Raw genomic sequence first — 71755 nt, forward strand, 5'->3', positions numbered from 1 at the left:
AGGAATTCAAAGTAGCAATTTGTAAGGAAAAAACCCCTCCTGATCTTAATACCAATCGTCTAAAAAAGCTACTCTACTAGTAGTGAAACATCGAATTGTGAGTCACTAAATCTGTTTTTCAACATGGCTTTCTGTTTATTTAAACTTTTAAAATTTAAATTGATATATGTATATAGTACATATATATGTGTGTGTATATGTATATATATATATATATATACACACAATCTTGAAAGTCAGAAGTAGCGAGAGAGAGGAGATGCACATACACAGAGAGAGAGAGAGACAGAGACAGACACAGAGAGAGCAAGTTTCCTTCTGCATGTTCACTCTCCAAATGTCCACAAAGAACAGGCTAGAGTAAGTTGAAACCAAGAGCCTGGAGCCTGGAGCTTCATTCAGTCTCCCATGTGGGTGGCACTGTTTTTCCATGTCCTTAGCTGGAAGCTAGATCAGAAGTGGAGCAACCAGGACAGGAACTGATTGCCATATGGTATGCCAGCATCAAAGGTGGTGATCTTACTCACTACACCACAAGTCTGGCCCAAATGTGTACACTCTTAAGATGGGTTTCTTTATATGCTTACATAGCATGAAAAAAAAGCTACTACATTTTTACATGAAGAAAACGTTGGTATGACATTTCATTGTGATAAAAATTCCAGTGGTTCACGTTTTCTTTAAAATGTATGACATTTCATTGTGATAAAAATTCCAGTGGTTCACGTTTTCTTTCCCTTTCTAAATTTTAGCTATAATTTCCAGCCATTCCTCTGTAAATAGGTATTAATAAAACACATTGTTGATCATTAAAAGTATAAAACTGATATCTATATTCAGCAATTGTAAACTATTTTCAAGAAAAAAAAAAGATTGGGTTGTAAAACTTCGGAAAGTGATGCCATTTTATGTAAAAAATTTCAGCATTTTCCAAGGTAACAACCATTTCTGTTGTTACCTTGTGAAATTTTCTAAATAAGTGCTTACTTTCAGTTTGCATCACAAAATATAATGATTATTTAAGAATGTGGATTTTGGATTGACTCAAACTAAATTAATATTGATTTCAACAGTGATGAACTGTAAAAATGATGTTATTTAGCCATGAATCCATTTCTTATGCCCACATAAGTGGCAGGGGCCCAAGCATCTGGACCATCTTCCAGTACCTTTCCCAGGCCATTCATGAGCAGTGAGCTTGATCTGAAGTGGAGCAGCCAGGACATGAATTGGCACCCTTATAGGATGCCAGCTTTGCAGGCAGCTATGCCACAACACAGGTTCTACCACAACGATCGTTAAGCACGATGCCCTCAATCCAAATTAATAAGGCAATGGACAAAGGGCAACAGTGGTGCTCTTTTCTTTTTCTGTAGGTGGTGTCTTTACCCGTTATGTAAAATGCCCACCCCTAACATACATTTTAAAATGAATATTTATTGAAGTGCAGCATAATTATGGAAAATGCCTAGATCATAAGTATTTGCCTCAGTGAATGTTCATATTCATATTTAGCTGCTTCTCAGGGCTACCTCATTTTCATGACAAGCCAGTGACCTCTCTCATTACCAAATGCAACTGCTATAATGATTTATAATAAATTCTATTAATTTTGCAAACCTTTAACTTAATAGGTGGACAACACAGAGTATAAAGATTTTTTCCATCTGCTTTCTTGCTCAACATAATCTTTAATTAATGTGTCCTAATGCTAATTCTTGTTATTTCAGCTAAGACACCACCTACCCTGGCTTTTATCCTTTTGCTAGTGTGTTATAGTTATTTATGGCTTTCATTTCTAAGTTATTTCTAGAAATACATTTTTAATCTTCCTTTAAAACTTGTAGGTTTGTTAAATTAGGATTGTTTTGAATCAATAAACCTAATGAGCAATCACGTTTTTTAATACTAGTATTACATCTTCTGAATCATGGGTATGATACAGTCTTCCATTAAATGAGATTTTCTTTCATTTCCCTTACTTATACTTTGTAGCTTCATACTTATTTTTATACATCTACTATTAAAAGTATTCCTACAAATTTGACAATTTTTCTACTAAAATGGTATTTACAATGTAGATTTATTTTCATTTTATTTGAATACAGAGACAGAGATAAACAGAGAGGAATTTTTCAGCTATTAGTTCACTCTCCAAATGTCCACAACATCTGAACATGGACACACCTTAGCCAGGATCCATGAATCAATCCAGGTCTCCTACGAGTGTGGAAGGGACTCAGCTTCTTGAGTTATCACTTACTGCTTCTCCAGGTGTGCATTAGCTGAAAGTTGGAATTGGTAGAGGATCCAGAACATGCACTCGGGCCCTTGAAAAGGATACAGTTTTCCCATGTGGTGTCTTAAATTCTGTGCCAATGTCTGCTTATAAAAATGCTATTTTAATGCTATTTATTTTAGGCTAGAATAAGATAATATCAATGACTTTTGAATATTGACATCATTTTCTTAAATCTAGGTTTATGTGAATTCATTTGAGTTAATGCAGCTACTTATGTTAGCTATGACTGAAGGCAATTTTACTTTATCATTTAAATTCTGGTAATTTTTCTTTCATTTCCCTACATTTTTCAGTGATCTAGGTCTAGTATAAAATTGAGCATAAATTGTAAGAATAGACATTGACTTAGTTTTCAAAATTTATTTATTTGAAAGGCTGAGTTACAAAGAGAGGAAAGGAGAGACGATTCATCTGCTCGTTCACTACCCAAATGGCCGCAACCATAAGGGCTGAGTCAGGCCAAAGGTGAGAAGCCAGAAGCTTCCTCTGGGTCTCCTACATGGGTGTCAGGGACCCAAAGACTTGAGCCATCTTCTACTGCTTTCCCAGGCAGATTAACAGAGAGCTGGATTGGAAGAGGAATAGCCAGCACTTGAAGCTCTGCTCATAGAGGATGATCACATTGCAGATGGAGTCTTAACCCAGTGCCCCATATACCAGCCCTGACATTGACTTCTGTTTGTGAATATCAAACACTCAGTATTTTACTCTTCAACATGATGTTTGCTCCCTCTTGTATCTAACAAACAAGTTCTCCAATGTATATCCATTTCATACGTATCATGAATTGTTACAAACAATGGACCAAAATTTTAGTACTGAAATTAATGTCTATTAGTTCATTAATATGTTTACATTTTTATGTCACTAGATGCAGGTGTCCATATTTCTCTATGCATCATCAATTTCAGCATTGACATTCAGATAGAAATCATCTCTCAACTTCCCTTTCTTATAAATTGCCTGTATGGGGCTGGCCTCTGGGACATGTGACCCCATGAAGCAAACTGTACATGTTATCTGTAGTACTGATAGATGTTTTTCACTAATTTCATGGAATGATTAACTTGGAATGCTTTTGGCTATAGGGTTTTCACTTCTAGTAGTAGATTTAAGATCTTTAATAATTCTGAAATGGTCTATATTTTACATTTCTTACATCAATTCCACCAGTTTTTCTAAAGTAATTTGTGTATGTATTTCACTATTTTTAAAATTAAGCACTATTAATAGGGAGTAGTATAAAATTTTTATTTCTGATATCAATCCTGTGCCTTCTATGTTTTTTTGTTTTAAATTGGTTCCACTAATAGTTTAATCATAATTATAATCCACCAGTATTAATAACATTTACCTTTCAGAAATCCAAGTTTTTGCTTTTTTGCTATTACATTCTATGTCTTTTGCTATTCTATTCTGTTCTATGTCTGCATTATACCATATTTATTCCAAATGTTATATTTATTAGTTATTTAATCTTTGTCTTTGGATTTAAGATTTTCTTTAAGTTGCATAAACTGGATTTGCAGATAACTGATTTTCAGACTTTATTGTTTTCTCTTACATGCATTTCAATCTCTAAATTCCTCTTGCTATATAATTTTAAATATTTTGTACACATTTTACGTGGTATAATTTAAATAGGATTCAGGTAAACCAATTTTCAAATATAGCTGACTTAATTTTTACTTAGGGGACCATTACCTGTGTACTGATTAATTAGTAAATAGATTTTTTTTTAATATCTTTGTTGTGATTTAGTACTATCTCAGACTCCTTGGGTTACAGAACACATGTCTGTGATGTCAGTGTTTTCGAATTTGTTGGCCCTGCTCTGTTGACTACTATATAGTCAATCTTTGTAAATATATGGGATATTTAGGTGTATTCATATCCCCTTAAAAAGCATGTAGCCTTCAGGAATACATTGTTCTCATTTCCTATTGATTTGCCATTTAAAAAATTATGTATTGTCATTTATGAGAAATGATTGTTAAAAATTTTGGAATATCATAGTGAATTAGTTTCTCTTTTTTAGTTCTATCAGACTTAGACATATTGAACTATTGTTTTTAAAATTTTAAAATGATTTTGACTTCTGCTACCATTTTTTATATTCTTGTAAAACTGTCACCTTGCATTTTTATTGATGATCATTTTGTTTTATTTTATTTTTTAGAAGTTTATTTTATTTTTTTCAAAGTCAGAGTTAAAGAGAGAGGTAGAGCCTGAAAGAGAGAGAGAGGTCTTCCATCTACTGGTTCACTGCCCAAATGACTGCAACGGCCCTAGGTGAGCCGATCTGAAGCCAGGAGCTAGGAGCTTCCTCCAGGTTTCCTTCTCAGGTGCAGGGGCCCAAGGACTTAGGCCATTCTCTACTGCCCTCCCAGACCATAGCAGAGAGCTTGTTTGGAAGTGGAGCAGCCGGACATGAACTGGTGCCCACATGGGATTCTGGTGCTGCAGGCCACGGCTTTAACCCACTACACCACAGCGCTGGCCCTTGATGATCATTTTAATTCCAGTAATAATCTGCTTTGATATTTTTATAGATCAATACTGATTTACATTTATCAACATATTTTCATTTTTTAAAATTTTAATTGTTTAAAGACATCTTTCATTTATGTGAAAGGTAGAACAACACAGAGAGAAAGATAGAGAGAAATATTGCGGTCTCTGGTTCAGTCCCCAAATGGTGCAATGGCTGGGCTGGGCCAGGCCAATCATGATAACATGGAATGCTATCTCGTTCTCCTACATGGTTGGCAGTGGTCCAAACATGGACCATCTTCTGCTGTGTTCTCAAGAGCATTAGCAGGAAGCTAGATAGGAAGCAGAGCAGCCAGGACTCAAACTTGCACTCTAATAAGGGGTGTCAACATTGCAAATCACAGTTTAAGCCATGGTGCCACATTTCTGGTACCTCTATTTTTTTAAACACTTATTCATGACTTATTTACTTGAAAGTCAGAGATAAAGAAAAAGAGAGCATCTTCTTTTGGTGGTTCACTTCTCAAATGCCACAACAGCCAGGTCTCAGACTCTAGAAACCAGGAGATCCATCCTGGCCTGCGACATGGTTGCCAGAGGACCAATTACTTGGGACCTCATCCACTACTTTACCAGGCAGGTTAGCAGGAAGTTGTATTGAAAACAGAGCAGTTGAGATTTTAATGAGCACCCCAATATTGGGTGTCAGCATTGTAAAGGTAATTCAATCCAATGCACCAGACACTTGCCGAATATTTTCCATTTTCGTTGCTTTTTATAATTGATCTCACAATCATTTCTTGCTTCACTGGAAGCACCTTACCTCTGAAATACTTCCATATATTTTATAATGTAACCTTCCTATAAACTTTCATATATTCACATATTATTGAATAAGTACTTTATATGTTTTATCTGATGATAAAAGTAGTTAACTATAAGTTGACACTTATCTTTCAGCATGTTACTAATGGTACTTCATTGTTTATGAGTTTCCTTATTTCTGTTCAAAAATTAAAGAATTATGTGTATGTGGTTCTTTTGTGGTTAATAATTTTTTTTTCTTAATTTAGTCTTTCAGATTTACTATGAGTTTCAAGGGCTGCCTTTGTGGTACTCTGATGCCAAATAGTTTTATTTTCTGTCTGCTGTAAAAATTATTTACGTGTTTCAGTTTTCATTAACTCTATGAAATTGCAATAATTAGAATTTTCTTAAATTTTAAAAAAACTTGCATGTATAAACAGTGCAATGTTTACTATAACTTAAATAAAATGTTTTCTTAACATTTTCACCATATTATTTCAGTATTAACTAATTAAAATAAATTATCCATTGTGTGTAATTTTATCAATACATTGGTTTCTAAGTAGAATATTCTATAAAATAGTGATTATCCAACAACCTTAAGGAAGTATTGGTATATCATTAACATAGTTTTAACAGTTATGAAAAATAAGCTAATGACATGAAAAATATGAAGACAATGAAATTAAAGCATATATACAATAAGAGGTGGTTATTTTAATCATTATTGATATTAAATTGTGTTTTGCCAACATAAAAAGAAAATCAATGTAATGTAGGTAGCAACAATTCCACATTGTAATTTAAATTTAAAATTTTTATTTAGGAATTTTCACTTTATTTAAAAAGTAAAGTGCCAGATAGATAAAACAGTCCAATATCTACATTTCACTCTCCAGATGCCTATCCTAAAATATACATTATAGGGGCCAGCACTGTGGCATAGTGGGTAAAGCTGCAGCCTGACATCCCGTATTGGCACTTTTTCTAGTCCCAGCTGCTCCAGTTCTGATCCAGCTCTCTGCTATGGCCTGGGAAAGCAGTAGAAGATGGCCCAAGTCCTTGGGACCCTGCACCCACGTGGGAGACCTGGAAGAAACACCTGGCTCCAGGCTTTTGATCAAAATAGCTCCAGCCTTTGCGGCCAGTTGGTGAATGAACCAGCAGATGGAAGACCTCTCTCTCTCTGCCTCTCTGTCTCTGTGTAGCGCTGACTTTCAAACAGATAAATAAATCTTTTAAAAAAAATCCTATGTTTGAAAATGTATTTTTTTTTATTTGAAAGAGTTATCGAGAGAAGGAGAGGCAGAGATAAATACACAGATCTTCAATTTGCTGAATCATTACCCAAATACCTGCAACAGGCAATTCTGGATGAGGCTAAATATAAGTCCCTGGAACTCCATCAGGGTCTCCCACTAGAGGTCAGGGGCCAACTGCTTGAGTCGTCATTCATTGCCTTCTCAGACACACTGACAGGAAACTGGATGGTAAGCAGGGGAGCAGGGATCTAAATGGGCTTCAGACAAGGGATCCTATTGTGATTGGTTAGAACTGGATCACCTGAGCTGTTAGAATTGACTGCCAAACATCTGAACTGCTAGGCCAAACTCCTGACACCAAACTATCTTTTAATATAGAACTGTGTTGCATTTTATGCCACAGAAAAACATCACCAACAATAAAACTGGAAAGATAAAGTTAAAGACAGATGGAGGAAAGAAGAAGCAGGAAAAGGAAGAGGACAAGGCAATTTCAAGCATGTCTTTAGTATCCTTGGCTAGCAATACCAAATAGGATTATTGGCACATTAGAAATTTAAATTAAAAACAGAGGAAAAAAACCTGCTGTCAAAATAACAGTAAGATGAGAACAGATGTTAAAAAAATTTTCCTCATTCAAAAAAGTAAATTCAAATGTGTTTGTCCTTATTTGGTTATTTAAATAATCCACATACATGTTATTCTTTGTTATTTTGAAACCCTCACTTATTTTTCTTTAACTGTTCCCAGTTTTACTCCTACAACAATTCTATATTTATTGTTACTCCTACTTGATAAATCGTGCCATCTTCCAAAGTATATTTCTTTTCCACATATGTTTAGCTCCTCATCCTGCCAATCATTAAGTTTTCTCTTTATGCATGTGAAAAATCACTTAGGGATAGTACATTAATATTTTCACTAAAATAATTTTGAATGAGAAAATAGTCAACTATATTATTAATAACCATTTTCAAGATCATATGCCATTCCATTAAGCATCAGTAAAACAACCTTTGTACAAAGGAAGTTTAGTCTACATTAGGATTTTGCATTTTGTTTGTGATGAGTTTGCCAATGAATTAGACATGTGTGCCTCATATTTTGATTAACAATAATGCTTTTGCGTAGGATTCCACAGAGAAAAAATGAACACCAGTAACCATTCAGCTCTGATAATAATACCTTGTTAGTATAAATGCATGACCAAAGGCAAAAGTATCTGACAGTATTTAAGAACAATATATCAGAAATTTTCATAGCAAATAATGCATAAAAATAAGTTTTCTGACATTTACAGAAGTGTCCCTGCAATTAGTAATACATAATTGCATTATTACCATTTGCTGGTCATCTAGAATTAAAATACAATGAATACTCTGATCCACCTTTTTTTCTTTCTAGTTTTAGTGGCTCACTAGGAAGTAATTAAACCAATAGTCACAATCATTTCAAATATAAGTGTGATTATTGGAAGAAGACATAATAGTTTAAACTCAATATGACCCATAAACAGTGGAAAAGACAAGTCGTTTAATGGAGAATGCTCATAAGGACTAATTTTCCAGGTTTGCTTTCATCAAAATGATGATTGTTAGGTAATGAATGGCTGTAGCTGCATCTTTGCATGCATGCAATATGTAAAACTGCTTAAATCTGACTTAAAATTGTTTAAACTTGAAGTAATACATATGTTCCTCATATTTGTCATTTCATTAGAAATTCAGTGATATATATATATATATATTTAAATCAGTGTAATCTAAAAGTTTACATATTTTATATTATATAATGTCATTTGTTGCCCTCAATTTACTTATGGTTCTTTTATTAAAAATATTTATTTATTTATTGAAAGGCAGAGCTCCAGAGACGGAGAGGCAGAGGCACAGAGCAAGAGAGAGAGAGAGAGAGAGAGAGAGAGAGATCTTCTATACACTTGTCACTCTCCAAATGGCCACAACTGCTGGAGCTGGGCCAACTTGAAGCCAGGAGCCAGTAACTTCTTCCAGGTCTCCCACACGTGGGTACAGGGCCCAAGCACTTGGGTCATCTGCTGCTGCTTTCCCAGGAACATTATCACAGAGCTGGACTGGAAGTGGAGCAGGCAGAAAACTAACTGCTGCCCATATGAGATAATGTTCCTGCAGGGGGCAGCTTTACCTGCTAGGCCGCAGTGTCAGCCCTTTTAGTTCTTGAATTCATTATTTTGTGTAATGTTGCCTCCTTTTGACAATTTCCTTGGTTGTTTTATACAATTCATCATCCTTTCAAAATTAAATCTTTCCTTATAGGCAAATGGAGTTTACTGACGTGCATTTACTAGATTTACGCGTGTGTATTTATGTCTGTAACTTATAGGGACTCTACTGTGTGTACCTTTCATTAACTGCTTTATTTATTTCTTCTCATGTGGTTTCTCTCTTCCGTCTGCCTGCAATTCTTTTTCCATGATGGACAATTCATGAAACTTTGGGATTTCCCTTTCCTTTCAACATTTATTTTCTTCTTTCTCTTTAGAAAGGATAAATTCCACTTATGATATAGCATTAAATGTGCCTTCCAAACATTTAGGGGGTTTTTGTAACCAATTATACTTTAATTTTTATAATATATATATTTTTCTATTAATGTGTATTTTTCTTTTCCTCATTTATGACCACATTTTTCTGAAGATGTGAATTGTGATTGATTATAACATTTTATATATGATTTAAAATATAGAAATATAATGTATATATCTGTTTATTTGTCTTAATTTTCATGTTTATGATTTATTTAAATGTCTCAGGTTTTTAAAAGATGCTGTAGTAGAAAATTTTACTAGGAGTGTGTCAGCAGAGTTTTTGCTATGAAAAAATGCATAAAAAAATCCAAAAAGTAATTTTTTTCATTGGAGGGGAGAAAAGTAAATGTGACATTAAATGACTTTATCTGAATGATTTCTCTCACAAGAAAAAAATGCCTACACCTAATTTAGAAAAGAATCAGAAGTTAAGGATTAGGTGGAATGTTTATGTTGCCACTATACATTATAACAAATGAATTCATGGTTATAGGCCCATTGTCAATACATTCTTTGTGATCAAGTATAACTTTTGATCAAATACAATTTTCTGAAGAAATCTAAATCAGTAATTCTGACATTTTCTGAGGCCTTAAAAGTTAACACTGGCCAGGGAACTTTAGGATAAAAAGCCAGCACTTACCACATGCAGTCCAACATTTTTTTTTCAGATATGAATGAGTCTTATATAATTATTCTTTCACAAAGTAGCTAATTATAGTGTTCAATGGATTATTTAATATTATTGATTTAGTTTCAACCCACTCTGGGAATTTGAGATGAGTGACAAGGGTTAGTTCACCCATGGAGAATGAGAACCTCTATGCCAAGCTCAGATACAGCCTCTTCCTCTGTTTCCCTTGCTAGTCTTTTCATAGGCCCATTGCACAGCGTCTGAATTGCCAGGCTGAGGATCCACACAGGCCATTGTAGTCACTTAGTTCACTAGTGTTCTTCTGAGAAATTTATTTATTTTGTGTGGGCATTGATATGTGGTTTGAAAGGCACACCCTGTATTACCTTTCCTCTCAGTCTACCCAAATAACATCTCTGATCTCCCAATTTCTTTCATTCTTCTTTGCTGGCCAATAACAAGTCAACCATTTTGCTTTGTCCACAATTACAAGTGAATCTTTACTTTGAATTCCTATAAACAAAGAGGATGAGAATATATAATCCTCAAAGTAAAACAATATATTTTAAAGGCTTTTATTAGTGGGATCATAATGCAGCTATTTTTGAAAAATTATATAAGTGGCTCTCTACAGTAAGTAGATATATCCATGTTTATTTACCCCTTGCAGCTACTTTAGCAAACCTTCATGAGATATTATTTGTGAGCTGGTGAGGAACCATTGTGTTAGAAATGATAGATGATCTAAAGGTCTTTGGTGAGAGACATTTGTTAATTTGGCATGTTGTGTGATGTCTGTACTTTATGTGGCCTAATACTAGATGAACCTTAGGCATTTTATTTACATGATTGTCTGTATGATGAACAAAGACTAGGATTTGGTGGATGTGATGGTATCATGTTTGTGGTGGACAGTTCTGGGTAAATACTTCATGTCCTAAAGTTATATATTTACTCACTACCAGAAACAAGCTTACCTTGATTAAGTTATAGGTGTTCACAAGGTGTATAAGTGTCAAGTGCAACAGAATATCCTTCTTGTTCTAGAACTGTAGAGTCATACGTGTGACAGAATTGTTTGCTGGGGTCGGTGATTTGGCATAGGAGATAAAGCCTCTGCCTGTAGTGCTGGTTTAAGCTCTATGAGTGCCATTTAAGCTCCTGATTCCTGGCTTCAAATCGGCCACTTGGGAAGTGAACCAGTGGATGCAAGATTCTCTCTCTCTGTCTCTCTCCCCCTTAGCCTCTCTGTAATTCTGCCTTTTAAATAAATTAATACATTTTCAAAAAAAAAATAAACTTGTTTGCTGAGACAATACATGGTGCATTTACCCACCATAGACACCAGACACAGCTGTTATGAGCACAGTTGTTGATGTAGCTGGGCTACTTGTAGAATATAACTGACCTTCAAAGTACTCTACTTCTTTCTTATTTGTAGCATATATTGAAATTCAATTGTAATCAAATACTTTAAAAATTTAACTTGGCTGCAATAAGTAAACATATTTCAGATGACTGGGTTTATAAAACTTTACGATGACGGCAGCCCCCTGAATCATTGTAGATTGTCTGACACCTTTATAACAATTATAAATACATCCTAACTACCTTCCAATGTATGCTCAAAATAGTATTTATTTATTTACTTATTATATTTATCAAAATAGTTGGAAATTATGATGTTTGTATAACATTCAAATGAAGCATTGCCATACAGGTATAGTATGACAACGAGTATGATATTTACACTGCACTAAATCAAGACTGAAACTGAATATTGCTATTTATAAAATAGGAAAGAGGATTAAAAATGATACATTCTGGTTAATTCCCTACTGTTTGCATACTAAGGATATTATACCCAACATTCAAGTGCAACTGAGTTTATCATTGGTTTAAGTTTCCAGAAGTCCATATTACTTATCTTGACATCCCTTGATAACATTGAACACTAATACAATTTATATATTCAAAGCTTCCCAAGCATGTTTCAGTTTTTAAGACATACATATATGTGTGCATGTTCATACATAAACATATATGTATGTTATATCTGTAATGTATGTATATATGTATATAATTAGATGTATGTCATAATAACAGCATTACTACAATGAAAACATTGACATTATCCATTTTTCACATCAGTTCCACTCATGCCCCTTCATCATTCCTCCTTCCCAGTTCCTGTTATACCCTGTAATGGACAACCACAGATCTCCCTTTCAACAGTAAAGATAGATTTGACATTTTCTGAGTTTATATAAATAGAGTCATTCAGCATGCATCAGTTATGTCTTGATTCTTTTGCTGAGCATAACTCTTTTGAGATGAGACCATATTTTGCATGTATCAACATTTCATTCCTTTTTATTGCCTTTTTATTGCCGTGTAGTGTTCCATATTTGCAAATGTCAGAATGTGTTTATCCATTCATTTGTTCATGGTCATTTGGCTTTTGTGTTTCCAGTTCTGGGTTACTAAAAATGAAGTTACTATGGGCATTTTTACAAACCTTTTTGAAAATATTCAATAAAACTTTAAAGTGTACTATATTCCTTTCTTGATTAAATTGTTTCAATCAATTCAACAATGGAGCACATACAATAATACTAATATACAAAATTTACATTTTTGTACTGGAAAAATGAAATTAACAGACAAAGATTTGTCAACCTTTTCTGTTGAATTATAAACATAAAATAAAGCCAGTAAAAACTACCATCAAAGAACAACTAACAGTTAGCATTCTTACCATATCTATAAAGTATATAATCCAGCATCCCTTTATTGTTTTATTGCACACACTGCATGTGGATATACCTGTGCACTTATGGTACATACACACACACACACACACACATATACAGTATACATATACCCAAAGACTCATAAGCATATACATTTTCCTACATATAATTTCCTGTGCAGATATCATAGCTTTTATTCTCTCATAGTTGTTTGTACTGTTCACATTTCATTTCACTTTTCTTCTATATTTTATTACAACTTGCGTAGCTATGGGCAAGCTATAATCTTTATCATCTTTCCATTTACTCAGCAAGTTTTCTAACTTCTTGAACACCAATGTGATTTTTTTTAAAGATTTATTGATTTATTTGAAAGTCAGAGTTACACAGAGAGAGTAGGAGAGACAGAGAGGTCTTCCATCCGCTGGTTCACTCCCCAGTTGGCCGCAAAGCCGGAGTTGTGCTGATCCCAAGCCAGGAGCCAGGAGCTTCCTCCGGGTCTCCCACACGAGACTTGGGACATCCTCTACTGCTTTCCCAGGCCATCGCAGATAGCTGGATCAGAAGTAGAGCAGCCAGGATTCGAATTGGCACCCATATGGGATGTCGGCACTGGAGGTGGCAGCTTTACCTGCAATGCCCCAGGTCCAGCCTCACAAGTGTAATTTTAATCTGTGCTCCCTCAAACTATGTATTTCTGTACAAATCAAAGTTAAAAATAAAAATACATTTTAGTAAAATAATTGCTGTGATATGCATCTGCTTTACAGATTATAAGTCCTAATTATCAGGATATAGATTTTTTAAAAGCTTCATTTTCTAGGACACAATCAAAAATATAAAAGTTATTAAAGGAATTTTTTTAGCCAAAACTGAACAATGTTGGATCATTAAATGAAATTGCAGGGAGCACTCTTTTGTTTATTTCAAAAGGTTGAAATCTGTCTAAACAAAGGATGCTTTGAAATCCCAGCCACAATTACTTAGGATTATATCTTTGTTTAGAAATAAATTTATTGCAGATATGATTCCTTGTCCTTACTTTAACATGAAATCACAATCGATTTAGATAGGCCATTACTCTAATGTGACTGGCATTTGTATAAGAAGAGCAGGGAGAGATTTTGACCCAGAATTAAAACAACATGTAATACCAGACATAGGGACTGGATACAACTGAAAGACAAGAAATGAGAAAAATCAATGACCAAAAATCTAGGAAGAGACGACTAGGATAAAATATGGTTTAGGAAACACACACATATGGATGCAAAGTGGACAAGGGTGGAAAGTGATGGTTAATCCTATATGTAAAATTAGCTGATGTATAATGTTCAGATATTTAATAAAACTTTAGTTTCAGCAACACTGGAAGATATTTTGCAGATGTGCTTAGCATTTACCATTCATTGACTCATGTAAAGGATATTATCCTTGGTAATGTAGATAGGCTTCCTCCAAACAGTTGAAGGCCTTATAACCAAAAAAAATGTATTTTCTCTGAGGAGGTGAAAAATTTTAACTTTTAGGCCAGCACCACGGGTCACTAGGCTAATCCTCCGCCTTGCGGCGCCGGCACACCAGGTTCTAGTCCCGGTCGGGGCGCCGGATTCTGTCCCGGTTGCCCCTCTTCCAGGCCAGCTCTCTGCTGTGGCCCAGGAGTGCAGTGGAGGATGGCCCAAGTGCTTGGGCCCTGCACCCCATGGGAGACCAGGATAAGCACCTGGCTACTGCCATCGGATCAACGCAGTGCACCAGCCGCGGTGGCCATTGGAGGGTGAACCAACGGCAAAGGAAGACCTTTCTCTCTGTCTCTCTCTCACTGTCCACTCTGCCTGTCAAAAAAAAAAAAAAAATTAACTTTTGACTGTGGCAGTGTTACATAAAATCTCATCCTCTATAGTGACAATTTAACCCCTTTCATACTTGGATGCCATTTATTTACTTATTTGTCTGATTCCTCTGGCTAGGACCTTCAGTATTAAACAGAAGTGGTGAGAATGAATATTTTTGCCTTGTTCTTTATCTTTGATAAATGTTCTTCAATTTCTCTCCAGTGAGAATGATGTGAGTTATGCACTTGTGGTGCATGGCCTTTATTTTGTTGTTTAATTTATTATTTTTTAAGGATTTTCATCATGAAATGATGCTTCATTTTGGCAAATGCTCTTTATTTATCTATTAAAACATTCGTCTTTTTGTCATTCATTCCATTATTGTGGTATATTACAGTTAATAATTTGCATATCTGGAATCATCTTTCATTGTAGAAATGAATCCCACTTGATCATGCTAAATGATCCTTTAAATGTGCTGTAAGACCTTAAAACTCACATCAAAAGTTGTTAGAAATAATAAATGAGCTCAGTAAGGCTGTAGGATAGAAGAATCTATATGGAAAAATTAATAGCATATCCATACACTAGGAATAATTATCTGGGAAGAAATCAAGAGAGCAGTCACATTTAAAAAGCACATCAAAATATTAAAATGAAATCGTAGTATCAAATTTTCCAAGGATTTTAGAAACCTGAAAAACTATGAAAAAGGTTAAAGATATTGAAGACACAAATGGAAAAATAACATAGGTCCATGCTTTCAAAAAAATTAACATTGTCATCATGTCCATATTATCCAAAATGATGCACAGATTATATGTAATTCCCATCAAAACTCAAATGGTATGCTTTACAGAAAGAAAAATAATCTAAAATTCATAGTAAATACAGAAAGTATAGAATAGACAAAATAATTGAGTAAAAAAACTAAGTTGTATTTATCATACCACTTGATCTGAAAACGATTTACAAAATTCATATAGTAATGAAAACAGTATGACCGTGGCCAAAATATAGTGGTATTGACCAATGGAAAATAACAGAGAACCCAGAAATAACCCTGCATATTTATAGTGAATTGATTTTCAACAATGATGTCAAGAATTTACACCAAATAATGATGATTTTTGATACATAATGGGAAAGCCACATTCATAAGAATTTTTCTGTATCTCAATTTATATACAAAATTTCAATCAAAATGGATTAAAACCTTGAGCATAACTGTAGTGAAGTTGCATTTTTTTGTCCTTGATCATAGAAAGGAATGTTCTGGCTATGACCCCAAAAGCATAAATACAAGAACCAGATTGCATCCACTAAAATGCTTCTGTACAAAAAAAAAAAAAAAAAAAAAAAAGAAAGAAAAAAGAAAAAGTAAAGAGAAAATCCAAGGAATAAGAGGAAAGCAAATGTCCAATGTATGTAACGGGCAAACTACTTTCAGTAATGAGAAAATAGTTGTGTGCTGTATAATATTTCATTCAATAATGCATCATAAACAGGAAGGTGCTCCTGTAAGATTATCACAGAGCAGACATTACCAGTGAATACATAATAAAGGACAGCCAAGATCAATGGAAAATCTAAAAGAAGAAAAAGAAAAGTTTCCTAAAGGATTCACAGTGAAAAACTTTAGTGTAAGATTCTGCTGGGATCAAGAAGTTTCTGGAAAAGTTTGAAATCATGGACTTCAATACCCAATAGTTTCGGTAATAAAGAGGAACATTCTTGATATAAAATCGACTTACAAGCAAAGATGTGATTTAAAGAAAGCAAGTATAACTTTCTGCAAAGAAAATGCATTTCACTTCCCTTTGAAGAACTTCAGTGGGACAAGAGTAGAGTTTGGAAGACCAAGCTATTGATGCTCCTCTTCCTGCGTAGGTCTAGGCTAATATATGTAGTTGTGTCTCAGCTGATTAATAAAACATTGTATTTTACTTTTTTTTTTTTAATTTCCGTCTACCTGAAAGGGAGAGAATATCCTTCATCTTCTGGTTCACTTTCCAAATGGAACTCCGAGGAACCCAGAATTCCATATGGTTCTCCCACAGAGAGGGCAGGGACACACCTTCTGGAACACGACGTGCTGCCTTCTTCCTAGGATGCATTAGTAAGAAGCTGGGTCAGATGCAGAGTAACCAGGACTCAAACTAGCACTCTTATTTGGGATTTGGCAGCTTAACCCATTTCAACACCGTGCCTGCTTTGGTATTTTTTATCAGTTATTTTGAAACACAGTCACGATCATTCTGTGGGTACTTTATACGTATAACGCAGAGATGAATCATTACAAGATAGCACATATCAGACAGCCTAAAATATTTTCTGCTTTTCTTTTTACTGAAAATAATTGTCAACCTCTGGTCTAGCATAATAGAGATTAACAAAGATTTATTATATATTATAAGAAAAATTATAGGCTATTCGGGAAGGAATCTATACTCAAAATGTAATTAAGCCACAAGCCTTTAGTGGGTAAAATAAACAAACCAATAGGCAATAGCGAATCACTCATTTTACGTAAAATGTTACATTTCAAGGGTTGAAATGTAAACTTTTGTAACTTATTTTATAGTGCTAGTATAACCCAAAGCTACTTAAGAATATAGATCCTAAAAGAACATGTAAAATGTTAGAAAATTATTCAGTAGAGCATCAAAGTAATTATAATTATTTTAAAATGATAAGTTCAGAAATTTTAAAATTATATATACATATCTATTTTCTATAAGCCTTATCTAATACTATTTTCTTATGCTTTCACACCTGGGGCATATTTGAATATTTTGGAAAGAAGCTTAGTTTGATTTAACCTGACAAAATTGTACTGTCAAACTGAATAATTGTAATGCTGTCTGCACCTTGAAATAAAAAATCAGGAGACACAGAGGCCAACGTATTTTTGTTTCCATGGATAACTTTTCAGTAGTATCTAGGTCAGAAAAATCAGTTTAAAAAGCAAGCAGGCACAACCCCTTTCTCAGGAGCTGAAAAGTAATGATTCAGTCATTAGTAATTTCTATTTGGAAAAAAATTACATTCTGTTATTTTAAACAAGGAATGGGAGATTTATGAAAATACAGACAAAAATCCAGACTAGTTGTAAATATAAAAAAAGTCTAAGTACAGGCATAAAAAAGATAAATAGAATTCAGTGGAAGACAATAATAGAGAAAAAGATGAATCCACTTAACATGACTAAAAAAAAAAAAAAAAGACCACTGCTGCTGTTTCCATATTATCTTAATTAAACTACTTCCAAAGATCATATTAGTATTTGTGATAACACCTTAAACATTTTCTAATTGTTTATCCTATATATCAAATGAGATATCTTCTTTTTAGTTAACACTAATTATACATATTTATGGACTGTGGTGTGACATTTCAATACATGAATACAATATTATCCAATTAAATTGTGGTAAACAACATCTTATCTTCTTTACATTACTTTTTGATTGTGTTCTTTCTTTTATTTATTCATAAAACACGTAATGTATTTAATGTGAGCAGTAGTCACTCCACCTTGCTGTGTGACACTTAGGATTTATTCCCATGCTTTTACTCTTATGTGGTTCCAATTATTAATTTGATTGAAAGGAAAAGATGCAGAGAAAGAAAGAGAGACAGATGGGGATAGAAAGCAGCTCTCATCTGCTATCATCTACTGATTCAATGCCATGGCTGGAAAAAAGCAAAAAGAAAGCAAGGATAGTATAAAATTTCCCAAAGCACATTGTCAAATTTACTTTTTCCCAGAAATAAGAATTATTGTACACCAACTAAATAATCCCTTCTTATTAATCTATCATTATGTAAGGCTTAATTTCTACTATTCTTCTATACAATAGTGATACAGTTAAGTAAATAAATCAGGAATTCTAGTTTCTAAGATTTTGAGGTTTACCACTTGCCTGTTAAAAATGATAATGAAATGAATTGAGAGGGTTTATAAAATTATTTTCCCAGTTTTTTAAAGATTTATTTTATTTATTTGAATGACACAGTTACAGAGAGAGAGGTCTTCCATCTGCTGTTTCACTCCCCAGATGGTTGCAATGGCTGGAGCTGCGCTGATCCGAAGCCAGGAGCCAGGAGTTTCTTCTGGTCTCCCACGTGGGTTCAGCGCCACAAGGACTTGGGCCAACTTCTACTGCTATCCCTAGCCATAGCAGACAGCTGGACTGGAAGAGGAGCAGCCAGGACTTGAACCGGCGCCCATATGGAATGCAGGCGCTTCAGGCCAGGGCTTTAACCTGCTGTGCCACAGACCTGGCCCCAAATTATTTTCTAGTCAAATATAAATTGAATAAATTAGATATGTTATTACTACTTGCTGTATTGAATATGACCACAAAAGGCTGTTACAAGAAAGGAAAACATTTGAAATGAATTAACTATAATATCAACTGGACAATCCATGTTTGCTGATTTTTAAAAATTCTATAGCTTTCAAAATGACAGTTTTTGTTTACTTATTTGTTTAATTGTTGCTTACACAAACGGATAAATAATTTGACATACATTCTTGGAATAAACATAAAAATATATTGATATATTTATTTAAATAAATACATGAGACATATTTCTGTTTAGACAGGGCTTTAAGATTACTCTAACAAATATATAATGTACATATATTCAAATTTGTGGTTTTATAACAGTGTAACCTAATGGATGCTTACTACTAGTAGTGCTAAACTATTGAACTCAAACAAGCATAGAGGTTAGAGGCAACTGAAATATATTTTAAATATAGTAATTTAACAAATGGTGTTCATTAATTAAATTGTGTATGACAATAAGCAGAAGAAATAAATTATAATACTTTTGTACTATTGTATTATAGTGCTTTTGTATGTCTGCTGGAGATGACACAAATTTTCAAAGTGTGAATTTCCTAAGAAACTGCTTAGGCATTTTTTAGGAAGCAAGTGGAGCGGATCGTTGTGAGCTGTAGAACAAAATTCCTGCTGTAACTTTTTTTTTTTTTTTTTTGACAGGCAGAGTAGACAGTGAGAGAGAGACAGAGAGAAAGATCTTCCTTTATTGTTGGTTCACCCTCCAATGGCCACTGCGCTTCGGCCGGCGCACTGTGCTGATCCGAAGCCAGGAGCCAGGTGCTTCTCCTGGTCTCCCATGCAGGTGCAGGGCCCAAGGACTTGGGCCATCTTCCACCTCACTCCCGGGCCACAGCAGAGAGCTGGACTGGAAGTGGGGCAACTGGGAGAGAATCCGGCTCCCCGACCGGGACTAGAACCTGGTGTCCGGTGCCGCAAGCAGAGGATTAGCCTAGTGAGCCGTGGCGCCGGCCCTGCAGTAACAAATTTAAACTGAAGACTCCTTCAGTGATGATTGAATTTTGTAAATTTGTATTCAGGAAGTTATACCAGAATGTTTTTACCCAACATTGTATTCAATGTGGTTCATTTTCAGAAAATCACAGAATAGGTACACGATTTTCAATAATTAATTAATTACTTTTATTCCAGAAGTGGAAGAACAGAGATATGCAAGGAGTGACAGAGAATCCCATCAATTGGTTCACTCTCCAAATGTGTATTATGACTGGGTTTTGGGGAGGCTGAAGCCTGGACCTGGAAATTCAGCCCCAGTTCCCAAAGTGGGTGGGAGTTATTCAGAGATTTGAGTCATCATGCTGACAATCAGGGTGCACATTGGCAGAAAGTTGGAATTGGGAGCAGAGCCAAGACTTGAACCCAGCCCCTCTGATATGGGACTTGGACATCCCTACTGGCATATTAACCACTAAAACAAATGTCCAACCCAATACCGTTTATTATAGGCATAAAGCATCATCTGTTTTCCAAAGTATTGGCCTTTTAATTACATGCCTCTACCAACTCTAAGAATGTTTATTACATATGTTCACCAAGAAAATCAAACTGATATCACTGTGTGAATGTGAGTAGAAAGAACTTGAAAAGTATGTCTTACATGATGTTACTTCATCTCCAAAAGTCATGCGCCAGTTAACTTATCTATAGCAATATGAATCAGTCAGGAAATTGATCTCCAAGCTACTGAACTTACTGTAAAAAATTTCTTAATAAGTACTTTTACTTAATAAGTAAGCCATTTCAAATGAATTCATATAATCACTAAGCATAGATAAACTTGGAGAAAATATTAATTTCTCCTTAGTCTTTTTTCTTCATATTCATTTAATACTTTTATGTCTTTGGTTTAGCACAACTGTTGTATCAGAGAACAAAATGAGACTACTCAAATGGAACAAAAGGAGTAGAATATAACTTTGTGAACTGGCTAGATACACTCTTAAGGTGGTAAATGTTGTTGAACTAAATATTGTGTTAAAACTTAATATATTCCATAATGCTGTACTCTAGCATAATATATATAGTATATACATGAATGCTTCATATGTAAATGTTTATACATATATTCAAATACTACTAATAAAGGCAAATCATGATTATTTTAGAAAACTTTTGGACCATTAGTGAAAATTAGTCTAGTATGTCATAATTTATTTACTCCCTTTTCATATATCATATTGTTTTGCTTCATAATTTTTTATTTGAGAGAGAGAGAGAGAGAGAGAAAGAGAGAGTGAGAGAAAGAAATGTATAGAGAGAATCTCCTTTTGATTCATTAATTCCCCAAATGCCTTTAAGAATTCGAACTGGGCCAAGCCAAAGCCAGGAGCCCATTATTGCGTCTGGATCTCCCACATGTTTAGCAGAGAAAAGTACTTGAACCATTACCCACTAAGCCTTCCAGACTGCATATCAGTAGGGTCTCCCTGAGTGTACATTATTAGGAAAGTAAAAATACAGTTATAGATTAGATTAGAACTTAGGCACTCTTTTGTGGAATGCAGGTGTCCCAACTGCTTCCTGACTTCTGTGTCACAGTGAGAGACCCTACTTCATATTTTGTGTTTAAATTTTTATTTCTTTTTATAATTCAAATTGATCTACAATCATTTTATATAATCACATTGTTACTGCTAATACAATATTAGCATTGTTAAACATTTTTCTGTTTTTTATTGTTTGTTTCCTTGCAAATTTTCTGTGATTAGAGCATCATATCTCACTTAAATGTGTGTGATTGTTCATTGATAAATTCACCAGAGAATGAGGTTCCCTTTGATAAAATGATAATTTCAATTAAAAGGTAATTTATTTAAAAGATACTTGACTCTTTTTATTTTATATTTTCATCATTGTCTTCAGTTATTTTTTCATTGCATTAAAATTTCAAATATATTGTTATGCTTTTATGAAATATTGCTAGGAGAACTTATTGTCATAACGTTACTTATGAAATACTTGTCTAGGAGTTTAAATGTCATTATTAATTGCCTTGTAACTCTGGGTTTGTCATTTATTTCCACTCTGGATAGACAGAAAAAAAGAAAAAAAAAAAAAAACAATTTTCTCACCAGTGTTGATCTGAGAATCAGGACTGACGATGTTATTTAATGTTTCCATTTAAACTCCCAGAAATATGCTACATTAACTGTTTTATGGTTCAAAACATCAAATTGTGAACTATTTCGTAGTCCTCTAATTAATGTGCATGTCGCTCCCCGTCTTCGTGGAGGAACGACACAGGACCCTGCGTTGTTCTTTCGTCTGCTCGGCCCTCCCCGGGTTTGCTGCTGGTTCTTCCTGGGTTGGCTACCGACCCTCCACCTCCGTGGAGGGGCGGGCCCCCTGTCACTTTTCCCCACTTCCGCAGGGGAGCGGCACACTGCCAGCCGGCTCTCTCAGGGGCTGCACAGGTGTTCCTTCAGATAGATGTTCCTCTTAGATGTTCCTGGTGCATGTTGTCTCTCTCCTCCTTTATAGTCCTCTTCCACCAATCCCAACTCTGCTACCCACACGCCGAGTACGCTGCTCTCCTCCAATCAGGAGCAGGTCCTGCAGCTTGTCAAGTTGGTGAGAGGCAGCTGGGTAGAAGCTGTTTCCTCCTCTCCCAGCGCCATATTGTGGGAGAGCAGATGCATAGAATAAGTCTTAATTCCAGTAACTTAGTCTAGTCCGAGTTGCTCCCAGTTGCTCACCACATGTGCATATTGTACTTTTGTGAATATTCTGTCTATTTTAAAATCAAATGTATTAATCATGTTTTCCAAATCTAAATGAAAGTTGACTACCTGTTGACATATATTTCATATGCAATGTTCCAAATCAATGTTATATGTAAACAGGGACTATTTTAAGGTTTTGTAATGTAAATTAAAAATTAAGTAATTTAATTTCTAAATATTTAGGTTGCTAAAATATTTCTGTCTTTACCTCAAGTTTTGTTATTTTACTTTAAAATCAATATGAAAATGAACATTTAGGACTGGGATTAAACTGGAGCGAGAATTGTCATCCTTTGTGGATATAGCAGATGTTCGGAAATACAATTCATAATATTCTGATTTTTTATTTTCTGGATTTAAAATATTATTCAAAATTATTAAAGAAAATGTTATTTTACAGTGTAATTTTATGCTAATCGTTACATCTTTCTGAAAGTCACAGATATTAAGCAAAACATAATCAACAAGTTATTTTTATTACACCTGTGATGGAGTCATTCTGTATAAAATAAAAGACAGGTTGTTATTTTACTATGAAAATGATTATAAATACTTTTCACATTTTTTTAGTGAACTCCAAAGAAACATGTATTTTCTACGGAGCATTTGGGGATTAATTTTTCTTGCAGATTTTCCATTTTTTAACATGGTAAGCAGGTCAAGTTCCTCAATTAACTTACCTTATATTTTTTAATGCCACACTAGTCTACAAGCATTCTAACCTTTTTTCAAAGTGATGATTAGCTTTAATAGAAAAACAATTCTCAACAGAAAATATGGGGTTAAATAAACTTTTTCCTTTTTGTTAGACAATTATACTCAAAGAATTTGAGACTATGATAATTTATTGATAAAACAATTTTTAAATGTAGGACCTTGAAATTTCTTTTTTTTAAATAATTATTTTACTGATTTTATAAGAGGAGTTACAGAGAGAAGTAGAACCAGAAAGAGAGAGAGGTCTTGCAATCCGCTGGTTCTCTCCCGAGGTGACCACAACAACCATAGCTGAGCTGAGCAGAGGAGCTTCTTCCAGGTCTCCCATGCAAGTGCAAGGCCCCAAAGAGTTGGGCCATCTTCTACTGCTTTCCCAGGCCATAGCAGAAAGATTTATTTTATTTATTTGAAATGAAAAATGACAGAGAAAGGTGGAGACAGAGAGAAAAAAAAAGAAATCTTCCATTCACTGGTGTACTCCTCAAATGGCCACAACAGATGGGGTTGGACCAGGATGAAACCAGGAGCCTGGATATCCATCAAGGTCTCCCATGTGGGTTGTTGGGGCCCAAGACCATGAACCATCTCCCAATGCTTTCCAAGAGAAATTTTTAGGTAGCTGTGTCAGAACCAGTGCTCTAGGGACTCCAGTTGGCATTCTGATATGGTGTGCTGACATCAGGTAGGAACATAAATCCATGAACACAACACCAGCCCCAGGAATATTTTTGTATTACATCTAAATCTTAAAACATTTTACTGAAAATACACTTGTTAATTATTTTTAATGTTATATTACTTTATTCATGTTATGAAATGCTTATTTTTATGTTGCAATACTCATTAATATTGTTAGTTGAAATAATCAAAATATCCTGGTAATGGCACAGAAATAGATATGTAGACCTATGCAACAGAATAGAATCCCCAGAAATCAATCCATACATCTATAATCAATTTATCTTTGACAAAGGAGACAAAATTAATCCCTGGAGAAAGGATGATCTCTTCAACAAATAGTGATGGAAAAATTGGATGTACACATTCAGAAGCATGAAATAAGACACCTTATTACAGTTTATACAGTTTATACAGTTATACAGTTTATACAAAATCAACTCAAAATGATCAAGGGTCTAAATTTAGATCCTGATACCATCGAATACCTAAGGAAGAACGTGGGGAACTCAGCAAGATATTAGAATAGGCAGAGTATTTTTGTAAAACAGCCCAAAAGCACAGGCAATCACAGCAAAAATGGGATTATATCAAGCTTCTGAAATGCAAAGGAAACACTTAACAAAGTACAGAGGCAACCAGCATAGTGGTAGAAACTATTTGCAAACTATGTAACTGATAAAGGATTAATATCCAGAATTTTTAAAGACCTCAAGAAACTCAACAAGATAAAACAAACAATCCAGTTAAAAAGTAGGCAAGGAACTTGAACGGGCATTTTTCAAAAGAGGAAATCCAAATGGCCAGCAGATACATGATAAAAAGCTCAGGATCACTAGCTAATAGGGAAATGCAAGTAAAAATCACAACAAGGTTTCAGCTCACCTGCTAGAATGGCTCTCATGCAGAAAATTAAAAAAAAAAAAAAAAAATGCTGGTAAGAATGTAGGGAAAAAGGTTCCCTAATCCACTATTGGAAATATAAGCTAATACAGCCATTGTGGAAGATAGTATGGGGATACCTCAGAGAAAATAGAAGTACAATATGACTCAGTGATTTCACTCATGGGAATTTACCCAAATGAAATGAAATCAGTATGTGAAAGAGTTACCATGCCCTTTGTTTATTGCAGATCAATTCACAATAGCTACGAGATGGAATAAACCTAGGTACCTACCAACTGATGACTGGATTAAGAAAATTTGGTATATATACATTATGGAATATTACTCAGCTAAAAGAAAGAATGAAATCCCATCTTTTGCAACAAAATGGATGCAACTGGGACTCATTATAGTTAGTGAAATAAGCCAGTATGGTGGTTGCATTGTGGCATAGTGGGTAAAGCTGAACCCTGTGATGCCAGCAACCCATATGGATACAGGTTTGAATCCTGGTTGCTCCACTTCCAATACACCTTTCTGCTAATGCACCTGGGAAAGCAGCAGAGGATGACCCAAGTGATTGGGCCCTTGAACCAAAGTGGGAGACCCAGAAAAAGGTCCTGGCTCCCAGCTCTGGCCATTGCAGCCATTTGGGGAGTGAATCAGTTGACGGAATATCTCTCTTTCTCTGTCACTCCCTTTCTCTCTGTAACTCTTTGAAAAACATCTAATTTAAGAAATCCAGTTCCAAAATGATTAAAGTATGTTTTTCCTGATTTGTGGTAACAAATAGTGTACAAAAATTATAATGTGTTATTATTTTCATTGCAATCTGCACAAAGCTATTCTTGTGCATAAACTGTTGGGAGGAAATGACTTGAAGTTTAAATTAAATCAACTATTATCATATAACCACACAGAAAATATTTTGATAGTACACAGTTGATTATATTTAATTAAAATTATGAACCGCTAATTAAGCATAAAAACTATATATGTGTGAAATGGTCATTTATACATTCAATTATTGTTTGTCTATAATTCCACTCAACTAAGGTATTTTGCTTTTCACTGGTTAGATTTGTTATCTAGTGAAGTATGCCTTTTTACTGTAATGTAAATTTAAAATATATTATCTCAAAACTAAGAAAAGACAAAAAGAATGGCAGAAGAAAACAGGGCAGGTGTGAGGGAGGAGAAGAATACTATTATGTTCTTAGACATATTTACAAATCATATTGAATAGGTTAACATTTAATTAAAATTAAAAAAAGAGAAAAATGATTTTTCTGTAAACAACAAAAAATAACCATAGCAACTATCATAAACAAATTTATAATAAAATGTAAATGGTTCCAGATAAGCACATACATCATTTGATAAATACATGTATTTATGCTAGGTGTTTGCCTAGTAATTATAAGCATTTAGTTTCTATTTATAAAGGAATTAGATTTTGTGTGATTAATCTACTCAAAAGTGAAATAAAATATAAAGAATATTTTATTCTAAAAGATAACTGTGAAGAGTTTTCATTTTTCCAAAATTATTGAGACAGAAAAACTATTTTGTGTTACTGTCCAAATATATTTATATATATATATATATATACTATACAAACGCAGACATAAATCCATATATTTCATGTGACACATTTTGTTTTCATGCAGAGAAAATACAAAATTCCAGCCAATAATGAATCAGAACAGTGCTGATACAAGAAAGAAAATAACAAATATCATAGTGTCAAACTGCCTAGAACAAAGAAAGCTCACATGCAAAAACGTAGTTAGAGAAAGAGGCATTTTCCTTCCTTTTTAAGAAGTTCCAAAATATTAAATAAATAGGAAGTTAAGATATAAAATAAAATGTTTGAATTTAATATATGAAAGTAGAAAGCATATTTATGTGTACATGTGTGTGTATACACATCCATATATGAGTATATGGTTTTAGTTCTTTAACTTCATGATTTTACTAGCCAATCAAATTTCATTTGTTTTGTTAATTTTAATTGAAAGCAGAAATTCTGAGCAAGAGTCAGAGAGATGTTTTCCCTCTGCTGGTTCACTCCCAAAATGCCAACAGTCAAGGCTGGGTCATACCGAACACAAAGTCTTGAACTCAGTCTGAGTCTCACGCTTTGGTGAGCAGGAACCCAACCACTTGGGTCATCGTCTGATGTCTGCTAGGGTGCACTTTAGCAGGAAGATTGAATCTAAAGCAAAACTAGGACTCAAATCAGCTCTGATTTTAATGTCCTAAGCAGTAGTTTAAACTCTGCAACTTAAACTTTGCCCCCAATCTATATTTTAGAATCAGAAACACTGATATGAGCTGTTTTCTTAAAAATTTGTCTTTTGAAATATTTCTTTTCTCTCAACTTATATCAAGATATTTCACAATATGTAAAAGATTTACTAAAAGGAACATAATAAATATAATTTGTTTTCATTATGTTATGAATATAGTTTTCCCATTTGTAAAGATTTTACCTTTGTCACTTTTAAAAAGAAAATTAAATCAGACTCCTTGTAAAATAGCTTACCTCAGCTTGACAATTTTGATTAAGTTAATCCCTTGATAATGTTTACTTTTTATTGCTCTCAACTAAACGTAACAAAAACTAAGCTGTCAATATCATTACTTATTACCTGGATTTTAAAAAGCCGCATTATAATTTGGCAATTGTGCCCACTCAAAATAATTAAACACCCCTTCACAAAATAACTTTTGTGTTGAAATGATTTCTGTTTAAGTCTCCTGAATTTGAATACATTGATCCATGCCTGATTAAATACATTAAAACACAAGGGTAACACAATTCTTATCAGGTTTAAGGCAATACTTTTAGATTTTATTAAATGGTAAGGGAATAATTAATAATTATAATGATGTGGCTTCTCTCCTAACAATAATTATAATTGTCCTTCACTCTCAATTAATCCTATGGAAAGCAAAAGATTTTCTCTGATAATGGAATGAAACTGATTTGTTGATATTGAGTTCCTCTCAAGTTGATTTTAGTAGTTTGAAAAATTTGGAACTCCACCATGTAGAAGAATGAGACCAGAGCAACACTCTATTATTCAGAAGACATCCTTGTGTAAGTTAAAACTCATAGTCATAAAATAAACTCACTGCTAATATCCTACTCTCAAGAAAAGAGTACATTTAAAATTGGTCAAATGTATAGTATTATTTGGTTTTATGTTGGGGGTTTATTTATATGAAAGACAAAGATACACGGACTTAGTAAGAGAAAACTCTTATCCACTGGTTCATTCTTCCAATGCCCTCAGCACCCAAATTATGTTGGGTAGAAACCAAGAGCCAATAACTCAGCCCAGGTGTCCTACATGGGTGACAGAGCATAATCACCTGCTATCTCACGTTTCACATTAGTAGGATTGCAGACTCAGGAACCAGAGGCAAGTTTCAAACCTAATCAATCAGATGAGGGATGCAGGTATCTTATCCACTATGCTAATTACTCACCACAATGTGTAATTTTAATACACGAGTAACAACTTGTAATGATCAATTCAGGTGAATTGTTATTGTTTTTAAGATCCAAGGAAGTGAACTGTAGAAATGATCCCTGAAAGTAATATAAGAGTGGGAATAAGAGAGGGAGGAGATGTACAATTTGGGTCATGCTCAATCGGACCTGCCCCAAATGGTGGAGTTAGAATCATGCCAGGGGATCCCAATACAATCCCATCAAGGTGGCATGTACAATGCCATCTCACTAGTACAAGTGATCAATTTCAGTTCACAATTGATCACACTGATAGGTCTAAGAGTCAAAGGGATCACACAAACAAGACTAGTGTCTGCTAATACTAGCTGATAGAATCAAAAAGGGAGAGAACAATCCATCATGGGAAGCGGATACACAGTAAATGGCAGATGTCCTAAATAGCATTCTGGCCTCAGAATCAGCCCTTAAGGCATTCGGATATGGCTGAAGAGCCCATGAGAGTATTTTAGGCATGGAAAGCCAAGATATCCTGGGGGAAAAAAAAAAGACCTAAATGGAAGGTCTCTGCGAGTGAGATCCCAGTGGAAAGAATGGGGCCATCAAAGAAGGAGGTACTTTTCTCTGAAGGGAGGAGAGAACTCCCACTTTGACTATGACCCTGTCAGAAAAAGATCGAAGTCGGCAAACTCAAAAGGCTTCCATAGCCTTGACAACTCATGACTAAAGCCTAAGGAGATTACTGACGCCATAAACAAGAGTGTCAAATTGTTAAGTCAACAACAGGAGTCACTGTGTACTTACTTCTCATGTGGGATCTGTCCTTAGTGTGTTGTCCAATGTGAAGTAATGCTATAACTAGTACTGAAACAGTATTTTACACTTTGTGTTTCTGTGTGGGTGCAAACTGATGAAATCTTTACTTAATATATACTAAACTGATCTTCTGTATATAAAGATAATTGAAAATGAATCTTGATGTGAATGGAATGGGAGAGGGAGCGGGAGATGGGCAGGGTGTGGGTGGGAGGGAAATTATGGGGGGGAGAAGCCATTGTAATCCATTAACTGTACTTTGAAAATTTATATTTACTAAATAAAAAATTAAAAAAAAAAGATCTGAGGAAGCTTCAGCATAAAATAAAATGATGGCACATGTAGAATCTTATGATTTAATCCTTTACTAAATATGTAATTAAATTGTTATATTTAATTATATGCATGTTTATATCTGTAATTATAAACATAAAATATACATATAATTTTACCTGAAAGTGGGAGAGAGAAAGAGAGAGAGAGAAGGAGAATCTTTCATCTACTTGTTCACTTCCAAAATGCCCACAAAAGCCAGGATTGGACATGCAAAGCCAGAAACCAGGAACCAGAAACCAAATTGAGTGGCAGAGACCCAAGTACCTGGTGTCTCCCAGGATGTCCATCAACAGAAAGCTGGAAATAGAAGTGGAGCCAGAACTAGCTAGATACTTGATATAGGATATGGGCATCCCAAGAGGCATCTTAACTGCTGTACCAATGATGCACCTTGGTTAATTTATATTTATAAAAATCAATGATTGGCCAGTACCACGGCTCACTAGGCTAATCCTCTGCCTGTGGCGCTGGCACCCTGGGTTCTAGTCCCAGTCTGAGTGCCGGATTCTGTCCCGGTTGCTCCTCTTCCACTCCAGCTCTCTGCTATGGCCTGGGAAGGCAGTGGAGGATGGCCCAAGTGCTTGGGCCCTGCACCCGCATGGGAGACCAGGAGGAAGCACCTGGATCCTGGCTTCTGATCGGCACAGCACGCTGGCTGTAACTGCCATTTGTGGGGTGAACCAATGGAAAAGGAAGACCTTTCTCTCTCTCTCACTGTCTAATTCTGCCTGTCCAAAAAAAAAAAAAAAAAAAAAAATCAATGATACGCACCAAGAAAAGATATTCTAGATGTTATTATTTCTTGCTTCTCATGTCATTTAATGCAGAATACCCAATCTATTTTCATAAAATTTCATGTGAGGTTTTACAAATGGAGCAAATACATGATGCTCAGTTAAATTTAACTTCAGATATTCATATATCTAATTTATATGTGTTATGTATGTGTGTGTGTGTGAGTGTGTGTGTGCATGTTTATTCAATATTTGGAACACAAAAAATTAATATTTATTTGAAGTTTAGATGATTGCAGCTCCCTGTGTATTATCTGACAATAGCTTTTTAAGCCTACAGATTAAACTTGTTCAGATAGTACTGAATTTAGATTTAAAAGATGTTAATACTTTTTAAAGTTAATTTAAAAATAGATACACTTTTGTCTAGTATATCCCCAGTGAATGATCATTTTCTCAATATGATTAATAGACATGTCATTCTAGGGTGGCCATTTGTTTTAGCAGTTAGGATGTCACTTCGGACAATCATACCCTGTATCAGAGTACCTGGGTTGGAAATCTGACTCTACTCCAATTGTGTCTTTCCACCCACCCACAGAGTGGGAAGCAGCAGGTGATAGCTCAGTATTTGAGTCACTTCAAAACATGTGGTGGATCTTATTGGAGTTTGAGACTCCTGCCTTTGGTCTGGACTGACCCTGGCTCATACAGTATCTCTCTCTCTCTCTCTCTCTCTCTGTCTCTTTCTCTCACTCTCTCTTTCTTTCTCTCTCCCCCTCACACTCCCCCCTCCTTCTCTCTTTCAAGAAAATAAGGTTTTTTTTTAATTATAAAAAGTAAAAGTGTTTTGACAGCAGGAAAAAAACCTTAGAGAATTATTAACAGAATTACTTGTTCTCTATTCAATTTCCTCCCAATAGTAAGAAACCCAACTTGGTACTGTGTTTTAAGTCCAAAGGTCAGACTCAGGAAGAGAAATATTAGTAAAGGAGAATAATAAAACATTTTCAATTGCTACAGTAAAATAGAATAATTGCCCGGGATTTCAATATTTGAACTATAATAACTTTATTTCTATTTTTTTCATTTTGTTCTCCAAGCATCTCATTATCTTCTATGTATTATGTTTGTGCAAATATGAAATTGTATTCATGACTTGCTGCCCTGAGTCTCAGGTATGGCTTTGTTCTTGTCTTCGTTACTGCTGGATTAATATCATAGATTAAATAGAAACAGCTTAGAGAGACAGCAGGAGAGCAAGAGTATAAGAAACAGAAATGGAACAAAAAACAGAGGAAATGTCAAACTTTGATCATTTTTATATTTAACTCCTTCCTCATGTATAAAACATGATCCTCTATGATAATAACTGTAAATATACCTCATCCCTTAACTGTATTGTCTTTTCCATGGGAATACTAACTGAATATGGTGTCTTTCATCATTAAGACAACCCTTTTTCACATTCATTCCAGCCTTTGTTCATTCTTAAACTTCTTCCTCCCAGGATTAGCAAATCTTTTTTTTTTTCCTGCCATTTGATTGTTTATAACATCATTCCCTGGCCTTACAAATATATCAACTTAAAATTTGCCTGCTAATTTACATCCTACCTTTATGGAATTTACATCCTACCTGTCATTGTATAGGAATAGATCAAATGATTTTGAGGGCCTTATATGGCCTGCAGGCCCAACAATATCCATCCAAGCAATATAATTCATGATTCTATGTCCCTCAATGACTGCACCACTGTCTAGTTAGACGCTGTTCAGGAAAGAATAACCTTCCATGGGAATTACCTTCACTCTTCTCTGCATCAAAACTGGTGTTTAGTGTTGCACACTCTGCTCTCAATTTTCATTATTTTCTTGTCTCCCTTTCCACTCTCATGAGCACTCCCTCCTGAACTAGTCATGTAATTTTCCATTTGGATTCTCTACATCCTATCTTGTTCTATTAATTTCAAGATCTTCTTTAAAACATATAATTAGTGCAACTCCCCTGGGTGAAATATAATTTCTCTTGAGAAAAACTCAAAGACATGGCCAAAATCTGTCTTCAGTCCAACGTTGTTTGAAAATGCACAGTTTACTGAGGCCAACGCTGTGGTGCAGTGGGTTAACGCCCTGGCCTGATGCACCGGCATCCCATATGGGTGCCAGTTCTAGTCCCAGCTGCTCTTCTTCCGGTTCAGCTCTCTGCTATGGCCTGGGAAAGCAGTGGAAGATGGCCCAAGGCCTTGGGCCCCTGCACCCATGTGGGAGACCCGGAAGAAGCTCCTGGCTCCTGGCTTCGGATTGGTGCAGCTCTGGCCGTTGCGGCCATCTGGTGAGTGAACCAGCGGATGGAAGTCCTCTCTCTCTGTCTCTACCTCTCTCTGTAACTCTGTCTTTCAAATAAATAAAAAATTTACAAAAAAGAAAATATACAGTTTACTTGTTAACGGAATTTCTGTTTTTCTGGCTGTTACCCCTACCTTGTCTTCAGAATATCAAGGTATAATTTCTATCTCTGAGCTTTTGGTGAAAGGGATACAGATTGAAGAGGAGAAGAACTAAATAAAAATATAAAAGGCTGGAAGGGAAATCTCAAGACATACTCAGGGAATGAGTACAGCTTTAGCCATTAAGATGGAAGGAAAATGTGTCTGAAATTGAGTATAAGAAGCACAAATAAAGATGTGAAATTAATTTCACTTTGCTTTTTAACTGTTGCATACATTTCTATTTTTCAGTAATTTTTCGCTCACATAAAGGAAATTTTTAAATAGTCACTAATTATTTTCCATATAGCTCATGATATATAATCTACCAAATCAAAGTCTTATGGTTTAAAAAAATCTGAGAAACAATACTTTGAGGGTGCACTATGTATTCTTTGCTTTCAAATCTTATCCTCTTACCCTCACAACACTCCCTTAATTTTTTTTAAACATTTATTTTATTTATTTGAAGGACAGAGTTACAGAGAGAGGAAGAGATAGAGAGAGAGGTCTTCCATCTGCTGGTTCACTCCCAGATGACCACAATGGCCGGAGCTGCTTAGATCCTAAGCCAGCAGCCAGGAGCTATTTACAGGTCTCCCATGTTGGTGCAAGGGCCCAAGGACTTGGGCCATCTTCTACTACTTTCCCAGTACATAGCAGAGAGCTGGATCGGAAGAGGAGCATCCAGGACTAGAACCGGCGAATATATGGGATGCCGGCACTTCAGGCCAGGGCTTTAACTCGCTGCACCACATCACCGGCCCCTTCTCCCTTAATTTTTTTTTTTTTAAATTTCTTTGTTGAAAAAGAGATAGGATTTCATTCTTTTTTTTTACAGCTGAGTAGTTTTCCATAGTGTATATATTTTATAATTTCTTTATCCAGTTATCAGTTAATGGACATCTGAGTTAATTCCATATCTTAGCTATTGTGAATCTGCAATAGACATTGAGATACAGACAACTCTTTAACATACTGATATCATTTCCCTTGGGAAATTCTAGAGTGAGATGGCTGGATCATATGGTAGATCTATTTTCAGCTTTCAGAGGTATCTCCATACAGTGTTCCACAAAGGCTGTACTAGCTTACATTGCCACCAACAGTGGATTAGAGTACATTTTACCCACATCTTCTCTAGTATTTATTGATTTCTGTATGAGTCATTCTAACTGGGGTGAGATGAAACCCCATTGTGGTGTTGATTTGCATTTCGCTGTTGACTAGTAATCCTGAGCATGTTTTATGAGATTGTTGGCCATTTAAATTTCCTCTTCTGAAAAATGCCTGTTCATGTCCTTTGCCCATTTCTTAACTGGATTTTTGTTTTGTTGTTATTTTTGTTGTTGTTGAGGCTCTTGAGCTCTTTATAGATTCTGAATATTAATCCTTTATCAGTTTCACAGCTTGCAAATATTTTTCCCCATTCTGTTTGTTGCCTTTTCACTTTGCTGAGTGTTTCTTTTAAAGTTACTTTGAGCTTTGAAATTATTTTGGAGCAAGATACAGAATGACTTTAATGTGTGTGCATGATATCAACATTCAAAATAAAAGTATATTAATATAACTACAAATGATCTAGTATATTGTACAATTCAGATATTGCATTCCAAATTAAATACTTTACAAATGTAAAACATGTGCTTCTTAAGTTGCAAGAATTATCAAGGTAATTGGGTTAATTAACAGAAAAGAAAATTGAATTTAGTGTATTTTACTGTGGTGCTTTTTGTCTTGTGGATTTAGATAACTTACATTTGATAACATAGCAAAATTTAAGCATCACAAATTGCATAGAAAGTTATTTATTCATAGATTTATTTATAGATTTATTTATTCATTTATTTGAAAGACAAAGTGACAGAGAGAGGAGAGAGAAAAATAGAGATCTTCCATTTGCTGGTTTACTCCCAATATGGTTGTACATCCTATGGCTGGTCCAATCTGAAGCCAGGAGCAAAGAATCTGAGCTCCATGTGGGTCTCCATGTGGATGACAAGGACACAAGTATTTTTAGCCATCTTATACAGCTTCCCAGGCGCATTAGTAGGGAGCTTGGTTGCAGGCAGATTGGCCAGTACTGGAATCAGCACCCCAACATGGAATGTAGGCCTGCATCAGCTTAACTTGCTATGCCATAATTCCAACTTGTTTTTAACACTTCACACAAAACCCTGTATGCAGGTTAAACCAGTTTTAGACCTTTGGGAAAGTAAATACACTCCAAACTATGTGCTAATTATATAATGATTTTACTGAGTATGTGGAATCCTAAATATTCTCTCAAACAATTTCAATGTTTTGCTTTCACTGATAAGGATTAATATTCTATTTACTTGACCTGAAGACTGTGGCTTCTAGTCAATAATACTTTGAAAATGCCCAAATCAGAATCAATCTAAAGTATATACCACATTTCAGAAATTATTTGATTAGAGGTAGAATTTTGTTCACATTGCATTATTTAGTGTATTGAATGACCAACTGTTTTCAGTCTCTCCTCTCTGTCTTATGCTCTGTTTCTCTCTCACACACACATACACAAACTACTGAAGAAAGACACAATAGCCAACAGTTAAGCCAGGTAGAGTCTGGGAGCCTAGACCTCAAATCAGATGTCCACATGGGTGGCCAGGACTTAATTACTCAAAACACCACCTGCTCCCTCCTTAAGGGTGCGTTATCATAAAGCTGAAATTGGTAGTGAGCTGAGTCTGAAACCAATGCTCTCTAATATGGAATGCAGGCATCCCAGATGGTGTCTTAACTTCTAGCCAAACATCCCTCCTTGAAGTAGAATTTCAGTCTCTCAATTATGTAGTGAATGTGTATGACATTTATGATTTACCTATGTCTCTTTGCTCAAATCTCTTGACGTACTAACATATTTTAACCTATATATCACTTGCTTTGCTTTGAGAAAGTAACTATTAATTCTATTGCTTCTTATTGTTTTTAGTTTATATCATTTGAGAATGAGAAAGAAAGAGGGAAAGCGTCCATCCACTGATTCATTCCCCAAATACCTACAATAACCAAGACTGGGCTGTAGCCAGACCTAGGAAATCAAAACTCAATCTAGGTTTCTCAGTTGGGAAACAGGATCAAAATAACTTCAGTCATCACTGCTGACTCCCAGGGTCCACATTAGTGGGAAGTTGGAGTCTGGAGCAAAAGCTAGGAATTGCATGCAGGCACTGCCATGTGGGACATAGACAACTTAAGCACTAGGTTAAAAGCTTGCTTTATTCTTTTATGATATTCATAGAGCTTTCTCTGATTAACAAAAACAATTTTACACAGAGATGATTATTATGCTCATTAAATTTTTGAACTTAGATAATTTAAACAATAATAAGAAACCTGATTGATTTTTGCCAACTGAGGTGCATTGGAAGCTGAGTAATGCCCACGAGCAAATAACTCCATACTTAGGCAACTAAGTGTAGAATACTCATACAGAAATTCCAACTATGAAAAAGTTATATCCCTCTCAATAATTCTATGTGACATTATGTTGACAGTTGGATATACCTATTCATTCTTCCATCTAGTAAGTTAAAATTGTTTTTTTTATATCAAAACCAGAATTTACAAGACACCACTCCAAGAATACATGCCTAGTCTATTATCACTGAAATATAATTGTTTATTTGGATAATGTAGAAAAATATATTATGGGGACCCTAAGAAGAGGCACAGAGAAAATCTTCTGATATGGAGTATTGAAAACATTAAAGAGGAACTTGGATCACTGCATTAAGAAAGAAAACAACAAAACATTTTCCATCTAAAAGTGCAGAAGTAAATAGATGTTGCCTCAATATTAGGATATAAATGCAGGTTGGTACTTTCCTTATAGTCTTCATTTTCATTGTTATTATATCTACTTTTAAATTAGCCACATTTTTGGCTTCCTATAAGTTTATTTCTCATTCATATCACAGTCAAAACTAGGCCACTTTCCTCTCCCGGGCAGTTCCTCAGGGACGTGAGCTCCTTCTGTTTTTGGCTCTGTCATACGTATCCCTTGCTTGCAGTTCAGACACTAGAAGGACAGAACATAGAGTAGACAGAGGCTGTAATTTCCCTGGTCTGCAAGTGACTCATATCTCTTTTGCACACATTTCACTGGCCATTCTCATTTACCTGGGTAGCCCAGAGGTTTTCAGCTGCTGGAGTATAATAAAGCCCTATCAAATACCTTTTCAACTTGGGAGATCACGAGCAAATTAAAACTATGCTTTGGCACTTATTTTAAAAGAGTTTATTGTAATTCTTCTGCCTATAATTATGCAGGCATGTGTTCCCTTTTTTGACTGTAATTTTCAATATACCATTCCATTGGAAATATTACTATTACATTTCCAGAGGAGAATTCTACTAACTTAGAAATGTAAAATTGAGAAAAAACTCTGGGCACTTAGTCTGATATGTTTACTGAAAACAAAATTATGAGCATTGTACTGTATGATCTAGGAAACAACAGACATTCAGATAAGCCCCACACTCTGATTTAAATGAAAACAAAAAGATAAAGTCTCATCGAGTTTTATCCTTTAAGTTTCTAGTTAGACTGTCTGTTATTCCAAATAAACACCATACACTCTCCCTGACTTTTTTGTGTTCAATGAGTTAATATATGGAATGTATCTTGAACCATGCCTGGCATGGTGTTGAAACTTGAGAAAGTCAAGCATAGTATTTATTCACCTGTCATTTCCCAAAGTAGAGTTATTAGGGAGTTTCTGAATTAAAACTCACCCAGTTAACACTTTTGAAATAGTTTTAGATGATTTTGACATGAGCTAATGTTGGCAGCAGTACCCTCCACAGTGCTCTGAAACTCCCGGTGAAACAAAGTCACAATGAGATTTATTTTTCACAACTTGGATAGTTACAATGAAGAGGATAGACAATTGCAAGCTTTAAGAGGAATATGTATTAATCAGTACACTGATCCACCTCTAGTAGAAATTTTTGAATATTGCAAAACAGTTTGTCAGTTACTCCTGTAGTTGCACCTAGGGTTGCATTATGCCCCAGTAATTACATAGCTATACATAAAACCGAAATAGCTGAAGCAGATGTTTATGCAAAAGATTACAAGCAAATGTTCATAAAGACATTATCATAAAAGAAAAATTGGAAAATGAAAGCAAAATGCATATTCATGAGTAAGTAAACTAAATGCAGTGTAGCGTGCAGCACAATGAGATATAATTTTTCCATAAAATGGTGTGGTACCTGTTATAACACAGATAAACCTTCGAGATGTTGAGCTAAGTGTTAAGATGTCAGTTTTTTTGTTTTTTTTTTTTTACAAAAAAGACCACATTTTCTATAGTTGTTTTATATGAAAAAGCTATAATAAGCAAAATTCATGGAGGTACAAAGGTGATAAGCAATTTACCAGTTTGGAGATTAAAGGTAGCTGAGAGTGATGGCTAACAGATATGGGGTATCTTGGAATGATGACAATTTCCTATATATACTAAGTGGTGACAGTTGCAAAATCTTGTAACTATATTAAAGTGGAATGACTTTTGACATTAAAATGAAATAAATTTATGATTTAAAATTTTATCTCAATAAAACACACAAAATAGAACATCTGTATATCTATTAGAATGCCTAAAATAAAATAAATTAAAATTAATTATGAAATATAAATATGTATTTTAGTTCTATTGAATGTAAGCTATCTTAATAAATGTAAATAGTAAGCTCAATTATTTGACTGATATTTTTAACCACATTCTAATCACCATAGTATGAAAACTGGGCATATACAAAATTATACAGGATAAAATTATGTGTATCCAATTAAAGAGTATAAGCAATTATTTTATTTCATATTATCAATGTATGATAGTCAGTTTTAAAATTTGAAGCCTCAACATTCAAATATCAATTATTATTTTAAGTACCTAAAATGTCCTTACACATACAGATGAAAAGACAAGCTGCTGTCATAGTTGATACAAGTTATGTCCCAAATTTTGCCTTGTAGATAGGCAAAAGTACATTAAAACAAAAATAAAACATGATAAAAAGAAGTTATTTAATTGGAATCAAATTTTACCAGCTTGCAATTAGAGTGAATAATTTCCAAGATATTTTATTTGTATGATATCTCATTGTTTACTGGCCTAAGAGATATGTCATCATAGACATTTGCACAAAAATTTAATGTTAATAACTTGAATAAAATAAAATAAAATAAAATGCTATTTGACTATTTGTTAGATGAAAATTTATCTTGCTTGAAATATAATTTGCACATCCTGTAACTAATATAGTATCAAAAACATGGTCAAAAGTTAATTTAATTTTCTTGCAAATGGAAATAATACAAATATTTATTTTCTTATTTTGATTATTAGAATGATTCCTTTAACATTAGTGATAGCCTGAATTTTTCATTATGGATTAATTTCTGTTGTCTTAAGTATTACTCTTAAATCATAAATCTATATATAATGAGAAATATGCAAATGTAATAGAGGGTCATAAATTAAATAAAAGATCCATAATACATTTTTAAATTAAAATAGAAAACTAATTCAATTCACTAAAAATTAAACTCAAGAGAGTTCCAATCTTTATGCTCACATCACAGTATAATTACATTAGAAAAAAATCACTGATGATGAATATTTGTAATAATATGAGTCTCTTACACGCAGAATCCTTAGTGGTCACTAAAAATTGAGGACTAAAAAGTGTGTCATTCTTTTAGTTTATTCTATTTTGTTTATAAACATTTCAGGGAATGTTTGTTATAAATAAAAAATTGGGTTACAGTTAGTATGGAAGTTGAGTATGTAAGAAAGTTTATGTTAAGAAGCAATCAATCTATACACTGAAACATAAGAGATAGATTAAGAAACACTTGACACATCTTGCAACGAACATAAAATTTATTAATACAGATCTGTATGGAAACAGATGAAATAGAAACCAACAAAACCCAAATGCACCTCTTGATTCAGAAAGGGGTTTGAAAATATATAAAGCTAGGATAAATGAGGCATAGCTGGGTGAAACTAAGTGACAGAATATGACAGGTACAGTGGAAAGGGGTGTAGAAATCCTTTGAGCATGCATATTAACAAAGCACACCTTTACATGTGTTGCATGATAAAAAAATGGCTGCTGAAACATAACTGGAGGTACTTTACTGAACACTGTGATGACTGTAAGGCAACACTACTCAGTCTGAAATCTACACAGGCTTTAGTTACAATGTTAGCTGCAGCCAATTCCATCCAATTTTATCAGGGACCCTAAAAAGCAAAGCTAACTATTTTATATAACTTGCTTTTACTCTTTTGTGATGATGATGATGATGATGATTAATATGATGAAGACAATGAAGAAAACAGCCACTGGCTATATATTTGAATTTTTTTCAATATAAGATTTTATATTAAAAACATTTTGTTTATCAATACTTTCTGTAAATTATTCATTGATTTTAAAATAGAAGCAGAAAAATATATTAATTACATAGTAAAATGGATCACACTTATTATAGATAATAAATAGTGTTTTCCATATGATAAAATAGAGTGAATTATTTATTTATCCCTTCACAACATCCATTCTATTCTTATCCTATTATGAGTTTATCCAAATTTTGTTTTGTAACACAATATATATATATATATATATATATATATATATAAATCTAAATCCATTTCTCCTATTGTCCTACAAAGAATTTCATTCTTCTTAAATAAAGTTGTTTATCAGTTTCACAACTAAAACAGCAACATTAAAAACAGTGAATACAAATAGAATTCTTCTAGTCATTTGTATGGAAGTTGACTTTGTGTAATAGGTTCCAAGTCTTTGTATAGTTACCGTCCAAATTCTTCCTTTATATAATAAGACAACAATAACTAGAGCAACAATAATTATGTTATCTAGTTGAAGAAATGCTAGAAAAACACGTCCCTATCCTTGAGAAGTGTACTCATAAAACTTTAACAACTATAGGTGTTAACATAATTTGTTGCTGGAAACAAAATATCCTGAAAAAAAAAAAACATGTGAAAGTCATTGAATTATTAAATTACAAAGAAGAAAAGTGAATTAGGTAACAGATAAAATTAACAGATATCTAAGAAACAAGGTCTAAGAAAATATCTCTTTTACAAATTCACTGAAGAGCTTTATATGAAAATACGAATGTGTTTACACACTCTTCATATAAATTACAGGTGACAATAACTAGATTTACTGGTGTTGTATCTGAACTTCACATATACATGAGGTTATTTCAAAAATTCATGAAAAAGATGAAATTAAAAATGACCATACAAAATCTAAGCTTTCATTCGCATTCCTTTCTATGTGAACTTGTCAAAACTATCCTCATACAGTGTGCTTATATATAATGTGTTTCCTTTAAAAAAAATCAAGTTTAAAAATCACAAGAGGTATGGGAGTTTGGCACAACAGTTACAACAATTCTTGGGATGGCAGCAGATTGGAACACTTGCTGGTTTGGAACACTTGCTCTTCTTTCAGATGTAGCTCCGTGCTAATGCCTATCCATGGAGAAAGCCACTCATATCATCTCTTGGTTTTTCACATAAGTAAAAAAAAAAAAAAAAAGAAATAGGGATTAAATAAATAAAAATAACAAATATTTTGTTGATATAAAAGGCAAAACAAAATATAAGGTAGCAAGTGAAGCATATATCAAATATATGACACATAGCAAAAACATTTAATAAATAAAATCAGCTGTCAAGAAGACAATATCTTAATTTTAGGAAAACAAAGCAAGGTAATAAAAATAAATGGATTTTTGACTTTTTGAAAAGATAGGTCAAATTATTTTCTTTTTTATATAATTCACTTATTTATTACATTTTTAGTATTAATTCCATGGTTAGTTACCACATTATCTCATCATGACAAATATTCAAATTTGTGTTAAAAAGCTACATAACATCTTTTTCATTTATTTTAATATTTTATCTATTTCTTTGAGAGGTAGAATAACAGAAAGGTATTCCATATGCTGGTTTACTTCCTAAATACCTGCAAAGTCAGGAGCTGAGCCAATCAGAAGCCAGGAGCCAGGAACTTTTCTGGGTCTCCTATGGTACTGCAGGGGCCTAAGAACTTGAGCCATCTTCCACTCTGTCCCAGGCCATAGCAGAAAGCTGGATCAGAAAAGGAGCAGCCAGGACACAAAGCGTCACCGGTATGGGATGCCAGTACCTCAGGCAGAGGCTTAGCCCACTATGCCACAGAGCCAGCCTGACAAAATCTCTAGAGACACAGGCCGCCCACCTCTGATATATTGAGGTTTTCTCTTGAAAAAAATGGCTTCATCTAATTAAATAGATTTGCTTTGAACACAGACTCAATGTATGTCACTATCATTTTTTTATCTAGAAATTATGAATACAACAAATGTTGACATCAAAGAGTGTGTAATCTTCTGAAAATATTTGCAGCCTCTGGAATAAGAATAGATTTTTTTCAGAATATGTATTACATAGGGACCATCAATTTGATGTCCACGATTTACAATTATTTATCTGCCGGAGAGTTGTAGTTGGCACAGTTATTATTATGATTTACCTTTTCCACAGACTGATTTTAAACCCTCATCTTTAGTATGCTAACTGGAAGGAAGGAGGAAATTCAGTTATCACAGCAAATATGTAGTGAAACTTTAAAAACAGGTGTCTCTAACAATCTGCACTCTATGATTCTGAAGAAATGGAAAACTATTTGGATATTCTGATGTAATGAAATGCACTTTTTGAGCTATTAAGATTTCTTTATCAAAAATTGAATTGTGATTAGATAGAACAAGAAATAGGCCACGAAATGTAAATCTGAAAGCCTTATGTCTTTAATATTGATTTATTAGATGTTATTTCAAAATTAGTAAAAGAAGCACACAAATATATTCACATATTCAAAAACTACACTTAGTAACTAAACCAAATACACATATGAAATTTATAATTTAAAGATTTAAGGAGTAAAAATGTTTTAAATGCCAAAGTGAAGAAAGGAAATAAAAGGAAAATGAATTTTATGTCAAGAAACAGGGAATATGCCTTTAAAATTCTTTAAGTTGATTCCTATCTTTCAAGAAGACAAAAACTGAAACATTCATCAATTGACTGATATATTTGGATAGCACAGTAAATTTGAAAACTGCCAAATTTTATTTTGCTTTAAAAGTCAATAAATATTTAGTGGCTGTAAGTTTTAAAAAATGTTAAAGTTAGATTTCTCTTATAATTTTTAGAATGAAATATAATTAATTGCTAAAACAAATATATTTATTTAATAGTGTGCATGAGGGGGCTTCACAAAGTTGGTGGACAATGGAATTTAAATTTTGCTAAAAAATAAGTATGTAACCATTGATATACTATAATGCTCTATTACAAAGGAAAACCCACCATAGCCTTACCTAAATAATCAAATTATTATTTTTGTCTAGTACACATTTCCTATATAAATTAAACCTGTTTGCCCAACTACTGTGTTGTATATCTGAATGTTTGGATGATATATGAAATAAATCTGTTGGAAAACTGGACAAGTACTAGAAATTCTATAGATAATTCTTATACTATGTCCCTATAGAATCATAATATACGATTATATGGGAATAGCTCTTTTAGAAATCTAATGCATATTTTGATTGTATCATCTGGTGTTATGTTTATGCATGAGAATATCACAAATTGGTTTGTCCTATATAAATATATAGATATCTATACAAATATGTACTATTGTAGAACTAGCATAAAATGCATTCTTTGACTTCCCAAATTTTCTATTCATAGTAAAACATACTTACTTGAGAAGAATGAATAAACATCATACGTAGTTTATATGCTATATTTCTTATTTAGTCAACAATTAACTATTTTCACACTTTCAAAAATCATTCTGTGTATAGTCAGTATACATATTTATGATATTATTGATCACATATTTAATCCCTGGAATAATATGTGCTAAAAATTCAGTATTTATTGAATGATGTTGGAAAATTTATTGATTAATAAAACAGCTAGTTTGTCTTGACAAATTATAAATTTTAATATCTACATTAAATGATCCATACATGTTACATTAAAATAAGAAACAATATGCTGTTTGAAACCATGCAGGAAACACACTGATAAAATAGATGGAAAAATCAGTATTAAAACACTAGTAGCACAATCTCATTTAGAATTATACATTTTCACAAGGAGATAAGCATGTGCCAAATCAAATCAGTCATAAATATCTAACCAAATTTGGAGTACACGTTCAAATAAATAAAGAGAAAATTTATTATCAAAAACAGAATCAAATAAGCCAAATAACTGATTTTATTGGCCAGTGTAATAATGCCATGATGTATTTAATTGTATAATATAACAACCACTGAAAATAAAACTAACAATTTCCCATAGACAGAATGACATTTGTTTATTAAACATAGTCCTCTAAGACAAAGTATTGTAACTTTTTATCTAGGACAAGACATAATTCTTTATGAGAATTTTTTGCTTTTGCATGAAATATTACATTAAAAAGCATATTTTATTATTCTTTTATGTGAAATTATGCTCTGTGCCTTATTATGTCTCATTAAGTAGCTATTATTGGGGTTTTTATTTTTAATCTTTGGGCTATAAAATAGGGACAAAGATATTTCAGACATTTCATAGGAAATGTCTTAATTGAAGGTGATCAAAGAGTATTGAACCTATGCAACAAATGTAAGTAACCACATTCACTGTTGTAATGGTTGTTAACTTTACATGTCAACTTGGCTAGGTCATGGTGTCCAGGTGGTAGGCCACATTCAATCTAGATATTTCTTTGAATTTATTTAAATGAGATTAATATTTAGACCAGTAGACAGAGTAAATATGATTCTCAGTACTGGAATTTATCCTATCAGTGGAAGGCTTGATCTTCAAAGACTGAGGGCATCAAAGACAGCATTCTCATCACAATTATGACCTACGAAGACTTTCTACTGCTATCTTGCTATACTAATGGTCCTAATCCTTGTGAATTCAGACATAAAACTAAAATACTACCTTGATCCAAAGTTCCTTCTACAAGATTGACCTCCCATTTTGGACTCACTAGCCTCCACCATATATCATATGGTACAAAAACTGAAAATTATATTTATATATGTATATGTTCATGTAAATATGACAGGTAGATAAGTGGTATGTAGTTGATGATATATCAGTAGAGAGATGATTGATGTGGATATAGATATGAATGCATATATCTTATCTTATTGGTTATTTATTTAAGGAATCTTATAAGACAAAATTTCATATAATGATTCACAAAGATCTAAGAAGTAATAAGAGAGGAAGGAGGAGGAAGCATGGGCAAGAGGGAGGGTAGGATGGGAAGGATCACTATGTTCCTAAATCTGTATATGTGAATTATATGAAATATGTTTAACTTAGATAAAAAAATTAAAATACCAAAGATCTAAATAGTGATTTTTGTGTATGTACTCAAAAAATGAGAGTACCTCAAAAAGTTATTGTAACGTAGAATTAAAGTTTATTTGGCCATGAAATATTTTGAGGTCATGAATAGTTGAGGTCCTCCAAAAGTTCATGAAAATGTGTGTTATGAACAAACCACCCCACAGATATCAAATTACACTGAATGAAACAAGCCACTCACAAGAAGCCAAATATCATGTTTTCCCTGATCTGTTGTAATTAATTAATACAAAAAAGTAATATTTGTAAACAAATTTGACATTTTGATAATTGATCTGTTTTTACAACCCTTGTCTACTGTTGAGAAGCAGTTTTTTTTTTTTTCTTCTTACTATTTGTTGAATTCTTTACTTAGTGGATGGTTACTCTTATAATTATAAAATAAACTTGAAATATGTCATTGTGTAAATTAAAAGAATAAGAAAAGAAGGAGGAGAAGGATTTAATGGGAAGTACACTATGCTTCTAAATCTGTATATAAAATGCTTCAAATTTGTTCACCTTATATAAATAAAAAAGAAAAATAATGGTATTAAAACAAGCTGTTTAAAGGTAATTTATTTGAAAGGCAGTGTTACAGAAAGACACAGAAGATATATCTTCTATGCACTGATTCACTCCCAAGATGCTGCAACAAACAGGGCTGGGGTGATCCGAAGCCAGGAGCCAGAAGCTTCCTCCAGGTCTCCCACATACGCGTAGGGTAACAGGCAAATGAATCATTCTTTGCTGCTTTCCCAGGTGCATTAGCTGAGATATAGATTGAAATTGGAGCAGCTGGAACTGGACCCAGCTCCCATATGTGATGCTAGCACTGTAAGCCATGGCTGTAACCTGCTGTGCAACAGCACTAACCCCAATGCATTTATTTTAAACTCTATTTTTCCACAAAATTTTGAAGTGTACTCATCATACTTTCATTAATTTGTTTCCTCCAAAATAATTTAAAAAATCATTTCTGCTCTTCCCATATTACATTTTAAATTGTATATATGTGCATTGTAAATTTTGATTTAATCTCAACAATTATAATAAGGTGTTTTCTTTCAATTTTATTTTGTTCTTTCAAGCATTCCATTTGCTTTATAAAAAGTGTATATATTTATATGGCATATGTCACCCCAAGGTGTTTTGCTATGGTATACATTGTATATTGTTCAAATCATGGTAAATATATCTATATCCTTAAATGGTTACTACTTTTGTGCTGAAAATATTCAAAAATAATTTTATAACTCTTCTATAAGTACACTGTACATTATCCTTATCTATATTCATCCATTCGTGAAAAAAAAATTTGACACCTTTTTCCTCTGCTCTCACTATACTTGGTTCCCATTGAGCAGTCTCTCCCCATTCTTCCATCTCCCCTCCTCTCCTCATCCTCTGGTAACTGTTATTCTACTATCAATTTCTACATGAGCAACTTTTATTCCATGTAGTAATTGTTTTTTCTGTGCCTGGGTTCTCTGAACACAGTTCCTTCTCTTTTGCTTTACTTTAAAAAAAATTGTTTTATTGTATGTACTTAAGGTATAGAACACATTTTATTTATTCTAACCTGCACTTTCAATTACCTATTTATTGGGAAGAAGAGGTAGAGACCACCAGAGAGAGAGAGAGAGAGAGAGAGAGAGATGTGATCTCTAGTTCATTGGTTCATACTCCAAATGCCTTCAATGGCTGGGGGTGGACAGGAGCCAATGCTGGAATCCAGTGACAGTCTAAGTTGCCCCATAGGTGGTATGAATTCAATTATTTAAACCACCTTACACTTCCATCAACTAATTCACTATCCAATACCCTAAACACACAACAGCTGGGAAGACCAAACCAAAGCCAACAGCCTTGGACTGAATCTGGGTTTCCTTCTCCTGGAGGAGGTACATGGGCCATCACCTGCTGCTTTCCAGGGTGCACACTGGCACATTGGCAAGAAGCTGGAATCAAAAGCAGACCTAGGACTTGAGCTCAGGTAATACAATATGGTAGGCAGGTATTCCAAACATCTTATGAAGTCTACCCCTATTTTTAATTATTTGAAAATCAATTTCTCTAGTGTTTTCTATAAAAACTGACCAATTAACATTCTCCCCAATAGTGTTCAAGGGTTCCCTTTTCTTCACATCTTTTTTGACTCTATTTATCCTATTTTTTTTTTATTACAGTCATTCTAATAGGTACAATGTAACATTTCATTATGGTTTTCATTTGTATTTTTTGATGATTAGTAAGGTTGAGCATTTTTCCACTTACCTGTTGGTCATTGATATGTCACCTGATAACCTCTGTTCAGATACTTTGCCCATTTCTGAGCTAGTTATTTCTTTTCTACTATTATGCTTTATGAGTTTTTTCTTGCACATTGGATATTTACCACTTATCAGATATATGGTTACCAGATATTTCCTATAGTTCTGTAGATTGACTTTTAATTTTGTTGATTGTTTGCTTTGCAGAATGTTTTAAAATGATGTGGATACACTTGCTTTTCTTTTGTTACCTATGTTTTGATATGACATTCAAAAAATATTGTCGAAGTCAAAATCAAGAAGCTTTACCCCTGTGGGGAGCAACTCGGACTAGACTAAGTTACTGGAATTAAGACTTATTCTATGCATCTGCTCTCCCACAATATGGCGCTGAGAAGGGAGTAAACAACTTCTACGCAGCTGCCTCTCGCCAACTTGAGTGATGACCTGCAGGAGCTGATCCTGCTCCTGATTGGAGGAGAGCAGCGTACTGGGCGTGTGGGTAGCGGAGTTGGGATTGGTGGAAGAGGACTATAAAGGAGGAGAGAGACAACATGCACCAGGAACATCTAAGGGGAACATCCGGATAACATCTGAGCAGCCCCCGAGAGAGCCGGCCGGTGGTGTGCTGCTCCCCTGCGGAAGTGGGGAAAGTGGCAGGGGGAGCCGCCCTTCCACGGAGGTGGAAGGATCCGCACCCAACCCGGGAAGGACCAGCAGCAAACCTGGGGAGGGCCGAGCAGACAAAAGAACAGCGCAGGGTCCAGTGTCGTTCCTCCGCGAAGAGGGGGAGCGACATACCCCTATGTTTTTCTAGTTGTTTTTCAGCTTTATGTCTTTTGTTTGTCTTTAATCCATTTTGGAATGATTATTGTGTGGTATAATCATATTTAAATTTAATTCTTCTGCATGTGAATATCCAGTTTACCCAACACCACTTATTGAAGACACTCTATTTTCCCTATTATCTTTTCTCAGTGAGTTCCATGGTAGAAAATTAATCAACCGTATGTCTTTGTGTTATGTTCTGGCTTGTATTATGTTTGATTGCTCTGTTTTTATTCCAATATTAGGTCATAATGATTGCAAAAGATTCTTATGGAATTTTTTAAAGATTTATTTATTAACTTGAGAGAGTTACACAGAGAGAGGAGAGGCAGAGAGAGATGGTATACTCCCAAATGGCTGCAAAGGCCAGAGCTACGCCAATCCGAAGCAGGAGCCAGGAGATTCTTCCGGGTCTCCCACACGGGTGCAGGGGCCCAAGGACTTGGGCCATCTTCTCCTGCTTTCCCAGGCCACAGCAGAGATCTGGATTTGAAGTGGAGCATCCAGGTCTTGAACCGACTCCCCTATGGGATATTGGTGCTTCAGGCCAGGGCGTTAACCCTCTGTGCCACAGCGCTGGCCCCTCTTATGGAATTTGACATCAGGAAATTTGTGTATGCAAATTTCTTCTCAAAGGTCATGTTTTTTGTTCTGTTAAGTGTCTTTTGTAGCTATGTACAAACTTAAGAATTTTTAAAATTATTTTTGTGAAACATCCTGTTGAACTTTAGATAGGAATTACACTAATTTGCTTTATTTCACAGATTCCTAATTTTGTCCAATGTGTTTATTTCTGAATTTTTAAAAACTAAAACTATGAAATGTTTATAGTTGTAAATGTTTAATTAATGATATTTAATTTGATTTCTTTGCAGGTAAACTGATATATATTGATTTTCTGTTTTACTTTCCTGTTTATTTCAAAATTATGTCACAGTATATATTTTTTACTACCTAGAGATTTTCATATTACGATTATCAGGATCACTTTATTTGTCTTAGAGTCCCAAAATTGCCCCAAAGCATGAGAAAACAGCTGGTAATCATCTAATGAGGGGGGTGAATTATGGAAGAGAACCACAGTGCTACCCCAAAAAGGAAAATCTTATAGATAACTGAGGTACAGTGGCGCTTAGCTGACATTTAATTGAAACAGTATTGTGATAGACTCAAGCAAAGTGGGACTGTGAGAAGAACATTAGAATTAGATCTGGACCGGAAACTGGGCCCAGGTCCTCTCACTTTGAAGACTTCAAATTTCAAATTAATTTGGAATCCTGTGACCAGAAAGCAGCAGTTTACCTGACTATAAATCAGATCTGCTTATCATGCCAAAGTAACTGATCTTTCAGACATGGGGGTAGTTTATTCTCACTGATGCAATTTCAAATGACAAAGTTTCAATACTGTAAGTGTTTAGAGGATAAGGTTCTTCAGTAAGAAAGCAAGTAGTCTCAAAGAAACGGTTATGACATTTCACAGCTGCAGCGTGTCCCCTAGAGAAATCCCTGTCCCTCTCAACTCTGCAACTGTTTTTCCTATGCTTTTTATTCCCTGATGAATGATAGGACATGAATGTGTAGTGCAGCTAAAGTTTTTACTTTCTCAGAAAGCATTTAATGCTCCCACCCAAAGTGTTTGTACAATAAGTGAAAAGTATTTTTTAAACATTTATTTATCTGAAAGGCAGAGTTGCAGAAGAGGGAGACATGAAGAGAGTCTTCCATCTGCTGATTCACTTCCAATATGGCCACAAAGGCCAGAGCTGGGCCAGTCCCAAGCCAGAAATCAGGAACTTCTTCCAGTCTCCCATATGGGTACAGGGGCTCAAGCACTGGAGACATCCTCCTCTGCCTTCCCAGGTGATTAGCAGAGAGCTGGATCAGAAATGGAGCACCCATATGGGATGTTGGCGCTTCAGGCCAGGGTGTTAACCTGCTGCACCACTGCACCAGCCCCCACTTAATTATTTTAAAACATTATACCATCTACTACCTGAATATGGTGTTAAATACATTTAAGATTGCCCCAAATATATATGTACATTTGATGCATCCCAATATACATGCCTTTTTCAGTTTTGACTGTGCACAAATTAGTTTCAAATTAAGAAAATCTATTTATCAATATGAGAATATCTCCTTTCTGGCTTTTTTTAAAACAGGAACACATCAATGAATATATTGATTTTGGCATCTAGTGATGCCAGATATCAGGTATGTCAACTCTGCTTTGATGTCATGCATGCAACACGTACAGTTTAGGAGGCTAAACATATGTTTTCTATTAGAATTCCAAAGTCAACCTTCTGCCCTGACCTTTTCCCTCTCTTCTGGACATGAATTGTAACTGCAGCACTGGGAATATTGCCATGCTTCCTGTGCCTGACCCTTGACTCATCCTTTGCTGTACAGGAATTAGGTTTCCAGACTATATCACCAAAGGTCATATCTGGGCAGCAAAGAACAAATTGGGAACAACTCTTTTCTAATGAAATTGTAATGCCAAACAAGACTGAAAACAGAGGTCACTCTGTGAAAAAGAAATGACTCAAGCAGTAGGAAAAATGAAACTGTTGAACACTTGTAATCTACCTAGGTCTTCAGTGGTTAGAGACATGACCGTGTCTTATGGTCAAATTACTTAGTAAGGCATTTATATTGAAAAATGCTTTTCTTTTTTGTACTGCATTTCTTTAAATATGATCTGGTAGCTATATATTTTTCTAAAATAGCCTAATCACACCATGTATACAAAAAGAGGCTACTGTTTCTTAAGTGAAAGCATTCTTTCTTTCCTTTTTTTTTTTTTTTTTTTTTTTTTGGCAGGCAGAGTGGACAGTGAGAGAGAGACAAAGAGAAAGGTCTTCCTTTGCTGTTGGTTTACCCTCCAATGGCTGCTGCGGCCGACACACTGTGGCCGGGCAAACTTTCCATTTATAATGCTTTCTAAATCTTGCCCTAACAAAATTCATTTTTATGAAATATACCCACAAATATTTGGCCACATAACCACACGTATACTCATATGATATTCAATATAGCTAAGTTATATCCATTCTCAAAATTCAAAGGAAAACCTTCTTCATGCAGTTGTTCTTCCAATATTTATATATCTAGCCCTTAAGTCTGAGTTATTTGTTTTATCTTACATGATCTACTACAAAACAATCTACTTCATTGTTTTTACTAAAATTCAATTTAAGTAAAACATGCAAATGGACACCAGGGATTTGAGCAGTATTGTCACAGGATTTTTTGTAATGAACCTGAGCTAAAATCAGGCATCTAATTTTTCAAACTTTTACTTATTTATTTGAGAAGCAGAGTTTCAGGCAGAGAGGAAGAGACAGAGAGATGGAGAGATATCTTCCATCCGATGGTTCGTTCTCCAAACAGCAATGATGGACCAGGCTGGTCTGGGCCAAGTCAGGACCCATTTTAAAGACTCCAAAATACACAGTTGGCTAAGCATGTAGACATTGACTGAAATGTGCAAGCACCATACCAGATGATTAATTATAATGGTCCATTGAATCAAGGCCTCCAAAATAAAGCCAACTCAGCCTCTCTGGTAGGATGGACCAAAAGACTGGAACAAGTTACCCTTGTTGAATGAATGCCGTAGGCAGGAATGCTAGGTCCCATGAGGTTTTGCTGCATTATTGAACAACTGCTCATTCAACTGCAGGTGCAAAACAATGGCCTGTTGAAACTCTGGTGCCATGTGTGTGCTGGTTTGCATCCCAGCATCTCCACTTCCCACCCAGCTTTCCACTGTATCCTGGGAAAGCAGTAGAGAATGGGACAATTCCTTGGGTCCCTGCACTTGCATTGGGGACCTGGAAAAAGCTACTGGCTCCTGGCTTCAGATCGACTCATCTCCAGCCATTAAGCCATATGGGGAGTGAACCAGTGGATGGAGGATCTCTCTCTCTCTCTCTCTCTCTCTCCTCTCCCTTTCTCTGTAACTGTTAGTGGTTATCATACAAAAATTAAAAATAAATAAATAAATAAATGCTGGCTGGTGGAAAGGTACAATCATACAACCATTATTAAAGTATGGCAATTCCTTTGAAATATGAAAATAATTCTATCCTATGAATATAGACCTACCATATGACCCAGTCATCCCACTCTTGGGAATTTATCAAAATAAAATGAAAACAACATATCAAAGTGCTATCTGTACAATCATGTTTATTTCAGTTGAATTCACAGCAAGATAAGGAATCAATTTAGATGTCCACCAACTAATGACTGCATAAAGAAACATACACGCATATAAATGCTATAGAATTATACTCAACCATAAAGAAGGAAATCATGCCTTTGCAACAAAATGGATACACCTTGAAACCACTATGTTTAGTGAAATAAGCTATTCTCACAAAGACAAGTATCATACCTTTTATCTGATTTCTGGCAGTTAATATAGAATACAAAAAATGCATAGGAATACAATGGCAACTTTTGATATGATTTTTATTTTTAGCCCTCATTTATACTACTGTGGAACTGTGGTATTCCCACTTTTTACTTGTTGGATATTATGGCTATTGGTGATTATAGATTGGACTATAGATTGGTTTATGATTATGTCTTTCAAAAAAAGTTAAGTAAAATGAATTTAAATACATAGTTTTAGGCAAATAGGATTAGTATTTTATATTTAGAAATCATTACTCATAAAGATAATTATACTGCTGGAACATATATTCTTGATAATAATACTGAGAAATTTGTAAAAAAAAAGTAGCTATTATTCTTTTTTCATTGAAAAATATTTTTAGAGGCCAGCCCTGTGGTGTAGATGGTAAAGCCACTGCCTGTAGTGCAGATATCCTGTATGGGTGCCGGTTTGAGTCCCGGCTGCTCCACTTCGATGCAGCTCTCTGCTGTGGCCTGGGAAAGCAGTAGAAGATGGCTCAAGTCCTTGGGCTCCTGCACCCACTCGGCAGACCCGGAGGAGGCCTACTGGGGAGTGAACCAGCAGATGGAAGACTTCTCTCTCTCTCTCTCTCTCTGTCTGTCTCTCCTTCTATCTGTGTGTAACTCTGACTTTCAAATAAATAAATAAAATCTTTAAAAAGAAAAATATTTTAATTATGAAACCTAGATAAGTGTTTTGGGGAGTGTGTCTATGGAGCTGTTTCTAAAGGAGATTAACCTGTGGGTCTGAGTAATAGATGTGAATATCTGGATTTCACTTGGATGGGCATCACCAATTACTTGGGTGTCCAGAGAGACTAAATATAGATAATTTCTTGCACTGAGAGCTGGAATGTGCACAGTCCCTGCCTTGAACTTCCATTGCTGGATGTTGAACTCTAGGACTCATTCTCATGGTATCCTTACCAATATTTAGTCTTTTGGTGTTAGGAAAATGATAAAATTATAAGTAATAATTAATGAAATAGAAACTAAAATATTTTAATAAGTATAGTTTCGAAAAGTATTGATTAACAATAGGATAAGATGTTCAGGAAAACAACTGAAACTGTAAAAGTTATTTAAACCTTGATTGAAAAGTGTACTTTTACACAAGAACTACATTGGAATGTTCAGGAAACAGAATTTAAATTATTTTATATTGAGAATATAAATTATACTTTGTGAATATTGAAAACTGTTAGAAATATCAATATGCAAACATGACTGTAGAAGAAAACAAACCATTGCACACATTATCACTATCAAAATTTTTACAGTCTTTAGAAAGTATCTATGAGTCAATCTTCATACAGAATTAGCATAATAAGAAAGACATGTGATGGAACTCTGAATACTAAAGTAACCAACATACTTGATATCTAGAATAAAATAATTTGGTAAAAGATGTGCATAATAGATTAGATTTTGGTAATTAATTGATGAGGACAAGGCAACTTTGGCTGACCCACAAGGTCATAGTAGGTCTGTCTCAGCAAGGCATAAGAACTACAGCTGTGGTCCTCTTGGTGGTTTTAGATTTGTTGGAAATTACACTCTGCATAAGAAAGCTGAAACTTCCTGGTGGTCCCACTAATGATAGCTGTATTTCTAATTTTAGGGAAGAATGCTTAGTTTCAAAATCCCCAAAATGTCCTTTGCTTTGTAGAATTTTAATCAAATCAAATGGATTGTAAGAGAAGGGGTGAAGTTTTATGCAAGGTTGAGCTGTTTGTGGGAAAGAATTAAAAGGCAACCGGCTCCCTGATATATACTTCCCACTAAAACAAAGACAAATGTTATTAAAGCTTTGATTCAATATGTGCAACAAATACAACAATGGTTAGCATGTCAAAACTGTGGAATAAATCTAAATGAACCTTTAGATAAGTACAATAAAGAAATTAAAGAGTTACAAAAAGAACTGCAAAAGAGGGTGTACATTTAAAAAAGGGCCTGCTTTGAACATTCAGGCTTCTAGCAAAGATTAGATTAGGAAGGTACTAGTCTAGCTGTGTAGCCAATTTCTGCATAGTTCAACAGCACTCCAGGCCTTGGCTTGGGTGGGCAGCCCATTGTCTCGCTCCTGTCTGTGATTGTAACCCATGCTCTGAACATGCCCATGAAAATCAAAGAAATTGCAACTAGATATAGACACAGAATGTAGAGGCAACATAAAATACAAGGTCAATGGTTCTAAGAAAATGGATAATAGACTTGTTATTTTTTTTTTTTTTTTTTTTTTTACAGGCAGAGTGGACAGTGAGATGGAGAGACAGAGAGAAAGGTCTTCCTTTGCCGTTGGTTCACCCTCCAATGGCCGCCGCGGCCTGCGCGCTGCGGCCAGCGCACCACGCTGATCCGATGGCAGGAGCCAGGAGCCAGGTACTTATCCTGGTCTCCCATGGGGTGCAGGGCCCAAGCACCTGGGCCATCCTCCACTGCACTCCCTGGCCACAGCAGAGAGCTGGCCTGGACGAGGGGCAACTGGGACAGAATCTGGCGCCCCAACCGGGACTAGAACCCGGTGTGCCGGCGCCGCTAGGCGGAGGATTAGCCTAGTGAGCCGCGGCGCCGGCCGACTTGTTATTCTAAGATGAAAGAATCATTATGTGACTTATGATATAAAAATAAAGTCTGGTGCGCCAGAGCCAGAGCCATGCCGTCAGCCTTGCTCTGATTGTTGGGAACCCCTGGACCTGCTGGAACTGGACTCCAGCAATTTACACTGGCACAAAATTCCTAAAAGATAATTGGGTATTCATTCAAATAGAGTACTAAAGATAATATATAGGGGCCAGCACTGTGGTATAGTGGGTAAAGTCACCACCTGCAGCACTGGCATCTCATATAGGCACCATTTCTAGACATAATTGCTCCACTTCCAAAACAGGTCCTTGCAAATGTACCTGGGAGAGAAGTGGAAGATGGCTCATGTACTTGGGCCACTGCACTCCTGTGGGAGACTTGGAAAAACTCCTGGCTCCTGATTTTGGCTCTGGCTGTTGCAGCCATTTGGGGAGTGAACCAGTGGTTGGAAGATCCTCGCTTCCCCTCTGCCCTTCCCGATAACTTTATATTTCAAATAAATAAATAAGCCTTTAAATTTTTTAAATAAGAGCTAGTGTTGTGGGGCAGTGAACTAAGCCTCTGCCTGCGGCACAGACAAATCATGAATGCTAATTCATGTTCAGGCAGTTCTTCTTCTGATCTTGCTCTCAACTTCTGGCCTAGAAAAGCAACAGAAGATGGCCCAAGTGCTTTGCCCCTGTACCCAAGTGAAAGACCTGGAAGAAGCTCCTGGCTCCTGGCTTTGGACTGACTCAACCCCAGCAATTGCAGCCACTTGGGGAGTGAACCAACAGATGGGAGACCTCTCTTTCTTCCTCTCTCTCTGTCTGTAACTTTACTTCTCAAATTAAAAAAAAAAAAAAGAATAGAATATATAAAATAAAAACATTTGTAAGTGTTCACTATTATAGGGTTATTTCAGAAAAATGGGATTGTTTTAATATAAGATCAATATGATAAGTCTGCTGCAATATAAGAATAAAGAAGACAATAATAAATCATTTCAATAAATATAAACATTTGGATTTCTATATTAATATTATACATAATAATATATTATTATAATGATATAATTATATCATTTTCATATATATTCAAAGCAACATTTGCCTATGAATATTGTTAGCTAAGTAAATTTTGCACAATTTTTAAAGTATATTCACATAATAAATAATTTTACAAATAATATAATTTTAAGACTGGAATAGGCAAAATATTCATTTTTTTTAAAGATTTATTTATTTCTTTGAAGTCAGAAATGCACAGAAAGAGGAGAGGCAGAGAGAGAGAGAGGTCTTCCATCTGCTGGTTCACTCCCCAGTTGGCCACAACGGCCGGAGCTGTGCTATTCCAAAACCAGGAGCCAGGAGCTTCTTCCAGGTCTCCCACGTGGGTGCAGGAGCTGAAGGTCTTAGGACATCTTCTACTGCTTTCCCAGGCCATAGCAGAGAACTGGATCAGAAGTAGAGCAGCCAGGTGTCAAACCAGTGCCCATGTGAGATATCAGCACTACAGGCAGCAGCTTAACCTGCTACACCACAGCACCAGCCTCAAGGCACAATATTTCTACTGTCCACTGTTCTACTCTAAATTGTACTAAAAGTCATAGGCCCTTAATTAAGTTAACTTAATAAAAGAGAGGTTGTAATTATTAAAAAAGAAAAAGAAACATAAAACTTTTTCTCAAAAATAAGTTTTTATACCCAGAAAACACTGTTTATTAAATATAAGCATAAGTAAGTATAAGTAGCATGGTTTCTAAACACTATTCCAAAATATAGAATCAATTCCATGTTTGCACAATAACCTCAAGTATTAAGAAAACAATATTAATAAAAATATTCTAAACCCAGGTATAAGTATAGCTAATACATTGTATTATTTCTACACAGAAAATCATTAAGCAGTAATATTTATAATTTTCAAAGACCTCAATCAATGCACAGATATATGATGCTGGTGGTTTAACAGAATTTGAGTTTTGATGGTGTTAATTCTCCATAACCCAGGTATCATTTCTTGAGATAGCTATTTGACTTGATAATGATTAACCATTTGATTTCGTCAATAACATTATTTCCGCCTCCTAACTTGATACATTGATTTTAGAATTTATACAGGCATGCAAAGTTTAGCTAAACATAGCTGAAATCAACCTCAGATAAATAGAAGAAAATTGAAGGTATTGCTATGTCAAATATGAAATCTAATCCTAAAACTACATTTAGTTATGTGTAAAGCTTAAATAGGCTAGAGAATAGAAATATGGAATTCAAGAAACAGAAATCCACCCACATAGGCTTAAGGCACATTATAAATAATTCTCCACAGTGAATTTGGGGAAGGACTTTATACTTTTCAAAGAGGTAGACAATGCAATTTAGTATTGGTAACTGGGAAAAAATGAACACGGTCTATATATCATAGAATACTCAAAAATCAATCATCTCACTAGGATTACGGAGCTAAATAAGAATAGTAAATCAATAAAATTCCCAGAAGATAATAAGAAAATACTTTAATGACCTTGATATAAAAAAGCTTATTATCCAGGATATGAAACATAAAATATAAAATAAAAGATTAATAAATTATATTATGTTAAATTTAAGATGCCATTAAGAGATGGAAATCCAAGTCATAATGTGGGAGATTATATTTGCCAAACATAAAACTGACAAAATTTATTACCATAATATAAATAACATCTACAAATCAATAATGAGAATATGAAAACTGGAAAAAAGAAAATGAGTAAGAAATGTGAGGAGATTCTTCATAATATAAATATATCAAAATGGCTGAAAACAGAGGACTAAATTTTACAATGAAGATTATACAAATTAAAACCAAAGTGTAATAGAATTAAATATTCATCAGAATGGCTAAAATTAAAATGATTGATGGACCTATTAACAGCAATTCAAAATACTGGGATTTTAATGCTTTTCAATGAGGAGTAGCAATTGGAATTATCACTTTGGGAAATAGTCCATGAGTATCTTAAGTTTTAAAAATCAGGAGATTTTATAGATTTCATTCAGTCTTTATTTTAAAGAAATATTAATTTCATTTCCAGATTGGATTGAGGGAGGGAAAAAGAGAGGTAGGATGGAAAAAAAAGTATATTTATTCTCATTTGAAAGGAAGAGTTACAAAGAGAGAGAGAATCTTCCATATGCTTTTCCATTGCCCAGATGCCTATAATAGCTGGGGTTGGGGCAGGCCAAAATCAAGAGCTTCATCTAGGTTTCATACATGGGTTATAGGGGTGCAAGCACTTGGGCTGACTTCCAGCTTTCCCTGTTAAATTCTCAAGGAGCTAGTTTGGAAGTGGAGCGGCCGGGCTTTGAATAGGTATAGGATGCCAGCACTGCAGGCTGAGGTTTAATCTGTTTTGTCACAATTCTGGCTCCTATCCAATTAGTCTTGCATGTATATTTATATTTCATAGAAGTTGCATATTCCTAATGTTCAATAGTAATAAATATTAACAATTTAATTTAATGATTGATAATTTAATTAATAGTGATAATGATAATAATAAATATGGCTATGGAAATGGAAATAATTTTGCCAATGTGCATTTGATTTCAAAATTATAAAAATTAATAGTAGTCTGTAACACAATCCTAAAGTAAAACAAATCATATAAATTAACAAGTATATATTTGCAGACAAGGAAAGAAAAATGACAGATTTTTGAGATGTTCACCCTGTTCTATTCCTCAATTCAGGTGTCGCTTATATGTGTGTTTATTTTGAAATCAATCATTGAATGCTACCTCAGTTTTTCCTTTTCATGTGCATTGTATAATTAAATAACTGTGTTAATTGAAAGAATAAATAAAAATGCTCATTAATATATCAAATCAAAAAATACATTTATGTTTAATTAAATAATATGAACTTTCACACACATATGACTTAAAAGAAAACTTGTTTATTTATATAACTGATTTTAATTTTCTTGACCTCTTCCCTATATGAATAATGCAATTATAAAAATATATTATTACGTGAATATGACTTTGTGATTATTTTAACAGATTATTTCCCCAATAAGCAATAAAATAAATTGAGATGGTTAATGTATAAGTATTGCCTAATAGTAGTATCATAATATATTGCTTATTTCCAGTAAGTGTCAAGGTATAAAGGGCAAGATAAAGTGTCCTGTTAGAAGCATGTTAATAAAGTAACAAAATGGAAATTTTCATCAATAACCATTGCATTATGATATCTTTCCCCATGACACAATTCTTTAATTTGCTAACTTACATAGATACAATATTCATTATTATTATTATTATTACTTCATTTTATTTCAAAGGCTGAGAGACAGACAGATCTTGAATATGCTGGTTCACTCATCAAATACTGGCAACTACTAGGGGCTTGACCTTAGTGAAGCTAGGATCCCAGAACTTCATCATGGGAGGCAGTGTCTCAAGTATTTGAACCATTACCTCCTTTCTCCCAGTAGCATCATTAGCAGGAAACTAGACTTGGAAGCAGAGTGAAGAGTTGAACTAGACACTTCTTTGTGGGATGCAGGTGTCTCAAGTGATTGAACAAATGCCCACTAAGATATAACCTTATTAACTGAAAAAAAGTGTGCATCTAATATTTTATGTTGGAATAAAAATAGTCTTTATCTGCTCAATTTAATGTGTATTTTAGTTAACAAGGTAGGTTCATGTCTTGGAGATTGATGTAATTTTTTTTAATTGCTAAAACTTTCCAGTATAATTGGCCTATTCTGATTTAGGTAGGTCTGGAAATTCCATAACTGGGGAGAGAAAATAACCAAATTATCTAGTCGTTTTTAGAGACTAGAAAAATAACCAAATAATCTAGTTGTTTTTAGAGCTAGAAGTTTTAAATTAAAATTAACTCCCTCAGCAATTGCAAGGATATTAGGCACATGAGGCCCATGGTGCCCAAAGGAAGTAAGGTGGGCAGTACCTGGGAGCCAAGATGGCAGAATAGTGAGGGCGTGCACCGATAGTCCGGGAAAACATAGCTTAATAAAAGTGGAGTTACTGTAGCCACAGGAAAAGGCTCAGGAAAAAATTGCAGAAGAAACTCTTCCGGATCTAGTGTGTGTGACATGGAGGACCTACGGAGAGAGCAAGGTCACCCACCGCATGGAAGCCGAGCAGCGGGAGTCGCGCCGCCACTGAAGCCCTGCCGCAGAGTCTGCGCGCCAGCGCTGGAAGGGGAGGTGAGATAAAAACCTCGGTTACCCAAGAAATTGGCCGGGAAAGGCAGAAAAAGCCTAAAGGGAACGAAAGCCCCACTGGGGAAAGTTCACCAAGTGGACTGGAGGAGAGAAAAAAACGAACAAATAAGGGGAACCAAAACGGACATTAGCCTCTCTCTCCACTCACCTTACAAAGCCAAGCAAGACAAAGAGCAGGTGCAATTGTACCTATGTAAAAGAGGCACCAGCAATTAGCAAAGCAGAAAAACCTGACTCTGGTGGGGAGAAATAACAGGAGGTTAAGACCTAGTTAGTGAAAGTGAGGAGCTAACGAATTGAGACTATGAAAATCTGAGGGGAGGAGGAGAAAACTCACCGAGTACACAAACTCGGTAACTTGGGTAAACTGGTGAGAGACTGTTGAGAAATTTGAGACCACACTGAGGGCTGCATGAACTCTTTGTGTGGTCCCAGGAGTAACCAGACAAATACCCACAGGGGTCAGATTTCATACATCAACTACCCTCAATTCCACTCAGCTGTGTGGAATTACTTCCCAACTGAGTCAGAAAAAAAAAAAAAAAAAAAGAGAGAGAGAGAGAGAGAGAAAGAGAGAGAGAGCAAGCGAGAGAACAATCTGGGTGAGTCACCTTTGGCACACCCTTAACCCTGAAGAACCAAACAGAGCTCTGTGGCCACACCCATCACAGCCTCTAAGGATCCATAAAAAGCAGACAGTCCACTTTCTAGAGTCACAGTATAATAATAAGAAACCAAAGAATATCTCCAATATGCCAAACAACAAACACAGAAACTGAGGTAACAAGAAAAAGGAAGACACTGTGATGCCCCAAATGAAATAGACACCCCAATTCAAGATTATGAAGATGATGAGATAGAAGAAATGCAAGAAGTGGATCTCAAAAAATTGATAAGAACATTAAGAAGTTCTCAAAAACAAATTCTTGAACTACAGAAACCTTAAATGGACAAGATAGAAAATCTCTTGTGTGAAAATAAAATATTAAGGAGGAATCAAAATGAAATGAAACAACTAATAGAACATGAAACTGTGATAGTGAAGAGAAATCATAATGAAATGAGGAACTCAAATGATCAAATGACAAACACAATAGAGAGCCTTACAAACAGAATGAGTGAAGCAGAAGAGAGAATATCGGACTTAGAAGACAGAGAACAGGAAAATATACAGTCAAACCAAAGAAAAGAAGAGGAAATTAGAAATCTAAAAAATATTGTCGGAAATCTTCAGGATACTATTAAAAAACCGAACATTCGGGTTCTTGGAGTTCCTGAAGGCATGGAGAGGGAGAAAGGATTAGAAGGCCTTTTTAGTGAGATACTAGCAGAAAATTTCCCAGGTTTGGAGAAGGGCAGAGACATCCTAGTACAGGAAGCTCATAGAACCCCTAATAAACATGACCAAAAGAGATCCTCACTACGTCACGTTGTAATTAAACTCACCACAGTGAAACAGAAAGAAAAGATCCTAAAATGTGCAAGAGAGAAACGTCAGATTACTCACAGAGGATCTCCAATCAGACTCACAGCTGACTTCTCATCAGAAACCCTACAAGCTAGGAGGGAATGGCGAGATATGGCCCAGGTACTAAGAGAGAAAAACTGCCAGCCCAGAATATTATATCCTGCAAAGCTCTCGTTTGTGAATGAAGGTGAAATAAGGACCTTTCACAGCAAACAGAAATTGAAAGAATTTGTTGCCACTCGCCCAACCCTGCAAAAGATGCTTAAAGGTGTGTTACACATAGAAACACAGAAACACGGTCATCAATATGAAAGAAGGTAAAGGAAGGAAACCTCACAGCAAAAGATCACAGGAAGTTCAAAACATATATTAGAAAATATCTTAGGCAAATGGCAGGGCAAAGTTACTGCTTAACAATAGTCACATTGAACGTTAATGGACTCAACTGTCCACTTAAAAGACACAGATTGGCTGATTGGGTTAAGGAACAAAACCCATCTATTTGCTGCTTACAAGAAACGCATCTTTCCAACAAAGATGCACACAGACTGAAGGTGAAAGGCTGGAAAAAGATATACCATGCCAACAGAAATGAAAAAAGAGTGGGCGTAGCCATCTTAATATTGGACAACATAAACTTTACCACAAAAACTGTTAAGAGAGACAAAGAGGGACACTATATAATGATTAAGGGATCAATTCAACAGGAAGATATAACAATTATCAATGTATATGCACCTAATTACAGGGCACCGGTTTATTTAAAAGATTTGTTAAGGGACTTAAAGGGAGCCTTAGACCCCAATACAATAGTACTGGGGACTTCAATACTCCACTCTCAGAAATAGACAGATCAACAGGACAGAAGATCAACAAGGATACAGTAGATTTAAATGACACTATAGCCCAAATGGATCTAGCAGATATCTACAGAACTTTCAATCCTACAGCTGAAGATTTTACATTCTTCTCATCAGTACATGGAACCTTCTCTAGGATTGACCACAATCTAGGCCATAAAGCAAGTCTCAGCAAATTCAAAAGAATTAGAATCATACCATGCAGCTTCTCAGACCACAGTGAAATGGAGTTGGAAATTAGCAACTCAGGAGTCCCTAGAGAATATGCAAACACATGGAGATTGAACAACATGCTCCAGAATGAACAATGGGCCATAGAGGAAATCAAAAGAGAAATCAAAAATTTTCTAGAAGTAAATGAGGATAACAGCACAATATACCAAAACTTATGGGACGCAGCAAAAGCAGTGTCAAGAGGAATGTTTATATCAATATGTGCCTACATCAAGAAATTGGAAAGGCACCAAATAAATGAGCTTTTAAAGCAACTCATGGATCTAGAAAACCTGCAGCAAACCAGACCCAAATCTAGTAGGAGAAGAGAAATAATTATAATCAGAGAAGAAATCAACAGGATTGAATCAAGAAAAACATTCCAAAAAATCTGCCAAACGAGGAGCTGGTTTTTTGAAAAAATAAACAAAATTGACACCCCACTGGCCCAAATAACTAAAAAAAAAAAAAAAGAGAAAAGACCCAAATCAATAAAATCAGAGATGAAAAAGGAAATGTAACAACAGACACCACAGAAATAAAAAGAATCATCAGAAATTACTACAAGGACTTGTATGCCAGCAAACAGGGAAACCTATCAGAAATGGACAGATTCCTGGACTCATGCAACCTACCTAAATTAAACCAGGAAGACACAGAAAACCTAAACTGACCCATAACTGAGACAGAAATTGAAACAGTAATAAAAGCCCTCCCAACAAAGAAAAGCCCAGGTCCAGATGGATTCACTGCTGAATTCTAACGGTCATTTAAAGAAGAACTAACTCCAATTCTTCTCAAACTATCAGAACAATCGAAAAAGAGAGAATCCTCCCAAATTCTTTCTATGAAGCCAGAAAAAGCCAGAAAAAGATGCAGTATTGAAAGAGAATTACAGACCAATATCCCTGATGAACATAGATGCAAAAATCCTCAATAAAATTCTCGCCTATAGGATGCAACAACACATCAGAAAGATCGTCCACCCAGAACAAGTGGCATTTATCCCTGGTATGCAGGGATGGTTCAATGTGTCCAAAACAATCAATGTGATACACCACATTAACAGACTGCAGAAGGAAAACCATATGATTATCTCAATAGACGCTGTGAAGGCATTTAATAAAATACAACACCCTTTCATGATGAAAACTCTAAGCAAACTGGGTATGGAAGGAACATTCCTCAATACAATCAAAGCAATTTATGAAAAACCCATGGCTAACATCCTATTGAATGGGGAAAAGTTGGAAGCATTTCCACTGATATTTGGTACCAGACAGGGATGCCCACTCTCACCATTACTATTCAGTATAGTTCTGGAAGTTTTAGCCAGAGCTATTAGGCAAGAAAAAGAAATTAAAGGGATACAAATTGGGAAGGAAGAACGCAAACTATCCCTCTTTGCAAATGATATGATTCTTTATTTAGGGGATCCAAAGAACTCTACTAAGAGACTATTGGAACACATAGAAGAGTTTGGCAAAGTAGCAGGGTATAAAATCAAACAGGCACAAAAATCAACAGCCTTTGTATACACAGGCAATGCCATGGCTGAGAAAGAACTTCTAAGATCAATTCCATTCACAATAGCTACAAAAACAATCAAATACCTTGGAGTAAACTTAACCAATGACATTAAAGTTCTCTACGATGAAAATTACAAAACCTAAAGAAATAAATGGAAAAGGATAGCAAAAATGGAAAAAATCTTCCATGCTCATGGATTGGAAGAATCAATATCATCAAAATGTCCATTCTCCCAAAAGCAATTTATAGATTCAATGCAATACCAATCAAGATACCAAAGACTGACTATCACCGCGGCTCACTAGGTTAATCCTCTGCCTTGGGGCGCCAGCACACCGGCTTGTAGTCCCGGTTGGGGCGCCGGATTCTGTCCTGGTTGCCCCTCTTCCAGGCCAGCTCTCAGCTGTGGCCAGGGAAGTGCAGTGGAGGACAGCCCAAGTACTTGGTCCCTTTTCCCCATGGGAGAGCAGGATAAGTACCTGGCTCCTGCCATCAGATCAGTGCGGTGCGCGGGCCATAGTGCGCCAGCCGCGGCTGCCATTGGAGGGTGAACCCACAGCAAAAAAGGAAGACCTTTCTCTCTGTCTCTCTCTCTCACTCTGTCTCTCTCTCTCACTGTCCACTCTGCATGTCAAAAAAACAAAATACAGAAGATCTTCTTCTCAGATCTGGAAAAAATGATGCTGAAATTCATATGGAGACACAGAAGACCTCGAATAGCTAAAGCAATCTTGTACAACAAAAACAAAGCTGAAGGCATCACAATACCAGATTTCAGGACATACTACAGGGCAGTTGTTATCAAAACAGCATGGTACTGGTACAGAAACAGATGGATAGACCAATGGAACAGAATTAAAACACCAGAAAGCAATCTAAACATCTATAGCCACCTTATATTTGATCAAAGATCCAAAACCAATCCCTGGAGTAAGGACAGTCTGCAATAAATGGTGCTGGGAAAACTGGATTTCCACGTGCAGAATCATGAAGCAAGACCCCTACCTTTCACCTTACACAAAAATGCACTCAACATGGATTAAAAACTTAAATCTATGACTCGACACCATCAAATTATTAGAGAGCATTGGAGAAACCCTGCAAGATATAGGTACTGGCAAAGCCTTATTGGAAAAGACCTCAGAAGCACAGGCAGTCAAAGCCAAAATCAACTATTGGGATTGCATCAAATTGAGAAGTTTCTGTACAGCAAAAGAAACAGTCAAGAAAGTGAAGAGGCAACCAACACAATGGGAAAAAAAGAGGCAGCACAGGACTTGGGAGAGCCTTAAAAACTCAGAGGAAGATGGTGGGGAGATAGAATGGGCTAAGTTTGATCAGGAATGCAGAGACCCCGTGGAGGCGTGGACTGCTGAAGTAAAAAGGAAAGTGAAAATCGTCCCGCCTAGCCATCTGCCCCAGAAGGGCTGGGCCCCCCCCCCCCCCATACTTCCCTGGGGCCGAGGTGGCCTCTTCCTATGTAGAGCTGCAGAGGGAGCTATGTGATCTGGGCTCTTACGATTGCCTGGTAGGAAGGAGGAGAAATGAGGTGACCTATGTGGAAGCTTATCCGGTGGACATCAAGCAGCACAAGGAAGTGAACTCTGGGCCTGGGAACCTGTCGCCTCAGGCCTACCCTGTTAATTTAGCTCCAGGCGGCAGCAGACCTCTGGATTGGTATGCCTGGGAAGTGAAGGACACAAAGAAGCTTCTTAAGGCAGTGGCGGAAGACCAGCTGAACTCCCCCTGGGCCCAAACCCTGCTGCAGCTGTTGCCCCTGCAGCTGCTGCTAAAGCTGCACTCCTGGCCACAGCTTCACTGGCTCATGGCAGACTTGGCCTTCACGGTGCGTGCTCTCTGCTGCAAAAGGGCTCTTTCAGCTTGTGCCCTGGCAGCGTCTGCTGACGACTGGGAAGTTCTGGACGGGGCCGCAGCCTGGCTTGGCCTTTGGCCGCTTGGTGTAATTGGCGAGGCAATGTGGCGGGCACACCTTTCTCATTCATGGCACCTGGAGCTTCAGCTACGTGGAGGCAAAGCACCAGAGTAACTGTGTGCATTCTCCTGCGGGCTCCAGGATGAGATGGGGGACCCAGCAGCCATGGTGCAGAGAGATGCGGGGGCCAGAAGTGGCGAGGCGCCTGCGGAGTGCAGTGCGGCCTGTCCGGCGCCAGGGGCGACCCTGGCGCTGCTCCCCCCTGCCGACCCAGAGTTACTGTGGCTCTGGTTCGGGCTGGCCAAGGCCAGCCTGCGCACAGCCTTTGTGCCCAGCGCCCTACACCGGGGCCCCCTACTGCGCTGCCTCTGCAGCTGTGGCGTGCACTCCCTCATGCTGGCACCAGAGTTCCTGGAGTCCTTGGAGCCTGACCTGCCAGAGCTTTGGGCCATGGGCCTCCAGATGTGGGCTGTAGGCCCTGTGAGCCATCCTGCCAGAATCAGTGATATCCTGGCCAGGGCAGCTGCAGAAGCGGAGGGGCCAGTGCAGGGATACCTCTCTGCCGCTCAGAGCATGGCAGACACCAGCCTGTACATCTTCACCTCTGGCACCACAGGCCTCCCCAAGGCTGCTTGGATCAGCCACCTGAAGATCCTGAAGTGCCAGGGCTTCTACCAGCTGTGCAGCGCTCCCCCAGAGGACATCATCTACCTTGCCCTGCTGCTCTACCACATGTCGGGCTCGCTGCTGTGCGTCGTGGGCTGCTTGGGCATCGGGGCCACACTCTTGGAGCCCGTGTTGAGTTTGAATGTTTCCCTCGCTTATGCTTATATGGATGATATCATCCTTGGACACAAGGATCCTGCCCTCCTGGGGGGCTTTTAATCCAGGTCCTCACAACACTCACAGGGGGAGGATTTATGGTGGCTCCTAGTAAGATTCAGAGGGTGCCCCCTTTTAAAGTGCTTGAGTCCCATCTGACTTTAACCCAAGTCAGTCCCCTTAAACCTCTACTGGATATTCCGACCTCTACCTGCACAGGTCAAAACTGATAATGGACCTTGTTTTATTAGTAAATCCAATATACCTGGCATATTAAACACATTAACAGAATACCCTACAACCCTCAGGGTCAGGCAATTGTAGAACGAAATCACCAGTGCCTAAAGGAACAACTTTTAAAACAAAAAGAGGGGCCAGCCCCCATATCCAGCTGCAAATGGCATTATTTACTCTAAAAACACTGGGGTCAAATAAGCCCTAGGCCCCCCATCCAGGTAAAATGGAGGGACCCTCTAACTCATCAGTGGAGGGGACTGGATCCCCTGATTACCCCGGGTAGAGGGTTTGGATGTGTCTTCCCCATAGGGAATACAAACCCAACATGGCTTCCTGCCAGAAACTTTAAGTTCCTACCCACTTCCCTTGTATAGGAGAATACCCAAGAACCAGAAGACCAATTGAGAGAGAAAGAGGCTGTGATGGTCTCAGCTTGTTTTCAAATAAAGGAGCAAACATACAAAACCACTAATTAACCCATCCCAGGGGCCGCCAGTCCTTGAGAAACTTCTGTGTTCGTTAACTATTACAGATGGCAACACTTTGGCTTCTGATCTTCCTGATTCATCTGGCCCTGGCCGAGCCTCTGAGGAATCCACATGAATCCAAGAAAGTGATGTGGTCAATATTCATTCCTGGCAGTGGAGGAATCATCAACAGCATAGGGGTATTGGTGCACAACAACGATTCCTGCATGCTAGTGACCCTCATCCCCCACGTACTGTATCACCCAAATGAAGAAGTGATGGTGCGCCTACACTGGCATCAGCGATGACCGCCGTGGTGGTAACCACACTCATAGGTTTGGGGACCAAGGGGTTGGCTTAGGAGCTTCATCTTTAATAATGCAAAAGGAGGGGTTCTGGGAGGTGCAGACTCAAATAGATTCAAATCTGGGTAAGTTGGAGCGTTCTCTTAGGCATATGATGGCCTCCCTCAGTTCTCTAGCCCATGTTGCTCTGCAAAACCGTAGGGGGCTGGATCTGCTTTTTCTCCTGCGGGGGGGGGGGGTTGTATCAAGCCCTAGGAGAAGAGTGTTGCTTTTATGCCGATCATTTAGGAGTCAACAACCAAAACCTTGATGAAGTGTGTAGGGGAATAGAGGAGCGGAGAAAACAGTTAAATAGTGGATGGTATGAACAATGGTTCAACTGGTTCCCATGGCTGACTGCACTTATCTCCAGTTTTAGGGCCTTTAATAATAATCACACTAATTTTTACTGTTGGAACTTGTATTCTAAATAAGCTGGTTCAACTTATATGAGCTAAAACAGAACAAATCCAACTCATGACCCTCCGATTATGTTATGACAAAATTAATCCCAAAACCCCCTTTGTGTAGCCGGAACATACTTCCTAATGGAGGTGTCCATATGCTCGAACCTCAAAACGAGGTGGGCATGCTGGAACCTCAAACGATGTGGGCAATCGGCTAAAACAGAAAAGGGGGGAACCTGCAGGGATATAAGGCACACGAGGCAATTAAAAAATGGCACCCAATTGCCGGCGCCGTGGCACACTAGGCTAATCCTCCGTCTTGTGGCGCCAGCACACTGGGTTCTAGTCCCAGTCGGAGCGCAGGATTCTGTCCCGGTTGCCCCTCTTCCAAGCCAGCTCTCTGCTGTGGCCTGGGAGTGCAGTGGAGGATGGCCCAAGTACTTGGACCCTGCACCCCATGGGAGACCAGGATAAGTACCTGGCTCCTGCCATAGGATCACCGCGGTGCACTGGCCGCAGCACACCAGCCACAGCGGGCATTGGAGGGTGAACCAATGGCAAAGGAAGACCTTTCTCTCTGTCTCTCTCTCTCACTCTGTCTCTCTCTCTCACTGTCCACTCTGCCTGTCAAAAAAAATGGCACCCAAAGGAAGTAAGGTGGGCAGTACCCAAGTTTGTTTACCACCAAAGCCAATTGGCTGCACAGCATCAGGAGAGGTGACGATGACTGATGACAAATGTACAGACATATGGCTGGTCCTGTAAAAAAACGCCCCGTAAAATGACCTTTTAAGTAATTGGTCGGTCCTTATGCCCTGCTCCAATAATCCTGTGGTTTTGTGCTTTAAAAGGCTTTGCTACACGTGCAATAAACAAGTTCCTGCTTGACTTGACTCGCAGGTGCATCTGATTGTCTGCAGGATCAGGGGAGGCTGGGCAATGGGCATTTGGCACACTTACCTTTTCTTGGACGCAATCCATCCTCGTTCGGGTTGATTACGACCCTACAAGCAATACCCATAATTCAAGCACTCCGTAATGACAAGTGACTATTGTATACTCTGTTATGCAGTACAGAATTACAATCACACTTCTATTGCAAAGACATGGTAAAACATGTTTTGCACATGGATTTAAGATAGAATTTTCTTTCCAATACTGGTGGTTTTGTCAGAAAGGAAGCTGCTTCACAGAGTATCTCTTGACATAGTATAAAATAATCCTGTATTATTATAGAGACCAAAAAGGCAAATTCCATCTAGAAATAATGACTAACATAAAAAATAATCGGACTTAAAATTTCAAATATAATTTGGCAGGACAAAGTAACCTAGAATCTTCATTGCAGATAATGTTGGATATGGATCAAACATCCAATATTGTCATCTTATATTCTGGCAAATTTCAAATTAGATTAGCATCAATATTCCAAGTTCAGGATAATGTATCACATTTGGCCTCATTTAAATATGACAATCCAATTTGCTTTTTTTCTAATAATTTTCAAAATTTTATTTTTCTGAGTAATACACTATCAAATGTAGTCCATTTCTATCAGACAATGGATAGGCACTGCGGCTCACTAGGCTAATCCTACACCTTGCGGCGCCAGCACACCCGGTTCTAGTCTTGGTAGGGGCGCCGGATTCTGTCCCGGTTGCCCCTCTTCCAGGCCAGCTCTCTGCTGTGGCCCAGGAGTGCAGTGGAGGATGGCCCAAGTCCTTGGGCCCTGCACCCCATGGGAGACCAGGAGAAGTACCTGGCTCCTGCCATCGGATCAGCATGGTGCGCCGGCCGGAGCGTGCTGGCCGTGGCAGCCATTGGAGGGTGAACCAATGGCAAAGGAAGAACTTTTTCTCTGTCTCTCTCTCTCTCACTGTCCACTCTGCCTGTAAAAAAAAAAAAAAAAAAAAAAAAAAAGAAGAAGAAGACAATGGATAAGCTTTTTGCAAAGTCACAAGTCTGCAGAAGTCCATATTATTTTATTAAAAGGAAAAATACATTAATTACTTTAATGACAATAATATCCTAGTGAATCTTTAACTTGTTATTTTAATTAGCTTAAAGTGAAATTTTAATAAAAGCTGATCATGAAGAATTATAAATAAGAGACACAGTTGTAAACATATAAAAGTCAACATTGTGATTATTTGAATATATATTTGACTATATACTGAATATTAAGAAATTACCAGGACATTTTTGAAAACCAGTTAAGCACAGGGGCTGGTGTCATGGCACAGTAGGTTAATCCTCCATCTGTAGTGCCGGCATTCCATAAGGGTGCCAGTTCTAGTCCTGGCTGCTCCGCTTCCAATCTGGCTCATTGCTATGGCCTGGGAAAGCAGTAGATGATGAAGCAAGTCCTTGGGCCCCTGCACCCATGTGGGAGACACAGAGGAAGCTCTTGGCTTCAGATTGACGCAGCTCCAGCCACTGTGGCCATTTGGGGAGTGAACCAACAGAAGGAAGACCTTTCTTTATGTCTCACCCTCTCACTGTCTGTAACTCTACCTCTGAAATAAAATAAAATCTTAAAAAAAAACCTAATTAAGTATTTTCCCAAGTTTTGCTTGAAAATGTTTAAATTAGCATTATCACTAATAAAAGACATAGGGAGAATTTTATAAAATTTCTGAAGTTATATTTTAGGTGTTTCTCTATTTGATTGTTGTAGATTTGTTTTTTGGAGAAATCAAGTAAAGAAATATAATTAGGAAATAAACAGAACTCAAA

The 71755-nt window shown here is 36.0% G+C and overlaps 1 long non-coding RNA gene across 1 annotated transcript; it reads left to right on the forward strand.

Annotated features, from left to right (window-relative positions):
* The first annotated feature begins 22994 nt into the window (after positions 1-22994).
* Positions 22995-48710, forward strand: LOC103349093 (uncharacterized). Its single transcript, XR_007920919.2, has 5 exons — positions 22995-23396; positions 27985-28133; positions 31498-31572; positions 36474-36728; positions 47872-48710. It is a non-coding gene; the product is annotated as an uncharacterized lncRNA (long non-coding RNA).
* The last annotated feature ends 23045 nt before the right edge of the window (positions 48711-71755 follow it).

The sequence above is a fragment of the Oryctolagus cuniculus genome, chromosome 9 (genome assembly GCF_964237555.1).
Source record: "Oryctolagus cuniculus chromosome 9, mOryCun1.1, whole genome shotgun sequence".
Classification (NCBI taxonomy): Eukaryota; Metazoa; Chordata; class Mammalia; order Lagomorpha; family Leporidae; genus Oryctolagus; species Oryctolagus cuniculus.